At 35.8% G+C, this 72,089-nt stretch overlaps 1 pseudogene; it reads right to left on the reverse strand.

Moving 5' to 3' along the window:
* Positions 1-10,223: 10,223 nt before the first annotated feature.
* On the reverse strand, positions 10,224-14,112 carry LOC141665783 (zinc protease PQQL-like; annotated as a pseudogene).
* Positions 14,113-72,089: the final 57,977 nt, after the last annotated feature.

Raw genomic sequence — 72,089 nt, forward strand, 5'->3', positions numbered from 1 at the left:
AAAGATCATATTGTGCCAGAAAAAGTTATGAATGAAGGCAGAGAGCCAACAATTAGATAAAAGATTAATATCGAGAAAGATGATAAGGGAATAATGAGGTATTCCTATAGAATTTGGGTTCCGAAAGTTCAAGAGCTTAAGGATGAGAACTTAGATGAGAGCCATAGTTTGAGGAATAGGATTTAGGGCAAACCCAGAGTGTGATAGTCAGGGAGGTTGCCATCAAGAAAGAAAGAACCTATAACATAATAGAGTGGAAAACAAGATTTTTAATGTATAAGATAACCCCGATTATGGGAGAAGGTTGAAACATTTCATACTAAGGAAACAGAAAGTCGAGTAAGGAAAGGAGACCCGAGACGGTACTCCTATATGGCAATTTATGGACCTGTCTAGACAGAACTTAGACTATTATCCCCAACCACCACCCTGAGGGGACAATGCGGCAGGAAATTCTTTCATGACCTTTAAATCATTAAGCTCTCAGAGTTCCAAGGAACAGGTTGACCTAGTCGAGGCAAGAGCCCTGGCTAAAGGAAATATAGGAATCATTTGAGATTCTAAATGATTGACGAATCACAAAAGACTGTTTTTATCACTCACCCTCCTAAGAGAGAGACCACTTGCTGGTGAAAGGCCAAGGAAGGCACGGAGCAAGAGATTATAATAAACTGATTTAAGTCCAGTCAATTGTTTTCGGGAAAGTAATTCCCAAAGATAAGGAGATAGTGTAAAAGCTTTAGAGTCAGAACAAAGGCAGACGAGTATGATAAATTATGAATCTAAGTTGTAAAAGTTGTCAAGATTCATTCTGAGGACACGAATCCAGAATGACGGGATGTTTGAAATCAATGCTTATGTTGTGTTAGTTCATGAAATAATGATAAGGAAGTTGGGTATGAGGAAACCCTAAAGACTCGTAGTAATAGAAATAGAAAAGTAAGTAATCGTCAGGATGAGGGTGATTCACCATGAGTTAAAATTGATGGTTGAGGGCATAAGAGATACATATATATTATCCCCTGTAAGTTGGGAGGATTCGAAGAAACCTTGAGATAGTTCGAAGGATAAATAATGAGACGCGGATAGACTGAGGAGACAAGAAAGTAAGAAATTAAGAAAATTGGATGAAGGAAGTGACCTTCAAGAATGTGAAGTGTAAGACCGGTGGCTTGATACCCAGGAAGGGAGACGCCAGGTATGAAAGATATCCCAACATTGAGATGACTGTTGAGATAAATAACAAAAGTAAATAAGGATTTATTAAGAAGAAGTTCACGTTGAACACGACCAATATCTTCCAGATCATCCATGTGATCATTACCAAATCAGGAAAGAAAAGCGGATAACCATTTTTATCTTTTGGAGGCCATGTGGATTGACCTTAACTTGAATAAGGATGCTATTGTGAAATTCGGTATAGACTATCGAGGTGGAAATGATTGAATAAGATACCCTTATCAGGGATATATGACTTTATTTATCCATGGAAGGATGCTTGTACCTTTTTAAAGGTGGAATTAAGGATAGAACATCGGTAACTTAAAATGAATCCTAGGGGAATGCATAAAGGTTGGCATTTCACCCTTAATAGGGATAGTATGAGTTTTGACAGTATGAATTGGAAAGGATTAAGGTAATAATAACCTTTAAGGATCAGTGGAGAAATTTTTCAGAAGTATATAGACAATGGTTCTAGTATCAGTAAATGGTATTTTGATATGCCCTGTATATAGGGAATACAGGAGGAACGATTGAAGGATAACCTTAGAGGTTTTACAAGGAGAAAGGAAATATTCGAAATTCTCAAGAATAAAAATATTGATAAAGGAAATATGACATAATTATAATGATGCCAAGTGGGGCACGTGTTAAACCACGAGAAAGTATGGATCGAACCAGTAAAGGTTGAAATTATTCAGGGCAATTAAGACTTAAGATAAAAGATGTTCTAAGTATGATTGAGAGTCAGTCGTGACAGTGATTAACCTCTAAAGACTGAGGCAATAACTTATGGAAAAATGGTGATATTTTTTTTTTACTCATCAGATTTTAAGGAATACATCTTCACAAAAGCAATGATTGAAATAAGGTAGAAAATTTATTTGGAGGTGGTTAAAATGACATTGACTATAAGGAAATTTTAATATCAGGAAAGGCCAAAGAGGTGGCCGACACTTTAAAGGTAAGAGGATAATTATAGGCGCTTGTGCCAGAGGAATACAGTGATGATGGTTAAAACTGTCAAGGTTGTATTATGGTTTGGAAGATTGACATTCCTTCTGATGACTGTGCAATACCCAACTGTAATAGTAGTTGGTAAAAGTTTAATTCGTGTAATCGCCATGAACGGGCTATCTATCTTAGGAGGTCCTATCTTGGGATAAGCCAGGACCATGTTTCCAAAAGGACTAGACGAACCTTTGAGTTAAGTCTTCTATTTAAGGCATATGATTAAGAATGGTATTAACCTGCTATCGTTGCTTTGATTGAAACTCTTCTGCAATTTTATCTGCTTCACGTCATGAATGTACGTCAGGATCAGGAGTGTTCTTCATGAATCAAGAACGGTGATCATGTTACCTCCTTAGAAGAATTCGATATGATATGAATGGACTCCGTATGGTTAGCTATTAAAACTTCATGGAAAACGAATGACTACAGTAGGTCAACGGTGGGCCATAGTAATGTAGGAATGATTCTGAGAGTAATGAGCTGATTACTTACAACCGTGAGAGTTGTATTGGAATGGATGTTGAGAGTAAGTACCACTAATCGGGTCGTGGTGGTGTATAAGTTATCATTGATAGACTAATTAAGTCAATTATCTACTTATGATATATTTATTCCTTCTTATCGATAAAGAGTAGTATTACCCATACGAAGAAGGTTGCGGTATAGAAATGGATTCTAGTAACGATGAGGTCTAGAATGAGATCCCAGATTCGATTTTCGATATCGAGGGAGTTTCAAAGGTGATTGTGTATAAGCTCGAGGAAGAGCATGGGTCCATAGAATGATGGACGGAATAGAAATATTTAGGCATGGGAAATACGAGGCTATAATGCTTAATGTTGATTTATATACGTATATGATTTGTTCTCCTATGACAAACCTCTATAGTTCAGAGGTAGGTTCCAAGCCAGATATTTTGTGGCAGTATATTTTTTTTTTCTTTCATATATACAATTCTCTTCAATTCGTTCTTTTCTCTTCTTTTCATTTCATGTAAGCTGAGAAGAACAACCCTTCCAGAAAGGGGAGGTATTGCCGAATGACTATCTATCTGTGTGATAGAAGCCTAGTAGGATACCAGCTATTGTTTAATTGCTTGTCAAGTACTAAAGGCTGGCCACCTTCTGTACTAACTATGCAATATAACAAGTGTTCATGATCATAGTGATCTCTCAACAAATTCCTTTACTTCTATTTGATTGATCAAATTTTGGAAAATAGAAACAACTGAAAAAGGAGTAATAAAGTGGTGGTAGTATGCGGAATGGGAACACATTCGTGATACTAAGGTTGACGTGGTTATTAAAAGGTTATAGAACGCTAACGAGCAAAAGTATAACCAGTATAATATTAGGAACGGAAGGTAGTAGCGATTACGAACTGGAAAAGGATGGGTATTGAGAAGCAAAAGCTCTAATGCTAAAAGCTATAATGAGAGTCTGTGCAATAGACTTGAAAGAAATTGGAATGATCACTTAACACGGATTGAGTTTTCTTACGACAATAGATCATATGTCAGTATTGAGATATCGCCTTATGAGATCCTTGAGGGAAGACAATGTCGATCTCCCTTATGTTAGGATGAAGTTGTAGAGCGCAAGATGCTCGGACCAGCAGTGGTCCAAAGGACCAAGGATATGATAGATCTAATCAGAGGACGGCTGGTAGTAGCCCAAGATGGACATGATAAGTATGTTGATTTGACACGAAAGGACAAAGAGTATGAAATAGGGGACCTAGTAATGTTATAGGTATTCCTTGGAAAGGATTGATGAGGTTCGGAAAGAAAGGAAAGCTAAGTCTACAATTTGTTGGACCCTTGGATATATTAAGACGTTTGGGAAGTTAGCATATGAGCTAGCCCTACCCCCCGAACAGGTAGCAAGTCATAACGTGTTTCACGTATCAGTGTTAAGGAAGTATAATCAGATGCCAGATAAATAGGGGCATATGAGCGCATAGATATGCAACCCGACGTAACCTATATGGAGCAACCAGGAAGGGTTGTAGAGTGAATAGGGAACAAGTGCTTAGGAGAAGGGTTATCAAACTATTCAGAGTTTGATGGAAGAACCACAATGTGGGAAAATTTATTTGAGAGTTAGAAAGTGTAATGCTAAGAAAGTATCCCAATTCATTTTCTATCTGATTCCGGGACGGAATCCTTTTAAGGAGGGGAGACTGTAATAACCCCAATTTTTGGGAAATTTTGAAACCCTTATGAATAGTGTTTTTGCTGAATGAGAAAACTTTTCATGCCACACTATATAGGGGTTCTGATATGGATATTCTGAGATTTTATTAGTACTTTATATGGGATATAAGTGTATGTAAAGATCGTCAGAATCCAAATCCGAACACTTTGATTTTTCCCGGAAATCCAATAGATACGGAGAGAATTGAGTATAAGGTAACAGGATAAAAAGGATTTAAATTAAAGGATTATAATAGAGGATCATAAAAAGGAATATAATGTATTGAGAAAGGTTAAGGGAACCTAAGTAATAAGATCCCGGGTATGATCCTTCAAACGATAAACGAGAACGAAAGTTAAGCGAACCGTATAACAGATCAGCGGTCATTAGGCAAACGATTAGGAAGTTAATCAAGGGGATTAGTGGGGATGATGTCATCCAACCAATAGAAAGAGGACAAGGAGGGGAGGATGACATCATGAGGATGACACAAGCATGACATGGGAAGGAAGGAGATGTGGTGGCTTTTTAACCACACAAAATCAAGGGCAACTAGGTAATTTACTAAAACAAACACAAAAATCAAACCAACCAAGCCAAGCAAATCATTTTTCATCAAAATCAAAAAGAAACCAAGGCATTGTTCTTCATGCTCTCGGCCAAAACAGAACCAGAACACTAAAACTGCTGTATCTCCTTCATTTATCACTCAAATATTGTGTTCTATAGCTCATTGGAAAGGTATTGAGATGGACTAAAACTCTTGTTCACAAGTCTCGTCCAAATAATCATGGTAAGACCCTCATTTTTACAGTTCTTTAAATCGGACTTTTAGAAACTTCAAAGCCTAACTTTGTGTTCTTGATTTCTTTGGAAAGATCAAGCTTGTAGGAGGCTCCCTAAGGCTTCCTAGCAACTTAACACCTCCCAAGGAAGGTATAAACTTCAAACCCTAGCCTTTACTTTATTTGTTAGTAAGTTTAATGGTTGGTATTGTGAAATGAGAAGCATGGATTGTGATTATTAGTAGTTTGGTTTGATTTGGAAGTGTTTTGGTAATTGAAGCTTGATTATAGTTCATAGGTCTTGATTGTGGTTGTTTGAGTTGAAAACCGTGGAGATTATGGACTGATGTGGTATGGTTTAGGTGAAGCTTTGTTGTATTGATGGTTATGAGTTGGTTGGTGGTTAATTGGAGTAGTTTAAACATTGGTAATCGCGTAAACATAGCCGTCGTAACGTCCGATTTTCTTTAGACTGTTTTTGTGCATAACATTAGGACCCGAGAACCCCCTGCTAGATTATGACCACTGCCATGTTTAGATAGCTCATGTTACGAGCTTCGTTTTGATATGTAGTTCGTTCGATTCCGATGCGCGGTTTAGGAGAAACGACCGTTTCAAGTAACGGCGTTTCGCGAACGAAACTTTTCCCCTCGCCTTACTTTGAAACATAGGTTAAAGACCAAAAAGGGTTAATTAATGTATGAAATTTATGGTAAGTGTGTTAGGCAGTTGGTAAGACACTCGCGAAGGAATCGCTTTAAAACTCGTAAAGGTTAAATTATTAAAAATGGTGGAGCCGAGGGTACCCGAGTGACTTAAGCGAATCAGTGAGCGCAAAACAAGCGTTAGAGTCTAAGTTAGTTAAAGTATAGATTTACAAGTAATTTTGGTTTAATTCCAACTTACTTGTTGTTTATAGGTTACCAGACTCGTCCCGAGCCTTTTATCACCCCAAGTCGCTCAGGCAAGTATTCTATCTGTTATACTGTTGTTGTGATGTATACATTTGTATATGCATGATCTTGCGATAAATGCATATTGGTTATTTAGCAAATTCTTGCGATATATTGTAGCATGTGATATGGTATATATGCATGCCTGTTTCATATTCTTGAAATATATATCTGTTGGTTCAGTTGATAATACCTATGCTAGAGAATAGCGGTAACTTGCATATACCCTTAGTATAGGGACCCAAAGGTGAAAATATTTTCTAAAACCGGGAGTCGAGGATCCCGAGTAGATTTTGTATATATGGATATGGTTATATATATATATATATTTATATAGATATATATGGTTATAGTTTTCCAAACTATTAATCGAATAAGGTTTATTCGATAACTTTAACTTTATTTTATTATTTAATATTATTTCGAATATTATTCGAAGGCGTATGACTCCTTTTATTTATTTATTTGAATATTATTTGAATATTCATTCGAGGACTTATGACTCCTTTTATTTTATTAATGAATATTATTTTGAATATTCATTCGGGGACTTATGACTCCTTTTATTTATTTATCTGAATATTATTTGAATATTCATTCGAGGGCTTATGACCCTTTTATTTATTTATCTGAATATTATTTGAATATTCATTCGAGGGCTTATGACTCTTTTATATTATTTATTGAATATTATTTGAATATTCATTCGAAGGCTTATGACTCAGTTTATATTATTTAATGAATATTATTTGAATATTCATTTGAGGATCTATGACTCCGATTATTTGCTGAGGTATATTCCTTATTTTATTAAAGAATAAGGTGTCAATAATCAAACTTATTTTCGATTATTCAAATAAAGATAATACTTTCATATAAGTATATCTTTGGTTATTTAATACTCGTTTCAAGTATAAGTTTTAATACTTCTACTTCAATTATTTTTATAAAGATTATTCTTTATGGGAATATTATTTAAATAATAATATTCAGTCATTTTCTAAATATTCTGGGGACTGATTTACTTCATTAAATCAGCTTTACTCCAAACACTCTATAAAGTGTTTTCGAGTCTTCAAAATGATTTTTAAAGTCAGAGCGGATCCCAAAACTCACTTTTATATTTAAGATCTTCCTTTTTAAGGGGATTTAAATACTCGCTCAAAACCTGGGGAATCCGGCTCTGTGGTGTATTTTATATTCGCAACGAGGTTGCAGTTTTGGTAAATGAATTGATTACTTGCCCAATGTTCGGGAAGTAAGCCCATCTAATTAAGTCGGCATAAGCGACAGGCCGGGGTACGGTCTATGAAAGTGTAAGTGGCTGGGTGGCAGTCCATCAACGCGTAAGAGGCCGGGTGGCGGTCCAGCACAAGGTCCTTATGTGGCCAGGGTGATGACCGGTGGGGGATTCATCCATCTACTAGTAGAAAAGGTTACTTATTGGTATCTTTGCCTGATCAGCAAGATATCTGGTTTATGCCAAAATTCTTTTCCTTTCCAAAATTCATTGGATGTTTCAAACTCTGTTCATACTTTACATAACAGAGGTTCCAGGAAATGTTTAAGAGATATATATGTGGATATATATATATCGGGACTAAATAAAGTATCTCGTAACTTTATTTCATTCAATAATATTTCAAAGATTGAATCTATTCAAGTCTTAACTTGTGGTCTCATCTATGGGATGTTTGTTTTTTTAAAAGCTTATAATACTTTGAACGGTGGTAGTTCAAGTAGCTTTATAAATGATATAACTGTAGTGAAGTATTGGTAACTTCATTCCTTGTTTTTACTTATATCTAGTAAGTAATTATCTTACGCATGATAAAGATTCTAGTAAGTATCCATTTAGATACTTATATTATTGTTATCACTATGTATTATCTTGCGAGCTGTAAGGCTCACTCTTGCTTTATTTCTTCATCACACAACAACAGTTAGGAAAGATGGCCAGACTCCAGCAGACCCAGCGCAAGCGCATGGGAAGCGTCCAGCGTCTTCCCGTTGATGTTGTAGCTGCTATAGCTGCAGAGGTAGATCTATTATAGATCGGACCATCTACTTTTGAGAATCAATTATGTATAATTATAACTTGTGGCAGATAATGGCAATTAACTGTAAATTTATCAAGTAATCATTTTGGGTTGTAATAACTTTTAAATTGTGGATTCAAAGACTTGTACTTATTTAAATTTCATCTCTGAGACTATAACGGGTTGTGGTGTGTGTTAGTGTGGGATCACAGCATAAGGTTATTTATTATTAATTAAGTGAAGTGATATTGTGGAAAGAAAGACCGTGATGACCCGGATCCCCGACCCCGGATCTGGGGGTGTTACAATCTCGCACTTCTCTCCATACAAGTAGTGCCTCCAATCTTTAGGGCAAAACTATTGCCACGAGCCCAAGCTCATGGGTGGGGATATCGAATTTTATATTCCCTTAGATGTCTTGACGCGTACGCGATTACCTTGTTGTGCTGTATAAGAAGCACCCTAATTCCTTATGCGAAGCGTCACTACAAATCACAAAATCTCCTTTTCTATCCGGCAACGCCCACATAGGAGCCGTCACCAACCTTTGCTTCAGTTCTTGAAAGTTGTTCTCGCATTTCTCTGTCCATTCAACCTTCTCAGTCTTACGAGTAAGCCGCGTTAAAGGGGCTATTATCTTTACAAACTTGAACGAACCTCCGGTAGTGACCGGCCAATCCTACCTCTGGTAGTCGCCCTAACTATGGTTATCAATTCCTCAGTGGTCCTTTATTCATTCTTTTCAGGATCCCCAACGGGATCCTCCTCAGCAATAATCCCTTCTAGGACAACATCCTCAACCGCTACATCCTCAATATGAACATCATTCGGTCCTGCGTTAGGACGCTCTATCGGATCCACAATCTGATCTCCAATAAGTAATAAAACATCATCGCGTTGTTGCTCCTCAACCTCAGGGTTCGTTATCCCGCTACCATATACGATAACGAATTACGCTTCTATCACGATATTTATAAGGGTTCCCATAAGGGTTTTAACTGTCAGTACTACGTTAGGAAGTCTGACTATGAACTTGGCAAGAGTTCTTATTATCTTAGTGAAGTTATTATTTTAACGTCACATCATCTCTAAGGTTTATAACGCTTAGCTTTGATACCATTTCTGTAACACCCCCAAATTCAGGGTCGGGGATCCGGGTTGTCACGAGTTCCATTTCCCTTAATAACACCCAATCTTAATAAAAAATCAACTACTCCGTACTGTGACCCCACAATAAACACACACACCACAAGTTATAGTCTTAGAGATGAATATCCAAAAATAACACGAGTCATTTTATTCCACAATTATATGCCATTACACCTTAAAAGGGTTTTTGAATAAATTTACATTTCTTTGCCATTATTACAATTCATAAAGATACAATACAAGAAAAAAGTCCATAGACATCGATTTTTGGCCGATGTCTATGTTGTTTGGCAACCGATGTTGATGTCGGTGATGTCTATTCTAGACATCGGCCATAACCCGATGTCTTTACTTACTTAGACATCATTTCTGGCAAAAAAAATGATGTCTATGCACTGTTTTTTTACAAAAAATGTTAGAAATAAATAATTTAATAAATAAATTACACCTATTACAACAGATTAAACATATTACGAGCTATGTTTTTTTCCACATAGACATCGAGTATTTTCATTTAGGTGATGTAAAATCAGATATTAAACATCGATTTCTTCAGTGAAAGGTGATGTCTATATCGACACATAGACATCAGTTTTATCCCAAACAAAGTGTTATCTATGTTTAATTTAGACTTTAACATGTCAGTCTTTGACATCAATTATTCATCTTAAAGCGATGTACATTAACTTTTTTGACATCAGTTTTTCTTCTTTAAAAGTGATGTATATATTGTCACATAAACATCAGTTTTATCAAAAACAAAGTGATGCCTATTTTCAATTTACACTTGAACATGGCAGTCTTTGACATCAGTATTTTTATCTAAAAGCATGTACATTAATTTTTTTTGACATCAGTTTTTGTTCTTTAAAAGTGATGTACAATTGCTTTTGTAACTAAGATATATCAAATATACGGAACTTGCACTCAAGTAAACTAAAGAAATAATAGATTTGAATACATGCTTAAATACATAGTCTGGTCCTTTATCATCATCAAAATAAACTGCATCTTACATTGAAAAGATACTAGTTTGTTTTCTGCTATGCCCATCAATTCATCATCTATATATTTTGGTGAAGCATCTACATTCTCACGAAGACTGGATCCAAGTTCCCGCTGTGTTTTAGAGTTTTGTCCACCAGTTGACTTCTGCAACACGTCTAAATAGATGCATGTTCCAGCTAATTATTGGCAAAAAAGATTTAAAGGTGGCCTGTAAAATAGTGAAGTACGATGCTCAAGGTTTTTATGGAGTATACCCAAAGTCAAAGCAGGGACAGAGAAAATATATATCAGTGTGCAGAAGTTCTTTATAGTTTATACCTCTCAGCAGAAATGTGGTGCATTCGCGATCTGAGATTAGTATATGAATTATAAGATGCATCAAACTCTAAGATAGAGAACAATATATCCATGACGCTGATCTTTTGTGCGGTCTTTAGTGGCCCAGTATTTCTTCTGCAAATTTAAGAGCTGATTTAAAAAACTGTACTCTCAGTTTTTCTTTCAATGCTATACTTTCCCCAAGATGAAACTATTAAAACTAGTGCTCTCTCATTGTTCTAGCTTAATAGAGTATAAATATGTAGATAAGAGTAAGTACCTGTAGTTACAGACTCTTCATTTTGTATATTGACCTCCATGGAATCCACAACATCAGAGAGCTAAGAAATAAGATGGTATTAGAAAGTACACAAGAAGCTTTGATGCAGGACAAAAAACAAAGGCAATAAAATAAGAAGGATAGCTAGTAAAACTGTTGTGCAACTAATTCTAGAAATATTGTTTGGGTGAATTCATATCAGAGAAAGTTTAGACCATACCACCTATTACTCAGCTACAATGAAAAGAACATATATGATGCGACCAAACACAATAAAAATCAAAGTTAAGAATTTACCTTTCTCACAGAGAGAAGCAACTATTAAGCACTGCATATTTATTGAACTCCGCTCATTTACGTCCCGTCCATTTTTTATAATTTGGAGAGGGTAGATATATGACATCAAATTATAGGAAATAATTGTGGATATATAGAAGAAAACACTAAACATCAATATGTACTCACGGGGAATATAGTTTTGTGCAACTGCGCTTCATACTCGACAACAATGACAGGTTCATCATGAAGAAAATGCTGGAAATGAAAAGGTTGAGTAGGAAGGTCAAACTTGACAACAACAAAGAAAACATTAGACAAAGGCAGAGAAGTAATATACTTCCAAATACTCATCTCGCAAGCTGGTTGACTGCATCTGATCCCGCTCCAAATAGGCAGATTCGATTTCTGACAATAAGAACGGCCGAGCAATAGCTATTTCACGCTCAGAAAACCATGTAGCCGAACCCTTGCAACCTAAAATGTAAGAAATCAGTAGAAGAAATATAAGAAAGACTTAACAATTTTATAAAAATGCACACCTCAGTAAGCATTGATTCCAAGGCCTCTATAGTTCCTTTCTCTTTGCAAGACGAAGTCATTATATAGGCCTTACTTGGTCGAACAAGGACATCAGCGGAAGCCGAGCATGAAAAATATGGTAGATCCTTCTTGCGAGATATCTTAAAGAATCTTTGGTTCAAAGCATGAAAGAACATGCACTCTACAAGTAATTCCCTGTAATCCCTTACAGTCCCCAGCTCTACCACAGACATCTTACAGCTTACCATCACTGCAGACTATTCAAGGCCAATTAAAGATAGGAACTGTCTGACTTATTGCATGGAAATGATCATCCAACATGAAAATACATGGTTAAAAAGAAGTGTAGTTAAAAAAGATGCACAACAAACTAACCCCGACAGCTTCAGATTCTAACAAACATAAATATCATGGCTCTTCGTGTGATGGAACCAGAAAGTGTGGTATAGGAGGAGGATCAGATGCTGAAATTTTATTCCCAAAATACATCTTTATAAGCTCAACAACAATCTGTTATATCGATTATGATGAGCGAGGGAAGAGAGAATTAGATAATTAAAAAATAAAACTCAGCATTATTAGTCGCCGTATTTCAAAGCAATATACTGTATTATTAAGCTAGCTGACATGATTGGATTTGACACAATTCATTCCAAATACACACACAGATTCTTTCCAGGTTTAATTTGACCAACTGGAGATTTTTTTCACTCTGGTGAGAACATATATATTAAATACACGTCTGTTATGAAATATCAAAGTATGCGATAAATAGCCATATTTGAAATCTAGACCTGTGTATCAGCGAAATCTCCAATTGCTACAACAACCATATTTTTCAGATGATACCATTTCCTGTAGAACTGTTTCACAGTCCCAGGAGACACAGTTCGGATCACCTTTTCCAGTCCAATGGGTAAACGCTTGGCATACTGCAACCATTGATGAGCATATATGATGTATTCGTATAGATATAGATGTATTGTTCTGAAAATCATGCTCACAATAAATTACAACTGTACCCTAATTCAAACAGGAAACACCAAACTCATATTAAAAGTATTACGATAAAAAGAATTGATCACCTTACTTTCAATTCTTAGGCTAATAGTGAGCATGCCAATGCAAAAGCACAGATAAGGTTCGTTCACAAATAAAAAGGAGCATAGAACGAACTTGTACAATACAATGAGGATTACATACATATAAGCTAAAACCGACATACTAAAAAATCAGGATTACTGAGCATGTCGATCAGGATCTGTTTTCTAATTAAGCTAAGAGAATGTTCGACAAGTGCTAGATAATAGCTAAAAATATTTGGAATTATAAGTGCCAACAACTAGACCTTTGAACCTTCCATCATGAGCGCCCAATATGCCTCCTGCATCCTTCCATTAGCATTTCTAGTACCTCTATACTCTTCCAGAACTGCTCCTCTTTCTTTCTCCAAATCATCTGATGATATCCAAATCTGTACTAGCCATAAGGTTGAACCTATAAAGATATATGATAAAATCTCAAATTATATAAAAAACCAAAACGTCACTATTACCTCTGAACTGAATTCAGCCAGTATAGATATAGTCTGAGGTAAAACTTCAGGCTTGTCAACCGGAACAAACAGTTCATAAACAGTTTCATCAGAAGATGTCGCTGCATTTTGACAAGCCCCAAATTCTGCATCATAACTTTCAAGAAACTTTATAATATCATGATTCGTGTACTTGTTAGTCGCACTGAAAGCAAGATGCTCGACAATGTGCGCAACTCCGCGCTCTTCCTCCTCTTCCAACACTGAGCTGCCATATAAACTTGTCCAATTATAAAAACAACCCAAATAAACTGTGTATGCAGGAACTATAACAAACAAGTAAACACTTTTCACTGCAACTCCCTTGATTATACCCAAGATTTCATCTACAATCAAAGCACCTTAAATATAAACCAAAGATTACCTTAAATAATAGTTGTATCATATAGAAAAACAAAATTAAAAAAATTAATAAATGAAAGATAAATCCAAGTAAACGAAAATAACATGCTAATTATTACCCAAACCATATTCCTTATAACCAACAAAGAGTATTAAAATTAAAAACCCCAATTTAAAAAATTAGGGTTTCGATTTTAAAAATCCCCAATTTAAGAAATTAGGGTTTTGATTTTAAAAAACTTAACTATTAAAGCAGAGAAGACCATAATAGTATTAATGTAAAGGAGACACCAAGAGATTGTTAGCAGACCGGTGAAGGTGATTGTGATGGTGAACCCATCGGACCTGGTGGAGATGGTGGTTACTAAAACAGCAGAGCTGGTGGTGGTGGCCATTAGAGTAGCGAAGGTTGTAGTGGTGAGAGACGAGTGAGAAAGAGAGAGAGAGAGAGAGAGAGAGAGAGAGAGAGAGAGATTCAGTGGGGGTTGAGAGACGAGAGAGAGATTTGTGAGAGATTTACTTTTTTTTTTGTTTTTAGTTTCTCTGGACAGGGGGAATAATTGGCAATCAAATGAGGGAAAGTTTTGTAAAATTTCACTAAGGGGGGAAACAAATTGAAGTGGCCCGCGCTGATTTATTTTAGAGAACTTTAGACATCGGTTGTTAAATAATCGATGTCTTCAAATAACAAAGACATCAGAAAAACACGGGGTGATGTTATTACCTCTTTTAACATCAGTGGCATCCGCAACCGATGTCTAATGTGTGATGTCTATTCAACTTTTTCTTGTAGTGATACATAAGTCTGGTATATCAAAAGTTGAAAGCCTAGCCTATTGGTAGTTCCTACCTCAACTACTGCGACATCAACGCCTATGGGAAACTTCGGAACGTTTCCTATTCACTTGCGAATTGGGAGCTTGGTCCTGTTCATCTTGTCTATCTGATGTTGTGTGATGAAAGAAGAAAGCAAGGGTGAGCAACAAGCCCACCGAAATAATATGTATAATAATTAACAATATATGAGCATCCTCATAGTACTCATGAAAGTCTTGGACAAGAAAAAATGAACCAAGTTTGATCTCTTAATGCGACCAAGTCGAAAAATATTTAGTATGTATATATACTTTTCAGAATTTTTAAATCCTCTTCCATGTATAATATACACAGAGTTTAAGTTTATAACTGTATAAAAATATCATTGCAAGGTGATCTCATATATCTAACCTTGTCTCAACGTTTTTGTGCAAATCTTTGTCATGCATAAGATAATCATTATCCAGGTATAAGTTGAAAAGATGAAGTTACAAGATACTCCAATATACTTATATCTTTTCCGAATACTACTTGAACTACCACCATTCAAGTTATAATTAGTTCATCCTATAGATGAAGCTACACGACAAAACTTGTATAGAATTAAACTTTGAAATATTATTAGAAAGAAATGAAGTTACGAGATACTTCGTTTGATGAAAACATCATTTTGAAAACTCGACCCTGCCAACACTTAACAATCGCCCAACCGTAGCCTTTCTATCAAAGTGCTCTGGGTAGTGTTGCAGAAATATCCAATTGGATGATGAACTCATTACGGGAGTTTTCCGCGCCAGGAAGACCACTCACGATGATCAGTCGCAGTAGTGAAACCCCACCATTTTCTACATGTAGAGGAGAACCTGTCGGATTTACTTGTCAACCGAACACTGGACTCTTAAGGAATGGACCGTCTTAGCGGAACTTCCAGGCCATTTAGGCCAATATAATAAGGCTGGGCCGACGCCACTCGACCACTTACGCCACTCCTAGTTCAGATGAAATCCATGACTCTGAAACGTAAAGCTTGTCCCCCCTTTCCCCAAGTAGAAACTTGTTGATACGGCTCCACCAAGAAGTCGTATCTAGTTGGAAAGGAAAACTCACCGATTTTTCCCAGGCAGTGCCTGTTAATGGATTAACTTGTTCTAAGAATTTTACTTCCCGAGTGTTGGGTAAGTAATCAAAAACTCTTTTATCAAAACAGCAGCCTTGTTGTGAATATAAAACACACCACAGAGCCGGATCCCTCAGGTTTTGAGCGAGTTTTTAAATCCCCTTCGAAAGGAGGATCTTAAATATAAAAATGAGTTTTGGGATCCGCCCTAACTTTTAAAATCATTTTGAAGACTCGAAAACATTTTTAAGAATGTTTGGAGTAATGCTGATTTAATAAAATAAATCAGTCCCAATATATTAGAAAATGTAATAACCCCCAAAATTTTGAACTTTTTGTAACCTTTATGAATCGTGTTTTAGCTGAATGAGAAAACTTTTCATGCCACACTACGTAGGGGTTCTGTTATGGATATTCTGAGATTTTATTAGTACTCTATATGGTATATAAGTGTATGTAAAGATCGTCAGAATCCAATTCCGAACACTTTGAATTTTCCCGGAAATCCATTAGATACGGAAAGAATTGAGTATAAGGTAACAGGATAAAAAGGATTTAAATTAAAAGATTATAAGAAAGGATCATAAAAGGATTATAATGTATTGAGAAAGGTTAAGGAAACCCAAGTAATAAGATCCTGGGTATGATCCCTCAAACGAGAAATGAGAACGAAAGTTAAGCGAACCGTATAACAGATCAGCGGTCATTAGGCAAACAATTAGAAGCTAATCAAAGAGATTAGAGGGGATGATGTCATCCAACCAATGAGAAGAGAGCAAGAAAGGGATGATGACATAGCAATGTGATGTAAGCATGACATAGGAGGGAAGGACGTGTGGTTGAATGATAACCACACAAAGTCAAGGTTAATTAGGTAATTAACCTAAAACAAATCAAAATTTAACCAACCAAGCAAAACATTTCATTTTTCATCAAACAAAACACAAAACCCTCCATTTCTTCATGAAGCTCTCGGCTTCTTTCTTAGCAAAATGAAGATCCAAGCTCCACCACTTACTATTTAGAAAGGTATTTATCTAAACTTCCCCATGGATAGTTACATACTTCCTATAAGTTTAAGTTTCTAATTCCAAGCCAATTTTTTTTATAAATCAAGGAAGCTTCTAATTCCAAGCCAATTTTTTTTATAAATCAAGGAAGAAGATGGTGAATAGTAACCTTCAAGAAATAACTTTGGTTTTCTTGATTTTTTTATGAAAGTTCAAGGTAGCTTAAGCATAGATCAAGGCTTCCATGGGCATTCCAAGGATCTTTCATTGATTAAGAAGCTTCAAGGAAGGTATAACATCTCCAAACCCTAGCTTTACTTTGTATATTAGAATGATTTTGGTTGATATGGTATTAGAGTAGCTTAGTGATTGTGGTTTAGAGTTGGGTTGGAATGGTGGTGATTGGATTGTTGAAATCTTATGATTTGGTTAAAGAATGTAGTATAGTTTAAATTCAAGTTTTAAGATTTAGTAAATTGATTATAATGAGTTGATTTGGGGCTGTTGTAATGTAGTTTGGATGGAGTTTTGATTGGGTTGTGAATTGGGGTTGAATTGTGGTGGATTTGGAATGGTTTAAATTTGGGAAATCGCGTAAACATAGCCGTCGTAATGTCCGATTTACTTTAGACGCTTTTGTTCATAACATTAGGACCCGAGAACTCCCTGCTAGATTTTGACCATTGCCATGTTTAGATATTTCATGTTACGAGCTTCGTTTTGATATGTAGTTCGTTTGATTCCGATGTACGGTTTAGGAGAAACGACCGTTTTAAGTAACGGCGTTTCGCGAACGAAACTTTTCCCCTCGCCTTACTTTGAAACATAGGTTAAAGACCAAAAAAGGGTTAATTAGTGTATGAAACAATTATGGTAAGAGTGTTAGGCAGTTGGTAAGACTTTCACGAAGGAATCTCCTTAAAACTCGTAATGGTTAAATTATTAAAAATGGTGGAGCCGAGGGTACTCGAGTGACTTAAGAGAATCAGTAAGCGCAAAGCGAGCGTTAAAGTCTAAGTTGGTTAATGTATAGATTTACAAGTGATTTTGGCTTAATTCTAACTTACTTGTTGTTTATAGGTTACCAGACTCGTCCCGAGCCATTCGTAACCCCCAGTCGCTCAGGCTCTACCCGTTATAACTGTTGTTGTGATGTATATGTGTATATGCATGATCTTGCGATAAATGCATATTTGTTATTAGCAAATTCTTGCGATATATTGTAGCATGTGATATGGTCCATATGCATGCCTGTTTCGTATTCTTGCCATATACATCTGTTGGTTCAGTTGATAATACCTATGCTAGAGAATAGCGGTAATTTGCATATACCCTTAGTATAGGGACCCAAAGGTGAAAGCATTTTCTAAAACCGGGAGTCGAGGATCCCGAGTAGATTTTATATATATATATATTTTTTATATATATATGGTAATAGTTTTTAAAACTATTAATCGAATAGGGTTTATTCGATAACTTTATTTTATTAATGATTATTATCTTGAATATTCATTCGAGGACTTATGACTCCTTTATATTATTTATTGAATATTATCTTGAATATTCATTCAAGGACTTATGACTCCTTTATATTATTTATTGAATATTACTTGGATATTCATTTGAGGATGTATGACTCCTTTATTTTATTTAATGAATATTTTTTATAATATTCATTCGAGGTATTATGACTCCGCTTATTATTTATTAATATTCTTTATTTATTAAAGAATAATGTTCGATAATCAAACTTACTTTTGATATTCAAATAAAGATATTACTTTCGTATAAGTATATCTTTGATTATTTACTATTCATTTCAAGTATAAGTTTTCCAACTTCTACCTCAATTACTCTTTATGGGAATATTATTTAAATAATAATATTCAGATATTTCTTTATATTGAGACTGATTTACTTTATTAAATCAGCATTATTCCAAACACTCTTAAAGTGTTTTCAAGTCTTTAAAATGATTTTCAAAAGTTAGAGCGGATCCCAAAACTCATTTTTATATTTAAGATCTTCCTTTTAAAAAGGGGATTTAAATACTCGCTCAAAACCGGAGGGATCCGGCTCTGTGGTGTATTTTATATTCACAACAAGGTTGTTGTCTTGATAAAAGAGTTTTTGATTACTTACCCAACACTCGGGAAGTAAAATTCTTGGAACAAGTTAATCCATTAACAGGCATCGCCTGGGAAATATCGGTGAGTTTTCCTTTCCAACTAGATACGACTTCTTGGTGGAGCCGTATCAACAAGTTTCTACTTGGGGAAAGTGGGGACGTGCTTTACGTTTCAGAGTCATGGATTTCATCTGAACTAGGAGTGGCGTAAGTGGTCGAGTAGCGCCGGCCCAACCTTATTATATTGGCCCAAATGGCCTGGAAGTTCCGCTAAGTCGGTCCATTATTTAGGAGTTCAGTGTTCGGTTGACAAGTAAATCCAACAGGTTTTTTTCTACATGTAGAAAATGGTGGGGTTGTACTACTACGACTGATCATCGTAAGTGGTCTTCCTGGCGTGGCAAACTCCCGTAATGAGTTCATCATCCATTTGGATAATTCTGCAACACTACCAGTAGCATTTCGATCGAACGACTACTAATGGGTGGTTGCCGAAGTATTGACAGGGTCAAACAGTTTTATTGGTGTATCCATTGAATGAAGTATCTCGTAACTTCATTTCTTTTCAAAATATTTCAAAGATCAAATATTTTCAAGTTTTATTTGTGGTCTCATCTATGGGATGACCTCTTGAATATTATTATACTTGGAACAATAGTAGTTCTAGTAGATTCTAAAATGGTATAAGTGTAGCGAAGTAATTGGTAACTTCATCTTCTTTTAAAACTTATACCCAGTAAGTAATTACCTTACACATGATAAAAGATTCTAATAAGTATCCATTTAGATACTTGTATTATTTTTATCACTATATATTATCTTGCGAGCTGTAAGGCTCACTCTTGCTTTATTTCTTCATCACACAACAACAGTTAGGAAAGATGGCCAGACTCCAGCAGACCCAGCGCAAGCGCGTGGGAAGCGTCCCGCGTCGCTTCCCGCGTCTTCCCGTTGATGTTGTAGCTGCTATAGCTGCAGAGGTAGATCTATTGATAGATCAGGCATTCTACTTTTGAGAATCAATTATGTATAATTATAACTTGTGGCAGATAATGGCAATTAACTGTAAATTTATCAAGTAATCATTTTGGGTTGTAATAACTTTTAATTGTGGATTCAAGGACTTGTACTTATTTCAATTTCATCTTTGAGACTATAACGGGTTGTGGTGTGTGTTAGTGTGGGGTCACAGCATAAGGTTATTTATTATTAATTATGTGAAGTGATATTGTGGAAAGAAAGACCGTGACGACCCGGATCCCTGACCCCGGATCTGGGGGTGTTACAGAAAATATCTGAATATTATTATTTAAATAATATTCCCATAAAGAATAATCTTTATAAAAATAATTGAAGTAGAAGTTTTAAAACTCATACTTGAAATGAATAATAAATAACCAAAGATATACTTATACGAAAGTACGATCTTTATTTGAATAATGGAAAATAAGTTTGATTATCGAAACATTATTCTTTAATAAAATAAAGAATACTATTTAATAAAATAATCGGAGTCATAAGTCCTCGAATGAATATTCAAAATAATATTCATTAAATAAAATAAGCGGAGTCATAAGTCCTCGAATGAATATTCAAAATAATATTCATTATGTGAAATAAAGTTATCGAATAAACCTTATTCGAATAATAGTTTTGAAAACTATTTATATATATATAAATATATATATATATATATATATATATATAATATACTCGGGAACATCGTCTCCCGGTTTAGAAAATATGTTCACCTTTGGGTCCCCTATACTATGGGTATACGTAACTACTGCTTATCTCTAGCATAGGTATTATGCAACTTATAAGCAATTGAATCAACAATTAGATATCAAGATTACGAAACAGACATGCATATATATCATATCAGCATGCTCCAATATATCGCAAAATTTGCTAATAACAATCATGCACTTATCACAAGATAATGCATATACATATATTTACATCACAACAACAGTATAACGGGTAGAAAACTTGCCTGAGCGACTGGGGGTGATAAAAGGCTTGGGACGAGTCTGGTAACCTATAAACAATATATAAGTTGGAATTAAACCAAAGTCGCTTATGAAACTATACTTTAACCAATTAGACCCTAACGTTCGCTATTGCGCTTAACGATTCACTTAAGTCGCTCGAGGAGCCTCAGCTCCACCATTTTTAATAAATTAACCATTAAGGGTTTTAAGGCGATTCTTTCGCGAGTCCTCTACCAACTGCCTAAACCACTTTAAATAATTGTTTCATACTCCAATTAGTCATTTAAGGGCCTTAACCAACGTTTTAAAGTAAGGCGAGGGGTAATGGTTCGTTCGCGAAATGCCGTTACTTAAAATTGTCATTTCTCCTAAATCGAACATCGGATTCAAGCGAACCACATATCAAAACGAAGCTCGTAACATGAACTATCTAAAAATGGCAAATGTTAGAATCTTTCAGTGAGTTAACGGGTCCTAAAGTTAAGAACAGGACAGTTAAGGAAAATCGGGCATTATGACGTTTATGTTTACGCGATTTCCAATTTAATTAACACTCTAAATTATCATCAATTCACTCACAACCACCAATACAACAATATTCAACCATCATACTACAAACTCAGTCCCCAACTACAAGTTTTACCAATTTATCCAACCAATCAAAGACCCAATATTCAAAACCAATACAAATCCACCAAAACTACTTATAATCAAAGATCAAGCCTTAATACTAACAATGCTTCAATAAAACTTAATGGAATCATAAAATCAAAGCTAGGGTTTGAAGTTGATACCTTCCTTGGTAGGTGTTAAGTTGCTAGGAAGCCTTAGGGAGCCTTAATCTAACCTCCTACAAGCTTGATCTTTCCAAAGAAATCAAGAACATAAAGTTAGGTTTTGAAGTTTCTAAAAGTCAGATTGAAATAACTGTCAAAACTAGGGTCTTACCATGCTTATTTGGATGAGACTTGTGAACCAGAGTTGTAGGCCATCTCAATACCTTTCCAAAGAGCTATAGAACATACTATTTGAGTGAGTATTGAAGGAGATATGGTAGTTTGAAGTTGCTGGTCTGGTTTTGCCCGAGAGCTTGCTTCTTTAAAATGAAAAGTCAAGTTTGTGTTATGATTTTTTTGTTTTGTTTCTTTGTTTATGGCTTGGCTAATTTTGAGGATTTACCATGGTAAAAAATGAATGACTCACAATCAACCAACAACACACTTCTTTTTGTCATGCTTAGGTCATCATTCTTATGTCATTCAATTGCCACATGTCTCTTCCTTGTGGTTTGATGATGTCACAATCCTTGGTTTCTTGTACAAGCTTGTCTCTTGGTCGCTTATTTGTTTTACGGTTCGCTTAACTTTCGTTCTCGTTCGTCATTTGAGGGATCATATCCGGGATCTTATTACTTGGGTTCCCCTAAACCTTTCTCAATATATTATATTCCTTTTTATGATCCCCTCTTAAAATTCTTGAATTTAAATCTTTTTTATCCTGTCACCTTATACTCAATTCTTTCGGTATCTGGTGGATTTTCGGGAAAAAATCAAAGTGTTCGGATTTGGATTCTGACGATCTTTACATACACTTATTTAATTTATGGAGTACTAATACGATCTTAGAATTTCCATAATAGTACTCCTATATAGTGTGGTCTGATAATTTTTCTTAATCAGCATCATCAGCAAAAGTTACTATTCATCAGGGTTTCAAAAATTCCAAAAATTGGGGTTATTACAAAGGATAATCTCTATAAAAATAATTGAAGTAGAAGTTTTAAAACTCATACTTGAAATGAATAATAAATAACCAAAGATATACTTATACGAAAGTACGATCTTTATTTGAATAATCGAAAATAAGTTTGATTATCGAAACATTATTCTTTAATAAAATAAAGAATATTATTTAATAAAATAATCGAAGTCATAAGTACTCGAATGAATATTCAAAATAATATTCATTAAATAAAGTAAGCGGAGTCATAAGTCCTCGAATGAATATTCAAAATAATATTCATTAAATAAAATAAAGTTATCGAATAAACCTTATTCGATTAACAGTTTTGAAAACTATATCAATATATATATATATATATAAATATATATACATATATATATATTATACTCGGGAACATCGACTCCCGATTTAGAAAATGTTCACCTTTGGGTCCCCCTATACTAAGGGTATACGCAACTACTGCTTATCTCTAGCATAGGTATTATGCAACTTATAAGCATTTGAATTAACAATTAGATATCAAGATTACGAAACATACATGCATATATACCATATTAGCATGCTCCAATATATCGCAAAATTTGCTAATAACAATCATGCACGTATCACAAGATAATGCATATACATATATTTACATCACAACAACAGTATAACGGGTAAAAAAACTTGCCTGAGCGACTGGGGGTGGTAAAAGGCCTGGGGCGAGTCTGGTAACCTATAAACAGCATATAAGTTGGAATTAAACCAAAGTCGCTTAAGAAACTAGACTTTAACTAATTAGACTCTAACGTTCGCTTACGGTCGCTTAACGATTCACATAAGTCGCTCGAGTACCCTCGGCTCCACCATTTTTAATAAATTAACCATTACGAATTTTAAGGAGACGCTTTCGCGAATACCCTACCAACTGACCCTTTAACCTTACATAATTATTACATGCTCCAAATAGTCATTTAAGGACCTTAACCAAGGTTTCAAAGTAAGGCGAGGGGAAATGGTTTGTCCGCGAAACACCGTTACTTAAAACGGTCGTTTCTCCTAAACCGTACATCGGATTCAAGCGAACAACATATCAAAATGAAGCTCGTAACATGAAATATCTAAACATGGCAATGGTCAGAATCTTACAGTGAGTTCACGGGTCCTGAAGTTAAGAACAAAAACAGTCTAAGGTAAATCGGGCATTATGACGGCTATGTTTAAGTGATTACCAAAGTTTAAACTACTCCAATCAATTCACAAATCAACCCACAACCAACCATACAACCAAACTTCATCCAAGTCCTACTAAAGCAGTCCATAACCTCATATTTTATCCAACTTATTCAACCACAAACATGAACTACTAACTATACTTAAGTTTCATTAACTATAAACAAGATTCAATCATCCAAATCACTACAAACCCAACCAAAATTTAAACACACAAGCATCATGATTCTAATGAACTATATTAATCAAAACCACTCCTAAATATTCAAATTAAAACTAGGGTTTGAAGTTTTATACCTTGAAGCTTTTAATCCATGAAAGATCCTTGGAATGCCCATGTAAGCCTTTATCTATGCTTAAGCTACCTTGACCTTACAAATAAAATCAAGAATCAAAAATTTGTTCTTGAAAGTTACTATTCACCCTAAACTAAAATGATTTGTTTGAGATAGATACCTTTGATTCAAGCACTCAAACTATTTGCTCTTCTTAGTTATGAAATATAGGATACAAAGAAACAAACCTCTTGAATTATGATTGAGTGGAGCTTAGGTTTGGAAATTTTTCTTCTTGTTTTTCTTCAAAAAACCGTGAGCAAGGAGATGGGGGGAAGAGAAATGAATGTGTTTGCTTGGTTGCTTCCTTTTTGTTTGTTAATTAACCTTTTTCCATGGTAAAAATTATGTGGCTCAAAATCAACCAACGAACCCTTCCCATTTGGTCATGCTTATATCATCTACTTATGCCATCTTGTTACACTTATCCTCCTCTTGTTGGTGTGATGACATCATCCTCCACTAACCCCTTTGATTAACTCCTAATTACTTGGTTAATGATCGCTGATCTGTTATACGGTTCGCTTAACTTTCGTTCTCGTTTATCGTTTGAGGGATCATACCCGGGATCTTATTACTTGGGTTCCCCTAAACCATTCTCAATATTTTATATTCCTTTTTATGATCCTCTTTTATAATCCTTGAATTTAAATCCATTTAATCATGTTACCTTATAATCAATTCTTTCGGTATCTAGTGGATTTTCGGGAAAAATCAAAGTGTTCGAATTTGGATTCTGACGATCTTTACATACACTTATATACCATATAGAGTACTAAAAAGATCTCAGAATAACAATAAAAGAACCTCTACAAAGTGTGGCATGAAAAGTTTTCTTATTCAGCATAATCAACAAAATCACTATTCATAAGGGTTACAAAAAGTTCAAAATTTTTGGGGTTATTAGATTAACAAAACACTTTGGTAGATTTTACTTAGTGAAAAATGTAGCACTCGATGATTTATTATCCATCGAGTGAGTAACTTATGTAACAATAAGTCTGTAGCACATTTCTGCATATAAATTGTTTAGATTCTGTAATTAGTACTCAAGTCATGTTCAGTTTATCTAGATATGCAGAATAGGTTGATTAATTGTACATAGATGATGTCTTGTAATCCTGCATAAATGAAATGAAGTCAAGTGCCAGATTGCTACCCGACGGATAAACAACAGTGCCATTCAACGGATGATCAACTAGGCAACCCGACGGATGATCATGAACTCGATGGAAGATAATGAACCCGATGGATAAAGAATTCAAACATCTGTTGACAGTGACAACACAGTCACCTGCGTCGAGTGTATGCAAATGGAATGTGGAAGCCTATTCAACTGGGTTTTCGAGAACAACGAAGCATTGCCATTTCCATGCTATTATGAAGATATTCAAAGATGCTGGAATAGAGTAATGAAGTAACATAGTATTACACTTGATAGTTTTTGTTTTATTATCTTGTATTATTACTTTGTAATCTTGGTGATATATAAACCAAGAAGCAGCAAATAAAATAACTAACTAAGCAACCAAGAGAGAAACATTTGTAAGTTGTATTCTTAGCATTTCTCTGCATTCTTAGTTGTTCAACATTTGTAAGCAGCTGTGAGCTTTATGCTACACAGAGTTCTCTCGATATATATTATATATCTCTGGTGGATACATTCAAATCCACCAGAAAGTTTTTAAAGACTTGTGTTTTTAATTACTTGTATTTTGATTCATTTGAAGTTATTATTCCGCACTCGGAAAATCAATTCACACTGATATATATATATATATATATATATATTTAAGTTAGAACAATTTTATTTAAGAAAAAGTTTCAAGAATTCCTTTCAACCCTCCTTCTGTAATTCTTGTTAAATTGTTAAGGGACTAACAATTGGTATCAGAGCAAGCTCTTGAAGAATAAAGAGTTTAAAGATCACAACAACACAGCAAGATGAACAAGAAGGATGCTGGAGTCAAGATTCCTTTTCTGGATAAAGATAATTACCATCATTGGAAGGTAAAGATGCATCTTCATTTACTTTCTCAAGATGAGGCCTATGTAGATTGCATAGAAAGAGGGCCTCATGTACCAATGAGAGCTACAACTGGAAATGAGCCATCTGTCCCCAAGCCAAGGCATGAATGGTCTGATCCTGATATTAAACAAGTCAGGAAGGAGAAAGAGGCCATGAATATCCTGTTCAATGGAGTTGATGGTGATATGTTTGACAACATCATCAATTGCAAAACTGCCAAGGATGTTTAGCACACTATACAGATCATCTGTGATGGCACTGAGCAAGTTAGAGAAAATAAGATGCAGCTACTGATTCAGCAATATGAGCATTTTCATAGTGAATAAAGTGAGTCTCTCACTGACATCTTTAGTAGGTTTCAAAAACTACTAAATGCTCTGAAGCTGCATGGAAGGGTCTATCAGAAAAAAGACTCCAATATGAAATTCCTTAGATCTCTTCCAAAGGAATGGAAACCAATGACAGTCTCATTAAGAAACTCTCAAGATTATAAGGAGTTTACTTTGGAGAGACTGTATGGCATCCTGAAGACTTATGAGCTTGAGATAGAGCAAAATGAGAGGATGGAGAGAGGAAAGAAGAAAGGAGGATCCATTGCACTAGTTGTTGAGTTAGAAAAAGAGAAGGAGATGAAGATGGAAGCTGTTGAATCAACTTCAAGGGTCTGTGAAAACAAGGGCAAGGGGCTGGTAGCTGAAAATGAAGATTCTTTTAGCCAAGATGGCATGGAGGATATTGATGAACATCTAGCATTTCTTTCCAGAAGATTTGCCAAGCTCAAGTTCAAGAAGAACTTTGGAGCAGCCAAGTCAAATAGAAACATGGTGGATAAATCAAAATTCAAATGTTTCAAATGTGGCTTAGCAGGGCACTTTGCCAGTGAGTGTAGAAAGTCAGATTCCAACAAAAAGAAGTTTGAGCCTGTGGATTATAAACAGAAATACTTTGAGTTTCCCAAACAAAAGGAAAGGGCTTTCATTACACAGGAAAATGAATGGGCAGCAGATGTTTTGGATGAAGATGAAGATGTCAGCTATATCAATCTAGCCCTAATGGCCAAGTCTGATGAAACAGAGACAAGTTCTTCAAGTAATCAGGTAATTACTACAAACCTTGCACATTTATCTAAAGCTGATTGTAATGATGCTATAAATGACATGTCTACAGAGTTATATCATTTGCGTATTACACTTAAGTCTCTTACTAAAGAAAATGCTAAAATCAAAGAAAATAATTTGTTTTTAAGTGAGAGGAATAATGTACTAGAGTCTCAGTTCATTGATTTTGAAAAATTAAGAATTGAGTGTAAGATTGCCAAGGAGGAATTAACTGAGTCCTTGAAGAAAGAAGAAATTTTGAAGAAGCAACTTGATCGTGAACATGAGGTGATTAAGGCATGAAAAACATCTAGAGATGTTCATGCTCAAATCACCAAAGTTCAAGGGATCGAGTCCTTTTGTGATGCAGCTTGGAAGAAGAACTAGGAGAAGCTAGATCCAAATTTCGTGCAAGGAGTGCTAACAGATGTAGACTCGACGGATGATAAGGGTCATCCGTCGGATAACAAAAAGGGTTATCCGTCGAGTGATGTAAGTCCTCATCCGTCCACTGTGAGCAAGCCTATCAGTAAAGCCAAACTCGTTAAGTTAAATGAAAAGTATGGATCAGTTTCCAAGAATTTTGTTACAAGAGAATCGTGTCAAGTTAAGAAAAGGAAGGAGGCTAATGTTGGCCATATGACTATCAAACAATTGAGTGACAGACTTGAAAGGATTGAGGTTAAAACAGAGACTAAAAAGAAAAATAATAGAAATGGTAAAGTGGGGATTAACAAACACAATAACTACACACCTGATAAATATGCTCCAAGAAAAATCTATGTCAAGTGTGGTAGTGTAAATCATTTATCTGTTAATAGCAAATCTGCCATGCCTACTTCCATATCTGTGCCACCTCACTTTCCTAACATGAATGCCATGCCTCCTATGCCTATGAATGCTATGTCTACACAGAATATGAATGCACAGTTTGCTAATATGCCATTTGCACCTAATCCCTATTATGCTGCATTTAGTATGCCACAAATGCCATTTAGCATGCCTTAGTGGAATAACATGTTCACTAATAGCATGCCATTCCCTGTTAATCAAAGTATGCATGATAATCCTGTTATGATGAATGGTTTCAAAGGCCCAACTCAAATGACTAAGGAAGAATCTGATATCCCCAAGTCAAATGAGATAAAGCCTAAGAAACAGAAAAAGAAAGCTAACAAGGCAGGACCCAAGAAAACTTGGGTACCAAAATCAACTTGATTTGATTTTGATGTGTGTAGAGAAACGGAAAGAATCTATGGTACTTGGATAGTGGTTGTTCAAGACACATGACTGGTGATTCTACCCTGCTCACAGAGTTCAAGGAGAGAGCTGGCCCTAGTATTACTTTTGGAGATGACAACAAGGGTTATACTGTGGGATATGGCTTGATTTCAAAAGAAAATGTCATCATTGAGGAAGTTGCCTTGGTGGATGGTCTCAAGCACAATTTGTTGAGTATCAGCTAGCTTTGTGATAAAGGTAATTCAGTAACCTTCAACTCAGAAGCCTGTGTTGTGACTAACAAGAGGAGCAACAAAGTGGTTCTCACTGGTGTGAGAAAAGGAAATGTGTACCTAGCTGACTTCAACTCATCTAATGCAGAATCTATTACTTGTCTTCTCAGCAAAGCAAGTCAGGATGAAAGTTGGTTATGGCACAAGAAACTATCCCATCTAAACTTCAAGACCTTGAATGAGCTAGTAAAGAAAGAATTGGTTAGAGGCATTCCTCTAGTGGATTTTTCTAAGGATGGATTGTGTGATGCCTTCCAAAAGGGAAAGCAGATTAAAGCATCATTCAAAAAGAAACTTGATTCAACAATTGAAGAACCTTTGCAACTGCTACACATGGATCTGTTTGGACCAGTCAATGTGTTGTGTATTTCAAGGAAAAGATTTTGCCTAGTAATTGTAGATGATTTCTCAAAGTTCTCTTGGACATATTTCTTAAAGTATAAAGATGAGGCTAGTGAAATCATAATCAATCACATAAGGCAAGTCAATAATCATCCTGATTTCAAAGTTAGAAGAATCAGGAGTGGTAATGGAACTGAGTTCAAGAATTCTGTCATGAGAGCATTTTGTGAAGAAAATGGAATTTTGCATGAGTTTTCAGCAGCAAGAACCCCACAACAGAATGGAGTAGTGGAAAGGAAGAACAGATCACTTATTAAAGCTGCCAGGACAATGCTTGAAGAATCTAAATTGCCAACATATTTTTGGTCTGAAGCTGTAAATACTGCATGCTACACTCAGAATATTTCTCTTATCAATCAAGAAAAATACATGACTCCTTATCAATTGATCAAAAACAAGAAACCAACTCTAAATTTCCTTCATGTCTTTGGCTGCAAATGCTATATTCTGAGAAATCAAACTGATCAAAATGGGAAGTTTGATGCTAAAGCAGATGAAGGAATTTTTGTTGGATATGCTGTTGGTAAAGCATTTAGAGTCTACAATCTAAGAACCAACATTGTTGTGGAATCAATACATGTTGTGTTTGATGATAAAAAGATTGAAGGACTGCAAGATGGAGATTACCATTAGAGCCTCAAATTTGATAATGTGGAGACGGTTAGTGATGACAGTGATGATGTAAGTGATCAAGAAATCGTATCAAAAGATAATGCAGAAAAATTCACTACAAATGAAGCACAAAATTCAACATCTGTCGAGTTGCATAATGCTTCATCCGTCGGGAGGCAATCTGAATTATCCGTCGGTAGACAACCAGCTTCATCCATCAGAACTCAAAATTCACCATCCGTCGGGTTATCAAAAGAAGCTGGAAATCAGAATAGATCACCTATAGAAAGTTCCCCTTTTTCAAATCAGAGATCCAGAAACTCAGGGGGAGTTTCTAATAATCAAAACTCAATCACACATCAAGACATCAATGAGGCCTCTTCATCTAGAGCTAATCTACCTCAACAAAGGAAATGGACAAATGATCATCCCTTTGAGCTCATCATTGGTGATGTTTCTTCTAGAGTTCAAACCAGGAGAGCAACTCAAGAAGAATGTCTATACAACAGCTTCCTTTCCAAGGAAGAACCAAAGAAGGTGGAGGAAGCTTTGTTGGATCCTGATTGGATTTTAGCTATGCGGGAGGAGCTAAACCAATTCGAGAGGAATAATGTATGGAAGCTGGTGCCCAAGCCTAAAGGAAAGAATCCAATAGACACCAAATGGGTATTCAGAAATAAGATGGATGAAAATGGCATAGTAGTCAGGAACAAAGCTAGATTGGTTGCTAAGGGTTATTGTCAACAAGAAGGAATAGATTTTGATGAAACATTTTCTCCTGTTGCAAGACTTGAAGCCATCAGAATCTTCTTAGCCTATGCAGCCCATGCAAATTTCAAGGTTTATCAAATGGATATCAAAAGTGCCATTCTGAATGGAGATTTGGAGGAGGAAGTATATGTCAGTCAACCTCCTAGTTTTGAAGATCCAAATTTTGCAGAACATGTCTATTATCTTTTGAAAGCACTTTATGGACTAAAGCAAGCACCTAGAGCCTGGTATGACACTTTATCAAAGTTCCTTTTGGAAAGTCACTTCACAAGAGGTACTCTAGATAAAACTTTATTCTTTAGAAATGTTAATGGCTCTAGCATACTTGTTTAAATTTATGTAGATGATATTAGTTTTGGCTCTACAGATGAGAAACTTTGCAAAAAGTTTTCCAAATTGATGCAAAGTAAGTATGAAATGAGTATGATGCGAGAACTAACTTACTTTCTTGGCTTGCAAGTGAAGCAAGTTAGTGATGGAATATTCATTAGTCAAACTAAATACATTTTTGATCTTTTAAAGAAGTTTGATCTAATGGATTACACATCTGCAAAAACTCCCATGGCTACTACAACTAAGCTTGAATTAAACACTACTGAAAAGTCTGTGGATATTTCAAGTTATAGGGGCATGGTTGGCTCACTTCTGTACTTAACAGCTAGTAGGCCAGATATAATATTTGCTACTTGTTTATGTGCTAGATTTCAGGCTGATCCTAGAGAATCTCACTTAGTAGCTATTAAGAGAATTTTCAGATATCTCAAGGGAACACCAAAACTTGGCATTTGGTACCCTAGAGATTCTGGTTTTGATCTAACTGGTTATTCAGATGCAGATTATGCAGGTTGTAGAATTGATAGGAAAAGTACAACAGGAACCTGTCAATTTCTAGGAAACAAGTTTGTGTCCTGGTTCAGTAAAAAGAAAAATTCAGTTTCTACTTCAACAGCTGAAGCTGAATATATTGCTGCTGGCAGTTGTTGTGCACATATTTTGTGGAGGAAAAAGCAACTGCTAGACTATGGTTTGCAAGTTGAAAGGATTTCTATTTTTTGTGATAACATAAGTGCAATTGCCATCACTGAAAATCCAATACAACATTCAAGGACAAAGAACATAGACATCAAGTACCACTTCATAAGAGAACATGTAATGAATGGTATTGTGGAACTACATTTTGTTCCAAGTGAGAAGCAGCTTGCAGATATTTTTACCAAGCCACTGGATGAATCCACCTTCTCAAGGTTGGTAAGTGAGTTAGGTATGCTCAATTATTCTTAAATCTTTATGAGATAATTTGCAAGTTATAATGCAACCAGAAATTTAATTAATTTTTCAGTCTTGGATGAAATTTTGGCTAATTCAAAATTTACATCTCGATGGATGATCGTTATCCATCGGGTTTGATCATCTGCCGGAATACAATTTGCTAATAAAAATCAATTATTTTTCTGGAATATTTTATGACTCGACGGATAACAGTTTATCCTCATACGTCGAATTATCTTAATCTTAGCCGTTGATTTTCGAACATTATCCATCGAGTATACTTACAGTTTGTAAGCATAACACGACGGATAATGGGTGGAATTTTTACAATTTATTTTTGAACGGCTATTTTAGGCAATTTTAATTGGCTACTTTATTTTACTTTATTATTTTTGGCAGTTATTTTTGAGATAGTATAAAAGCTTATTTCATTTCCATTGCTTTTCTTTTATCATTCTCAAATTATCTGCTCCAATTTCTTTCTCTTTCAAAGCACTTACTCTCTCTCTACAAGCTCTTAGTCTCTAACAATGGCGCCTGTTGTCAAGATTATGTATCAAACTGGGTTCATTTATGAGAAGAATAACTTCACGACCTTAGTAAACAAAGGGATTCAACAATCTGGTGACTATCACAAAATGATGGATTTTGTGAAGAACTGCAAGCTTAGCTATGCCATGCTGGAATCACCTACCATCTTTTGTGAAGTTGTTGAAGAAATGTGGACCACGGCTACATACAACTCAACAGATAAGACCATCACACTCACCATTAAAGGTAAGGAATTCTGTATTAATAGTGATGTTATCAAAGCATGTTTCAAAATTCCTGACAATAATGTGACCTCACCACACACAGACACTGATATAGTTAATATGCTTAATTTCATGAACTATGCCCTTTCTACTTCTAAGTTGAGTGACATTAGGAGATTGGGTCTTAGGAAGGAATGGAGTTTCTTGTGTGATATAGTGACCAAGGTCTTTTATAGGAAAATCAGTAATTTTGATTCAGTTAATATTTCAATGCTTAACATGCTCTACATGCTAGTTACAGATAAGTACTTTAATTTTAGTGACCTTATTTTGTTTGAGTTGGGATTTAAATTAGGAGAGCTAAATAAGAGAGGCAAAAATGTTTATTATGCTAGATTTTTCATGATGTTAGCTAACCACCTCTCTGAGGAAATTATGCTTGAGAACCCAAACAACAAATTAGATTGTTGGGTTCAAGAGAGAAGAATCATTGCAGATTTGAACAGGGAAAATCATCACAGAGAAGTACCACTTTTCTATTTCCCTGTAATGCATGCACCTCAGTTAAGTGAGGTAAGTTCATCTATCCCTACTACTATCTCAACCTCACTAGTTTCTTTGAGTTCTAGTGTAGCTATGGTAACTGTGTCAATGACCCAACAGTTGCCTACCCAAGCTACCAAACCAACAAAAATTTCAAAATCCAAATCAAAGAAAGCCCCCTCTGGTATCTCTCAAAAGCTGCCAGTTGCAAAATCCACCAAAACCAAAGATGGGAGTTTGAAGGTGGGAAAGGTAGGTGAGGGAAAGGGTGAACATAAAAGAAACCCTAAGGATAAGGATGGAGAGTTGAGTGGTTCCCAGCCTAGCCACACTGTAGTTTCCCAACAAACTATAGTGCTTAAAAAGGATAAAAGCTCATTTCTAGTTGCATCCTCCCAAAAGGATGTAACTATTGAACAAAGCTCTCAACCAAGAGCACAAGCCAAGAGGGTAAGGGACACAAGCTCACCCCAAACTTATGCCAGATTGAAGAAATCCAAAACCCTTGGGGATGCACAGGGTACACACACTGTGCAAACTGGTGCCAAAGACACAGACACTGCACCTTCTCAAATTCAGCTTGATGTGGCTCCAATAAATGTGGAGTCACAGCCAAAATCTCTAGTAATAGAAGCACCTCACACACCAAATTCTCCCATAAATTCTATGGATGTGGGTATGATCAACACATCAATTCATGATTCCCCTTCTTTAACTTTATTGGGGAAGCCAAAATCTAGTGCAAGTGAGCATCATCTTTTAGATGATTTGTTGGGTCACTTGCCAATTCTTTCAGGAACTGTTAAATCATCTGTGCCCAAAATATCATCAATCAGCACATAGTCCACAATAGTTTCTATTCCAAGTTCATTCATTTCTAATCTCTAGATGGATATTGCTCATCCGTCGAGTAGTGACTGTATCCCGACAGATAAGCTTAACAGCAGTTATCCGTCGGTTAGCAAAATCACTAACCCGATGGATATTACTCATCCGTCAAGTGTCTCTGCACAACTTCAAACTTCATTTATTTCAAGTGCAGAAGACTTAGTGGTTGTCCAATCACTCTTAGGATTGAGGGAAGAGAGTGTTATGAGTGAGAGTCTGGGTTACTTCCAGGAAAAAGGAGAGGAAAAGAGTGAAACTATGCAATCCATTTCTTCATGATTGGCAAAAGAGAGTGAGAGGAGTCCCACCTTAGATGGTGAAGGTGAGGGTGTGAGGGTGGGGAGCCAGGGTGAGACTCTGATACAACAAAAGAGAGAACACGAGAGAAATGCAGGTACATGATCTATAAGGATGGATGTCATTGCTAGTGAGTCAATGAATGTCCAGGATGCAGACAGGGAGGGACTATCTCAGCAACCTCGAGCTGTTATAGATTCCACCTCCCTTGATGCTGAGGCATTTACTCATCCTGTTCCATCTTATCAACTTCTAGCTGAACAGGGCAATGATAATGCAGAAAGGATGCTCAATTTGGTGCATACCACTCAGTAAATGCTAAGAGCTAAGGATGACATCACAGTTTTTCCTTCTACCAATGGTGATGTGGATTATAAGACTGGTGGTTCAGCAGATTTCTTTGGTTATAAAGGTGGAGATAGTGAAGAAGAGGCATTGGACATAAGGGGAGAAGTAGGTTCAAGTTCAAGATCAGGAATGCCATCATGGGCATTTTCAAAGCACTGTGATGAGTATTACTTCAAGACAACCCTAATCCAACTAATCAATCAGACAAATTCTGCCCTTCAAACCACTACAAATGCCAACACCAAGAAGCTCCTTCAAGCACATTTTGCTTCTCTGCAACTTCAACAGATTCAAGGCTTCCAACATGCTAGAGATGTTAGCACCATCAAGGGTGATATTGATGAGATGAAGAAGGCCATTTCAGACAAAATGGATTCTAAGCTTCCAGAAGCTACAATGCTTGACATCAAGAGGCAACTAAGGAAAAATTCTGATCTTGCAACAAAGATAGATTCTTTGGATACAAGAATGTCAGCTATGGAAACATCTCTAACATCCATTCATCTTCATCAAGCCTAACAGACAGATTTACTTCAGAAATTGGTGGCTGCTCAAACCTCCTCCTCTACTCAACTTGATGATAACAAAAAAGGGGAGAAAGGACCAATTGAGGGGGAGAAGCTTTAAATCAAATTAGTAAAGTAATTGTGCCCATAATTACTTTCACCAAGCCACCAGTAACAGATAGTATAGATCTAATCAATGCAGCAGCAGCCAACATAAGAGCAGCTGAAAAGGAGCAGTTGAAGCCAATCAACTAGGAGAAAATTGATGAGGACATACAAAGGAAGTTTGGGCTAGTAAAGGAGCCAGTAAAGTCAGCCATTCATCACTTTGAAGTCAAACAGATCTCTGTGAATGAAATGAGCATGAACTATTTGGAAAGAGGACAACCATCCTACATCAAATCTCCAAAAGCTGAAATTATTCTGAAGCCAAGGGTGAACTATCCAAGATCATCATTAAAGAACCCTTTGGATACAATTTATGAGACACCTAAACCTGATGAGAAGAAGCTTCTGTCAAGGTCAATTACATTCTACAAGGATCCAGCTGATTCAGCTTTAAAGAGAAGAATTGCTAAAGTTTTCAAGAATGGGAAATAAATTTGTGTGTTGGCTGGACATCCTCAATTTGCTCAAGCAAAGAGAGAAGAAAAGGCAAGATTGAAGCAGGAAAAGAAGCAAGCTATTCTAGATGTCAAAAAGGATAAGCAAAAGAAAGAGCAAGCTGCTATCTTGGCCAAGCTACAAGCTGTGAAACCAACACAACAGATTCCTTCTCAGCCATCTGAAATCACTGAATCTCAAGATCCAAAGAAGCAGGTTGAATCATAACAGAAGAAATCTCAGAGACACAAGGAATTGGACAAAAGAACCAAAAGGAAATTGAACTTTGTTGGTAAGGAATTGGAGGATCAGTTTCCCAAGGAATCCACTCCAACTACAACTCAGGCATCAAAACCCTCTGTGGTATTTGAAGATATCCAGGTGGTGGATCCTTACAGGAACATTCATGGTGAACCTATTATGCCTAAGGATGAACCAATAGATTGGGAGAGCCTACTAATTCCTGACTTCCATTTGCCAATCCTTAGAAAGCCAAAGAGAACAAAGTCAAGGGCAGTCAAGAAAGTGAAGTTGTCTCCTCTCAAATCTAAATCTCTAGTCCAAGTACAATCTAAAGTCAACAAGGGAGATTACATGTACTTGTGTGATATCAAGGAATTCTATGATCTAAATCTCTATCTAGATGAACTAGAAGAAGTGAGAGGAATTGATGCATACTGAAATCTACCTGAAAGGTTAGTTTTCAAGTACAAGGGAGGAAAGGAGATTCAATGGCCACTTCACAGGATTCTTCAAGAAAGCCAAGCTGTACTGATTAAGGTTTATTCATCTTTCAAGAAGAACTTTGGGTTCAATATAACTGCAAGTAGATTGGTTCTAAAGAAGATTGAAGAACTGAAGAGTTTTAGAGCTAAAGATGCACTCCCAAAGACTCTAATTATTCCTTACATAGGGAAAAGAGTGCATCTAAGGCCCTACTGGCTGATGGAGTTCATGGATGACAAAGGGGTTAGAAGATTTTTCAGATTAGAAGACCAATTGAGCATCTCTAGCAATGAGACTCTCTTGGAGATGCAAGAAAAGCTAAATCTCTCAGAATCTGATGAACTGGAATTCCACAGACAGCTCCAAAATCAGATAGATGAAAACAACAAAAAGCTTGGAAAGAGATCCAAACCTTCAAGGAACTAGATAAATCTGCTCAGGCTAGAGGAGCACCTTGAAAATGATTGTGCGCTAAACTTTGTACATTTTGTTAATTGAAGCACTTTTCAGTATTATCTACTTTCTTTTAAAGTTGTATTTTTAGGGTGTTTTGTTATCATCAAGTTTCTCTTAATTTATGGCTACAATTCCAGTAGACATAAATTGGGGGAGATTGTTGTGTATATGTTGTGTACTTGATGATTACATTAACAAAACACCTTGGTAGATTTTACTTAGTGAAAAATGTAGCACTCGACGGATAAGGATTATAGTCCCGACGGATGACTCAATATAGTCCCGACGGACGATGATTTATTATCCATCGAGTGAGTAGCTTATGTAACAATAAGTCTGTAGCACATTTTTGCATACACATTGTTTAGATTATGTAAGTAGTACTCAAGTCATGTTGACTTTATCTAGATATGTAGAATAGGTTGATTAATTGTACATAGATGATGTCTTATAATCCTGCATAAATGAAATGAAGTCAAGTGCCAGATTGCTACCCGACGGATAAACAACAATGCCATTTGACGGATGATCAACTAGACAACCCGACGGATGTTCATGAACTCGACGGATGATCATGAACCTGACGGATAAAGAATTCAAACATATGTTGACAGTGACAACACAGTCACCTGCGTCGACTGTATGCAAATGGAATGTGGAAGCCTATTCAACTGGGTTTTCGAGAACAAAGAAGCATTTCCATTTCCATGCTATTATGAAGATATTCAAAGATACTGGAATAGAGTAATGAAGTAGCATAATATTAGACTTAATAGTTTTTGTTTTATTATCTTGTCTTATTACTTTGTAATCTTGGTGATATATAAACCAAGAAGTAGCAAATAGAATAACTAACTAAGTAACCAAGAGAGAAACATTTGTAAGCTGTATTCTTAACATTTCTTTGCATTCTTAGTTGTTCAACATTTGTAAGCAGCTGTGAGCTTTCTGCTACATAGAGTTCTCTCGATATATATTATATATCTCTAGTGGATACATTCAAATCCACCAGAAAGTTTTTAAAGACTTGTGTTTTTAATTACTTGTGTTTTGATTCATTTGAAGTTATTATTCCACACTCGACAAATCAATTCACACTGATATATATATATATATATGTTTAAGTTAGAACAATTTTATTTAAGAAAAAAGTTTCAAGAATTCCATTCAACCCCCTTATGTAATTCTTGTTGAATTGTTAAGGGACTAACAGATGTATATGATGTTAACATGTTAATTGTACAAATATATGTTGGCAAGTGACTTATAGGGTGCCAGATCACTGTAATATGTTGTAAAGTGACTTAAAAGCTTGATTAGAGCCAAAATGTGGCCCAAAATTGACTCGTATAAAAGTGGTATGAAGAAGTGGTTAAAGGAGGTCAAATTGCATGTATACGATGTTCACATATTAATTGTACAATTTAATGGTGTCAAGTGAATCTTATATGGTGCAAAATCACTCTAATATGGTGTAAAGTGACTTACATGGTTGATTTGAGCCAAAATGTGGCCCAAAATTAACGCGTATAAAAGTGGTACCAAGAGGCGGTAAAAAGATGTCTAATTGGATATGTCAATTGTACCAATCTATGGTGGAAAGTGACTCTTAAAGAGTGAAATGTGACTCTAATATGGTGAAAAGGAACCTGCATGCTTAATTAGAGCCAAAATGTGGCCCAAAATTGACTCGTATAAAAGTGGTACCAAGAGGCGGTAAAAGGATGTCAAATCGGATGTATATGATGTTATCATGTTAATTGTACCAATATATGGTGGAAAATGACTCTTATAGGGTGCAAAATTACTCTAATATGGTGTAAAGTGACTTACAAGATTAATTAACGCCAAAATGTAGCCCAAAATTAACTCGCATAAAAGTGGTACCAAGAGGTGGTTAAAAGATGTCAAATTGAATGTATATGATGTTAACATGTCAATTATACCAATAAATGGTTGAAGGTGACTCTTATAGGGTGCAAAATCACTCTAATATGGTGTAAAGTGACTTACAAGGTTGATTAGAGCAAAAATGTGGCCTAAAATTGACTCGTATAAAAGTTGTACCAAGAGATGGTAAAACGATGTCAAATTGGATACATATTATGTTATCGTGTTAATTATACCATTATATAGTGCAATTGAATCTTATAGATTGAAAATTTATTCTTATATGGCTGGAAGTCACTTATATGGTTGATTAGAGCCAAAATGTGGCCCAAAATTGACTTTTATAAAAGTGGTACCAAGAGGTGGTTATAAGATGTCAAGTTGAATGTATATGATGTTAACATGTTAATTGTACCAATATATGGAAAGTAAATCTTATAGGGTGCAAAATCACTCTAATATGTTGTAAAGTGACTTAAAAGCTTGATTAGAGCCTAAATGTGGCCCAAAATTGACTCGAATAAAAGTGGTACCAAGAGGTGGTTAAAGGATGTCAAATTGCATCTATATGATGTTAACATGTTAGTTGTATAATTTAATGGTGGCAAGTGACTATTATATGGTGCAAACTCACTATAGTATGGTGTAAAGTGACTTACAAGGTTGATTTGAGCCAAAATTTGGCCCAAAACTGACTCGTATAAAAGTGGTACCAAGAGACGGTAAAAAGAATCTCTAATTGGATGTATATGATGTTAGATTGTCAATTGTACCAATATATGATGGAAAGTGACTCCTAAAGGGTGCAAAGTGACTCTAATATGGTGAAAAATGACCTACATAGTTGATTAGAGCCAAAATGTTGGACAAAATAGACTCGTATGAAAGTGGTACAAAGAGGTGGTAAAAGGATGTCAAATTGGATGTATATAATGTTAACATATTAAATGTACCAATATATGGTGGCAATTGACTCTTGTAGGGTGCAAAATAACTCTAATATGTTGTAAAGTGACTTAAAAGCTTGATTAGAGCCAAAATGTGGCCCAAAATTAACTCGTATAAAAGTGGTACCAAGAGGCGGTAAAAGGATGTCAAATTGGATGTATATGATGTCATCATTTTATTGTACCAATATATGATTCAAAATGACTCTTATAGGGTGCAAAATTACTCTAATATGGTGTAAAGTGACATACAAGATTAATTAAAGCCAAAATGTGGCCCATAATTAACTCGTATAAAAGTGGTACCAAGAGGTGGGTAAAAGATGTCAAATTAAATGTATATGATGTTAACATCTCAATTGTACCAATAAATGGTTGAAGGTGACTCTTATAGGGTGCAAAATCACTCTAATATGGTGTAAAGTGACTTACAAGGTTGATTAGAGCCAAAATGTGGCCTAAAATTGACTCGTATAAAAGTGGTACCAAGAGGTGGTCAAATGATGTCAAATTGGATGTATATTATGTTATCATGTTAATTGTACGATTATATAGTGCAAGTGACTCTTATAGATAGAAAATTTATTCTTATGTGGCTGAAAGTCACTTACATGGTTGATTAGAGCCAAAATGTGACCCCAAATTGACTTTTATAAAAGGGATACCAAGAGGTAGTTATGAGATGTCAAGTTGAATGTATATAATGTCAACATGTTGATTGTACCAATATATGGTGGCAAGTTACTCTTATAGGGTGCAAAATCACTTTAATATATTGTAAAGTGACTTAAAAGCTTGATTAGAGCCAAAATGTGGCCCAAAATTGATTCGAATAAAATGGTACCAAGAGGTGGTTAAAGGATGTCAAATTGCATGTATATGATCTTAACATGTTATTTGTACAATTTAATGGTGGCAAGTGACTCTTATATGGTGCAAAATCACTCTAGTATGGTGTAAAGTGACTTACAAGGTTGATTTGAGCCAAAATGTGGCACAAAACTGACTCGTATAAAAGGGGTACCAAGAGACGGTAAAATGATGTCTAATTGGATGTATATGATGTTAGTATGTTTGTTGTACCAATATATGGTGGAAATCTACTTTTAAAGGGTGCAATGTGACTCTAATATAGTGAAAAGTGACCTACATGATCGATTAGAGCCAAAATCTGGGACAAAATAGACTCATATGAAAGTGGTACAAAGAGGTGGTAAAAGGATGTTAAATTGGATGTATATGTTGTTAACATATTAATTGTACCAATATATGGTGGAAATTGACTCTTATAGGGTGCAAAATCACTCTATTATGTTGTAGAGTGACTTAAAAGCTTGATTAGGGCCAAAATGTGGCCCATAATTGACTCGTATAAAGTGGTACCAAGAGGCAGTAAAAGGATGTCAAATTGGATGTGTATGATGTCATCATGCTGATTATACCAATATATGATGGCAAATGACACTTATAGGGCGCTAAATTACTCTAATATGGTGTAAAGTGACTTACAAGATTAATTAAATCCCAAATATGGCCCATAATTAACTCGTATAAAAGTGGTACCAAGAGGTGGTTAAAAGATGTCAAATTGAATGTATATGATGTTAACATCTCAATTATACCAGTAAATGGTTGAAGGTGACTCTTATAGGGTGCAAAATCACTCTAATATGGTGTAAAGTGACTTACAAGGTTGATTAGAGCCAAAATGTGGCCTAAAATTGACTCGTATAAAAGTGGTACCAAGAGGTGGTCAAAGGATGTCAAATTGGATGTATATTATGTTATCATGTTAATTGTACGATTATATAGTGCAAGTGACTCTTATAGATTGAAAATTTATTCTTATGTGGCTGGAAGTCACTTACATGGTTGATTAGAGCCAAAATGTGGCCCAAAATTGACTTTTATAAAAGGGGTACCAAGAGGTGGTTATGAGATGTCAAGTTGAATGTATATGATGTCAACATGTTGATTGTACCAATATATGGTGGCAAGTTACTCTTATAGGGTGCAAAATCACTTTAATATGTTGTAAAGTGACTTAAAAGCTTGATTAGTGCCAAAATGTGGCCCAAAACTGACTCGAATAGAAGTGGTACCAAGAGGTGGTAAAAGGATGTCAAATTGGATGTATATTATGTTATCATGTTAACTGTACCATTATATAGTGCAAGTGACTCTTATAGATTGAAAATTTATTCTTATATGGCTGGAAGTCACTTACATGGTTGATTAGAGCCAAAATGTGGGACAAAATAGACTCGTATGAAAGTGGTACAAAGAGGTGGTAAAAGGATGTCAAATTGGATGTATATGATGTTAACATGTTAATTGTACAAAAATATGGTGGCAAGTGACATATAGGGTGCCAAATCACTGTAATATGTTGTAAAGTGACTTAAAAGCATGATTAAAGCCAGAATGTGGCCCAAAATTTACTCGTATAAAAGTGGTACCAAGAAGTTGTTAAAGGATGTCAAATTGCATGTATATGATGTTCACATGTTAATTGTACAATTTAATGGTGTCAAATGACTCTTATATGATGCAAAATCACTCTAATATGGTGTAAAGTGACTTACAAGGTTGATTTGAGCCAAAATGTCGCCCAAAATTGACTCATATAAAAGTGGTACCAAGAGGCGGTAAAAAGATGTCTAATTGGATGTATATGACGTTAATATGTCAATTGTACCAATATATGGTGGAAAGCGACTCTTAAAAGGTAAAAATTGACTATAATATTGTGAAAAGTGACATGCTTGGTTGATTAGAGCCAAAATGTGGGACAAAATAGACTCGTATGAAAGTGGTACAAAGAGGTGGTAAAAGGATGTCAAATTGGATGTATATGATGTTAACATGTTAATTGTACCAATATATGGTGGCAAGTGACTTATAGGGTGCCAAATCACTGTAATATGTTGTAAAGTGACTTAAAAGCATGATTAGAGCCAGAATATGGCCCAAAATTTACTCGTATAAAAGTGGTACCAAGAAGTTGTTAAAGGATGTCAAATTGCATGTAAATGATGTTCACATGTTAATTGTACAATTTAATGGTGTCAAGTGACTCTTATATGGTGCAAAATCACTCTAATATGGTGTAAAGTGACTTACAAGGTTGATTCGAGCCAAAATGTGGCCCAAAATTGACTCATATAAAAGTGGTACCAAGAGGCGGTAAAAAGATGTCTAATTGGATGTATATGACGTTAATATGTCAATTGTACCAATATATGGTGGAAAGTGACTCTTAAAAGGTAAAAATTGACTCTAATATGGTGAAAAGTGACCTGCATGGTTGATTAGAGCCAAAATGTGGGACAAAATTGACTCGTATGAAAGTGGTACAAAGAGGTGGTAAAAAGATGTATAATTGGATGTATAAGATGTTAATATATTAATTGTACCAATATATGGTGGAAATTAACTCTGATAGGGTGCAAAATCACCATAATATATTGAAAAGTGACTTAAAAGCTTGATTAGAGCCAAAATATGGCCAAAAATTGACTCGTATAAAAGTGGTACCAAGAGGCGGTAAAACGATGTCAAATTGGATGTATATGATGTCATCATGTTAATTGTACCAATATATGGTGGCAAATGACTCTTACAAGGTGCAAAATTACTCTAATATGGTGTAAAGTGACTTACCAGATTAATTAACGACAAAATATGGCCCAAAATTAACTCGTACGAAAGTGGTACCAACACGTGGTTAAAAGATGTCAAATTGAATGTATATGATTTTAACATGTCAATTGTACAAATAAATGGTTGAAGGTGACACTTATAGGGTGCAAAATCACTCTAATATGTTGTGAAGTGACTTAAAAGCTTGATTAGAGCCAAAATATGGCCCAAAATTGACTCGTATAAAAGTGGTACCAAGCGGCGGTAAAAGGATGTCAAATTGGATGTATATGATGTCATCATGTTAATTGTACCAATATATGGTGGGAAATGACTCTTATAGGGTGCAAAATTACTCTAATATGGTGTAAAGTGACTTAAAAGATTAATTAACGACAAAATGTGGCCCAAAATTAACTCGTATAAAAGTGGTACAAAGACGTGGTTAATGGATGTCAAATTGAATGTATATGATGTTAACATGGTAATTGTACAAATAAATGGTTGAAGGTGACTCTTATAGGGTGCAAAATCACTCTAATATGGTGTAAAGTGACTTACAAGGTTGATTAGAGCCAAAATGTGGCCTAAAATTGACTCGTATAAAAGTGGTACCAAGAGGTGGTCAAAGGATGTCAAATTGGATGTATATAATGTTATCATGTTAATTGTACGATTATATAGTGCAAGTGACTCTTATAGATTGAAAATTTATTCTTATGTGGCTGGAAGTCACTTACATGGTTGATGAAAGCCAAAATGTGGTCCAAAATTGACTTTTATAAAAGGGGTACCAAGAGGTGGTTATGAGATGTCAAGTTGAATGTATATGATGTCAACATGTTGATTGTACCAATATATAGTGGCAAGTTACTCTTATAGGATGCAAAATCACTTTAATATGTTGTAAAGTGACTTAAAAGCTTGATTAGAGCCAAAATGTGGCCCAAAATTGACTCGAATAAAAGTGGTACCAAGAGGTGGTTAAAGGATGTCAAATTGCATGTATATGATCTTAACATGTTAGTTGTACAATTTAATGGTGGCAAGTGACTCTTATATGGTGCAAAATCACTCTAGTATGGTGTAAAGTGACTTACAAGGTTGATTTGAGCCAAAATGTGGCACAAAACTGACTCGTATAAAAGTGGTACCAAGAGATGGTAAAATGATGTTTAATTGGATGTATATGATGTTAGTATGTCAGTTGTACCAATATATGGTGGAAATCTACTTTTAAAGGGTGCAAAGTGACTCTAATACAGTGAAATGTGACCTACATGGTCGATTAGAGCCAAAATCTGGGACAAAATAGACTCGTATGAAAGTGGTACAAAGAGGTGGTAAAAGGACGTCAAATTGGATGTATATGATGTTAACATATTAATTGTACCAATATATGGTGGAAATTGACTCTTATAGGGTGAAAAATCACTCTATTATGTTGTAAAGTGACTTAAAAGCTTGATTAGGGCCAAAATGTGGCCCAAAATTGACTCGTATAAAAGTGGTACCAAGAAGCGGTAAAAGGATGTCAAATTGGATGTGTATGATGTCATCAGGCTGATTATACCAATATATGATGGCAAATGACTCTTATAGGGCGCTAAATTACTCTAATATGGTGTAAAGTGACTTACAAGATTAATTAAATCTAAAATATGGCCCATAATTAACTCGTATAAAAGTGGTACCAAGAGGTGGTTAAAAGATGTCAAATTGAATGTATATGATGTTAACATCTCAATTATACCAATAAATGGTTGAAGGTGACTCTTATAGGGTGCAAAATCACTCTAATATGGTGTAAAGTGACTTACAAGGTTGATTAGAGCCAAAATGTGGCCTAAAATTGACTCATATAAAAGTGGTACCAAGAGGTGGTCAAAGGATGTCAAATTGGATGTATATTATGTTATCATGTTAATTGTACGATTATATAGTGCAAGTGACTCTTATAGACTGAAAATTTATTCTTATGTGGCTGGAAGTCACTTACATGGTTGATTAGAGCCAAAATGTGGCCCAAAATTGACTTTTATAAAAGGGGTACCAAGAAGTGGTTATGAGATATCAAGTTGAATGTATATTATGTCAACATATTGATTGCACCAATATATTGTGGCAAGTTACTCTTATAGGGTGCAAAATCACTTTAATATGTTGTAAAGTGACTTAAAAGCTTGATTAGAGCCAAAATGTGGCCCAAAATTGACTCGAATAAAAGTTGTACCAAGAGGTGGTAAAAGGATGTCAAATTGGATGTATATTATGTTATCATGTTAATTGTACCATTATATAGTGCAAGTGACTCTTATAGATTGAAAATTTGTTCTTATATGGCTGGAAGTCACTTACATGGTTGATTAGAGCCAAAATGTGGGACAAAATAGACTCGTATGAAAGTGGTACAAAGAGGTGGTAAAAGGATGTCAAATTGGATGTATATGATGATTAACATGTTAATTGTACCAATATATGGCGGAAAGTGACTTATAGGGTGCTAAATCACTGTAATATATGGTAAAGTGACTTAAAAGCATGATTAGAGCCAGAATGTGGCCCAAAATTTACTCGTATAAAAGTGGTACCAAGAAGTTGTTAAAGGATGTCAAATTGCATGTATATGATGTTCACATGTTAATTGTACAATTTAATGGTTTCAAGTGACTCTTATATGGTGCAAAATCACTCTAATATTGTGTAAAGTGACTTACAAGGTAGATTTGAGCCAAAATGTGGCCCAAAATTGACTCATATAAAAGTGGTACCAAGAGGCGGTAAAAAGATGTCTAATTCGATGTATATGACGTTAATATGTCAATTGTACCAATATATGGTGGAAAGTGACTCTTAAAAGGTAAAAATTGACTCTAATATTGTGAAAAGTGACATGCATGGTTGATTAGAGCCAAAATGTGGGACAAAATAGACTCGTATGAAAGTGGTACAAAGAGGTGGTAAAAGAATGTCAAATTGGATGTATATGATGTTAACATGTTAATTGTACCAATATATGGTGGCAAGTGACTTGTAGGGTGCCAAATCACTGTAATATGTTGTAAAGTGACTTAAAAGCATGATTAGAGCCAGAATGTGGCCCAAAATTTACTCGTATAAAAGTGGTACCAAGAAGTTGTTAAAGGATGTCAAATTGCATGTATTTGATGTTCACATGTTAATTGTACAATTTAATGGTGTCAAGTGACTCTTATATGGTGCAAAATCACTCTAATATGGTGTAAAGTGACTTACAAGGTTGATTCGAGCCAAAATGTGGCCCAAAATTGACTCATATAAAAGTGGTACCAAGAGGCGGTAAAAAGATGTCTAATTGGATGTATATGACGTTAATATGTCAATTGTACCAATATATGGTGGAAAGTGACTCTTAAAAGGTAAAAATTGACTCTAATATGGTGAAAAGTGACCTGCATGGTTGATTAGAGCCAAAATGTGGGACAAAATTGACTCGTATGAAAGTGGTACAAAGAGGTGGTAAAAAGATGTCTAATTGGATGTATAAGATGTAAATATATTAATTGTACCTGTAATAACCCCCAAAATTTTGAACTTTTTGTAACCCTTGTGAATAGTGTTTTAGCTGAATGAGGAAAGTTTTCATGCCACACTATGTAGGGGTTCTGTTATGGATATTCTGAGATTTTATCAGTACTCTATATGATATATGAGTGTATGTAAAGGTCGTCAGAATCCAATTCCGAACACTTTGATTTTTCCCGGAAATACACTAGATACGGAGAGAATTGAGTATAAGGTAACAGGATACGAAGGATTTAAATTAAAGGATTATAAGAGAGGATCATAAAAAGGAAAATAATGTATTGAGAAAGGTTAAGGGAACCTAAGTAATAAGATCCCGGGTATGATCCTTCAAACGATAAATGAAAACGAAAGTTAAGCGAACCGTATAACAGATCAGCGGTCATTAGGCAAACAATTAGGAAGTTAATCAAAGGGATTAGAGAGGATGATGTCACCCAACCAATGAGAAGAGGACAAGGAGGGGAGGATGACATCATGAGGATGACACAAGCATGACATGGGAAGGAAGGAGATGTGGTGGCTTTTTAACCACACAAAATCAAGGGAAACTAGGTAATTTACTAAAACAAACACAAAAATCAAACCAACCAAGCCAAGAAAATCATTTTTCATCAAAATCAAAAAGAAACCAAGGCATTGTTCTTCATGCTCTCGGCTTTTACTATTGCAAAAGGGCAAGAAATTCAAAACTCAAGATCCAAGCCTCCTAAATTGGTGAGTTAATTCCCTAATCATCTTTATGCTTAGTTAGGGCTATATCATGAGTTTAAGCCATCAATTCCTTCTCAATCTTCTTCATTTAATCAAAGAAGAAGACAATGAATAGTGTTTTCAAGTTTTTAACTTGAAATTTTTCTTGTTTTCCTTAAAGATCCAAGCATTCCTAAGACTTCTCAAAGCTTCTTAAGGCTTCCTAGCTCCTCCCACCACTTCAAGGAAGGTATATCATCTCCAAACCCTAGATTCCTATGTATTATAAGATGATTTTGATTAGTAGGGTGATATTGTAGCTTAATGTTTGTGATTTAGAGTTTGGGATTGAAATGGTATTGAAATGGAATGGTAAATCTTGTTATTTTGGTTAAAAGAATGTTGTATAGTTAAATTCAAGCTTAGGCATAAGTATGAATGTTAAAATTGAATTGGTTGGGGTTGTTATGATGTGATAAGGATGGATGTTGGTTGTATGTTGGATTTGAGGTTGAATTGGGTTGGTTTTGAATGGTTTTAAATTGGGAAATCGCGTAAACATAACCGTCGTAACGTCCGATTTTCTTTAGACTGTTTTTGTGCATAACATTAGGACCCGAGAACCCCCTGCTAGATTATGACCATTACCATGTCTAGATAGCTCGTGTTACGAGCTTCGTTTTGATATGTAGTTCGTTCGATTCCGATGCACGGTTTAGGAGAAACGACCGTTTCAGGTAACGGCATTTCGCGAACGAAACTTTTCCCCTCGCCTTACTTTGAAACATAGGTTAAAGACCAAAAAGGGTTAATTAATGTATGAAACATTTATGGTAAGTGTGTTCGGCAGTTGGTAAGACCCTCGCGAAGGAATCGCCTTAAAACTCGTAAAGGTTAAATTATTAAAAATGGTGGAGCCGAGGGTACTCGAGTGACTTAAGAGAATCAGTAAGCGCAAAACGAGCGTTAGAGTCTGAGTTGGCTAGAGTATAGATTTACAAGGGACTTTGGTTTAATTCCAACTTACTTGTTGCTTATAGGTTACCAGACTCGTCCCGAGCCATTCGTAACCCCCAGTCGCTCAGGCAAGTTTTCTACCCGTTATAACTGTTGCTGTGATGTATATATGTATATGCATTATCTTGCGATAGATGCATGTTGGTTAATTAGCAAATGTTGCAATATATTGAAGCATGCTGCTATGGTATATATATGCATGCCTGTTTCGTATTCTTTCCATATATATCTGTTGATTCAGTTGATAATACCTATGCTAGAGGATAGCGGTAATTTGCATATACCCTTAGTATAGGGACCCAAAGGTGAAAAAATATTTCTAAACCGGGAGTCGATGTTCCCGAGGATAATATATATATTTTTATATATATATGGTTATATATTAATCGAATAAGGTTTATTCGATAACTTTAACTTTATTTTATTATTGAATATTATTTGAATATTCATTCGAGGGCTTATGACTCAGTTTATATTATTAATGATTATTAATTGGATATTCATTTGAGGATGTATGACTCCTTTATTTCATAAATATCAATTATAGTATTCATTCGAGGACTTATGACTCTGTTAATTCTATTTAATGAATATTACTTTGAATATTCATTCGAGGACTTATGACTCTGTTTATTCTATTTAATGAATATTATTTTGAATATTCATTCGAGGACTTATGACTCCGATTATTTACTAAATAATATTCTTTATTTTATTAAAGAATAATTTTTCGATAATCAAACTTATTTTCGATTATTCAAATAAAGATAGTACTTTCGTATAAGTATATCTTTGGTTATTTGCTATTCATTCAAGTATAAGTTTTCCAACTTCTACCTCAATTATTCTTATGGGAATATTATTTAAATTATAATATTCAGATATTCCTTTCATATCGGGACTGATTTATTTTAATAAATCAGTATTACTCCAAACACTCTTTAAAGTGTTTTCGAGTCTTCAAAATGATTTTTAAAAGTTAGAGCGGATCCCAAAACTCATTTTTATATTTAAGATCTTCCTTTTTAAGGGGATTTAAATACTCGCTCAAAACCTGAGGGATCCGGCTCTGTGGTGTATTTTATATTCGCAACAAGGTTGCAGTTTTGGTAAATGAATTGATTACTTACCCAACGTTCGGGAAGTAAGTCCATCTATTGAGTCGGCATAAGCAACATGGGCTCAGTGGGCGTCCATGATAGTGTAAGTGGCTCAGTGGGAGTCCATCAAATGCATAAGTGGCTGAGTGGCAGTCCAGCATAAGGTCCTATTACGACCAGGGTGATGACCAGTGGGGAATTCGTCCATCTACTAGTAGAAAAGGTTACTTATGGGTATCTTTGCCTGATCAGCAAGATATCTGGTTTATGCCAAAATTCTTTTCCTTTCCAAATTTATTGGATATTGCAATTCTGTTCATACTTTACATGGCAGAGGGTTTCAGGAAATGTATAAAGGAAGATGTATATGTGGATATATATATATATATATCAGAACTTAATGAAGTATGTCATAACTTCATTTCCTTTAATAATATTTTAAAAATTTAATCTATTCAAATCTTGTCTTGTAGTCTCATCTATGTGATGAACTGTTGAAAGCTCATTATACTTTGAACAATGGTAGTTCAAGTAGCTTTATAAATGATATAAGTGTAGTGAAGTATTGGGTAACTTCCTCTTTTAAACTTATATCTAGTTAATAATTGTCTTATGAATGACAAAGATTTTCAGAAAAATGTTGAGACAAGGTTAGATATATGAGATCACCTTGCAACGATATTTTTTATATAGTTATACACTGGAACTCTGTGTGTATTATGCATGGAAGAGGACTTCCAATATTTTGAAAAGTATATATGTATATATACTAAATATTTTGCGACTTCATCGCATTAAGATATCAAACTTGGTTCATTTCTTTTGACCAAGACTTTCATGAGTACTATGAGAAGGCTCATATACTATTAATCATTATACATATTATTTTGGTGGGCTTGCTGCTCACCCTTGCTTTCTTCTTTCATCACACAACAACAGATAGAAAAGATGAACAGGACCAAGCTCCCGATTCGCAAGCGATTGGGAGACGTTCCGCAGTTTACTAGAAGCATTGATGCCGCCGTAGCTGAGGTAGGAACTACCAATAGGCTAGGCTTTCAACTTCTGATGTACCAGATTTATGTATATTTATGAATTGTAATAATGGCAAAGAAATGTAAATTTATTCAGAAAACCTTTTAAGGTGTATTGGCAGATAATTTTGGAATAAAATGATTTGTGGTTATTTTTGGATGTTCATCTCTGAGACTATAATGTGTGGTGTGTGTGTTTATTGTGGGGTCACAGTACAGAGTAGTTGAGTAATTATTAAGATTGGGTGTTATTAAGGGAAATGGAACTCGTGACAACCCGGATCCCCGACCCCGGATTTGGGGGTGTTACAGAAATGGTATTAGAGCCAAGCGTTATAAACCTCAGAGATGATGTGACGTTAAGATAATAAGTTCACTAAGATAATAAGAACTCTTGCCAAGTTCATAGTCGGGCTACCTAACGTAGCACTGACAGTTAAAACCCTTACAGGAACCCTTATAAGTATCGTGATAGTAACATAGTTCGTTCTCGTATAGGGCAGCGGGGCACCGAACCTTGAGGTTCAGGAGCATCAGCATGAGGATGTTTTATTACAAGTTGGAGATTAAATTGTGAATCCGATGGAGTACCCTAATGAGGGACCGGATGAGGTTCAGATAGAGAATGTTGCGGTTGAGGATGTTATTCCGGAAAGGATTGTGGCTGAGGAGGATCTCATGGAGGATCCTGATGAGAATGAAGAGAGGAACGCTGAGGAACAGATGACCGTAGTCAGGGCGACTACCAGAGCAAGAATGGCCGCGAGGGTGGCACTAGAGGATGAAGAGTTACCAAGGGCACAAAGGTTAATGAGGGCAGAAGGAGTGGGGCCTTCCACGACCCCAATTATACGAGTATCAGACCCTCTTCCAGAGGCTCCTGTAGACATCCATGAGGTTCCACCAATTCCTGTTCCCTCCCCTGTACAGAGCCCAGCACATACTGAGGAAATGCCACCTTTATCCCCAGCACCATTGTCACCTGATACCGTGCTTGGTTATCCATTTGGATCTCCTGGGCCTGCACCACCTGCACCCCATGGACTGCTAGATGCTACCACTCAGGCTTCTCTTATCGCTGATTATCATATGACTTTGGGTGGCCTGTCAGAGGCCCGGAATGTTAGGAGTGATCTGTTGGATCGACTTACTGCACCAAGGATTGAGGGTGGGATACTTCCGGCAGGATTAGCGTATAGCATGGAAAGGATTGAGGCTACCACCCGTGTTACAGCTAGAGGCCATCTTGAGGGTCAGGTTGATCCAGCTCTACTTGCGACTATCTTAGACCTCATCACCTCTGTGATGGAGCAGGTTAGGGATGTCGTGCGTGCTCGCATCTCTTAATCCATGGTAGTGTGCAGAGCCAGAGCAATCAAACAAGGGTTTCATGTAGCACCGCTTTTGGAGGATTAGCCTAAGTTATGAATGATTAGTTTTAATTACGAGATGACTATCTATGGTAGTACTTTTGGGATAGGAGCGATAAGTTCATATGATGTAATCCTCTTTAATATGTTCAGTTGTTGTACCCTCGAACAAATGGTCATGTATATATTCGTTAATTTCAGTTCAGATCAGTTTGTTTGTGATAAAATCACATTGTTAATTGCTCTATTAACACTTAAGAGAGTGTCATGAAGTTTATCGAACTTGAGAATTCATAATTTGCAATCGTGCAAGGACTAAACGAGGGGAAGACTTAAGCAAAGTAAGTAAGACAAATATCCGGAGATTCTCAAAATTTTTCAAGTAATATGCCCCCACAAGGAATAAGATTTGGGGCAAACCTTGAATGTGATAATCAGGGAGGTCGCAATTAAGATATAAAGAACCCGGAATATAATAAAGTGGAAAATGAAGATTTTAAATTAAAAGATGACCCCAATTATGGGGAGTAGGAAGAAATATTTAGACTAAATCAGCAGAAGTCGAGCGAGATAAGGAGACCCGAGACGGTACTCCTATACGAAAATTCATGAACCTGTCTAAACAGAACTTATATTTTATTCCCAACCACCACCTTGAGGAAACAATGTGGTGTGAAATTCTTTCAGGACCTCTAAGTCGCTAAGCTCTCAGAGTTCCAAGGAACAAGCTGACCCAGTCGAGGCAAGAGCCTGGCTAAAGGAAATATAGGAATCATTTGAGATTCTAAATGATTGACGAATCACAAAAGACTGTTTTTATCACTTACCCTCCTAAGAGAGAGACCACCCACTGGTGAAAGACCAAGGAAGGCACGGAGCAAGAGATTATAATAAACTGATTTAAGTTCAGTCAATTGTTTTCAGGAAAGTACTTCCCAAGGTTATAGAGATAGAGTAAAAGCTTTAGAGCCAGAACAAAGGCAGACGAGTATGATGAATTATAAATCTAAGTTGTAAAAGTTGTCAAGATTCGTTCTAAGGACACGAATCCAGAATGACGGGATGTTTGAAATCAATGCTTATGTTGTGTTGGTTCATGAAATAATGATAAGAGAAAGGGAAATAAAAAGGAACTGAAGTGGAAAGGGATATAAAGGCAATAGAGTTTGAGGTATGATAAGGGAGTCGGGTATGAGGAAACCCTAAAGACTCGTAGCAATAGAAATAGGAAAGTATGTAATCATTGGTATGAGGGTGATTCACCATGAGTTAAAGTTGATGGTTGAAGGCATACGAGTTATGTACATTTTATCGCCTTTAAGTTGGGAGGATTCAAGGAAACCTTTAGATAGTTCGAAGGATAAATAATAAGACGCGGATAGACTAAGGAGACAAGAAAGTAAGAAATTAGGAAAATTGGATGAAGGAAGTGACCTTCAATAATGTGAAATGTAAGACCGGTGGCTCGATACTCAAAAAGGGAGACGCCAGGTATGAGAGGTATCCCAACATTGAGATGACTGTTGAGATAAACAACAAAAGTAAATAAGGAATTATTAAGAAGAAGTTCACGTTGAACATGACCAATATCTTCCAGAACATCCATGTTATCATTACCAAATCAGGAAAGAAAAGCGGATGACCATTGTTATCTTTTGGAGGCCATATGGATTGACCTCAATTTGAATAAGGATGCTATTATGAAGTTAGGTATAGACTATCGAGGTGGGAATGATGAATAAGATAATCTATCAAGGATATATGACTTGATTTATCCATGGAAGGATGCAGGTACCTTTTAAAGGTGGAATTAAGGACAGAACATTGGTAACTTAAAATGAATCCTAGGGGACTGCATAAAGGTTGGCATGTCACCCTTAATAGGGACAATATGAGTTTTGACAGTATGATTGGGAAAGGGTTAAGGTAACAACAACCTTTAAGAATCAGTGGAGAAATTTTTCAGAAGAATATAGACAATGGTTCTAGTATTAGTAAATGGTATTGTGATATGCCCTGTATCTAGGAAATACAGGAGGAACGATTGAAGGATAACCTTAGAGGTTTTACAAGGAGAAAGGTAATATTCAAAATTCTCAAGAATAGAAATGTTGATAAAAGAAATATGATGTAATTATAATGTTGCCAAGTGAGGCACGTGTCAAACCACGAGAAAGTATGAATCGAACCAATAAAGGTCGAAATTGTTCAGGGCAATTAGGACCTAAGATAAAAGATGTTCTAAGTATGATTGAGAGTCAGTCGTGACAGTGATTAACCTCTAAAGATTGAGGCAATAACTTATGGAAAAATGGTGATATTTTTTTTATTTACTCATCAGATATTAAAGAAAAGCATTTTCACATAAGCTGTGATTGAAATAAGGTAGAAAATTTATTTGGAGGTGGTTAAAATGACATTGACTGTAAGGAAATTTTACTATCAGGAAAGGCCAAAGAGGTGGCCGACACTTTAAAGGTAAGAGGATAATTATAGGCGCGTGTGCCAAAGGAATACAGTGATGATAGTTGAAGCCGGGAAGGTTGTATTACGGTTCGGAAGATTGACATTCCTTCTGATGACTGTGCAATACTCAACCGTAATAGTAGTTGGGTAAAGGTTTAATTCGTGTAATCGCCATTAGTGGGCTATCTATCTTAGAAGGTACTATCTTGAGAATGAGCCTGGACCATGTTTCAAAAGGACTAAACGAACCTTTGAGTTAAGTCTTCTATCGAAGGCATATGATTAAGAATGGTATTAACCTGCTATCGTTACTTTGATTGAAACTCTTCTGCAATTTTATCTACTTCATGTCATGAAAGTACGTCAGAGTTTGGAGTGTTCTTCATGAATTGTGATTGGTGGTTATGTTAACTCCTTAGGAGAATTAGATACGAGATGTATGGACTCCGTATGGTTAGCTATTAAGACTTCATGGAAAATGAATGACTACAGTAGGTCAGTGGTGGACCATAGTAAGGCAGCAATGATTCTGTGAGTAATGAGCTGATTACAACCGTGAGAGTTGTATTGGAATGGGTGTTGTAATTGAGTACCACTAATCGGGTCGTGGTAGTGTATAAGTTATCATTGATAGACTAATTAAGTAGAGTATCTACCTATTGAATATTATTCTTTCTTATCAATAGAGAGTCGTATTACTATACGAGGAAAGTTGCGGTGCAAGCATAAAATTCTATTAACGATGATGTATAAAATGAGATTCCAGATTCGATTTTCGATGTCGAGGGAGTTTCATAGGTGATTGAGTATAAGCTCGAGGAAGAGCATGGGTCCATAGAATGATGGACGGAATAACAAAAATATTTAAGCATGTGAAATGCGATGCGATAATACTTGATGTTGATATATATACATATATGTTTTGTTCTCCTATGACAAACCTCTATAATTCAGAGGTAGGTTCCAAGCCAGATATTTTATGGCAATATTTTTTTCATATATACAATTCTCTTCCGTTTGTTCTTTTCTCTTCTTTTCATTTCATGTAAACTGAGAAGAACAACCCTTCCAGAAGGGGAGGTATTGCCGAATGACTATCTATCTGTGTGATAGAAGCCGAGTAGGATACCAGCTATTGTTTAATTGCTTGTCAAGTACTAAAGGCTGGCCACCTTCTGTACTAACTATGCGATATAACAAGTGTTCATGATCATAGTGATCTCTCAACAAATTCCTTTACTTCTATTTGATTGATCAAATTTTGGAAAATAGAAACAACTGAAAAAGGAGTAATAAAGTGGTGGTAGTATGCGGAATGGAAACACATTCGTGATACTAAGGTTGACGTGGTTATTAAAAGGTTATAGAACGCTAGCGAGCAAAAGTATAACCCGTATAATATTAGGAACGGAAGGTAGTAGCGATTACGAACTGGAAAAGAATGGGTATTGAGAAGCAAAAGTTCTAATGCTAAAAGCTATAATGAGAGTCTGTGCAATAGACTTGAAAGAATTTGGAATGATCACCTAACACAGATTGAGTTTTCTTACGACAATAGATCATATGTCAGTATTGAGATATCGCCTTATGAGATCCTTGAGGGAAGACAATGTCGATTTCCCTTATGTTAGGATGAAGTTATAGAGCACAAGATGCTCGGACCCGCAGTAGTCCAAAGGGCCAGGGATATAATAGATCTAATCAGAGGACGGCTGGTAGTAACCCAAGATGGACATAAGAAGTATGTTGATTTGACACGAAAGGACAAAGAATAGGAAGTAGGGGACCTAGTGTTGTTAAAGGTATCCCCTTGGAAACCTTTGGAAAGGATTGATGAGATTCGGAAAGAAAGGAAAGCTAAGTCCACAATTTGTCGGACCCTTGGATATATTAAGAAGTATTGGGAAGTTAGTGTATGAGCTAGCCTTACCCCAGAACATGTAGCAAGTCATAACATGTTTCACGTATCAATGTTAAGGAAGTGTAATTCGGATGCCAGATAAATAGGGGCAAATGAGCGCATAGACATGCAACCAGACGTAACCTATATGGAGCAACCAGGAAGGGTTATAGAGTGAAAAGGAACAAGTACTTAGGAGAAGGGTTATCAAACTAGGCGGAGTTTGGTGGTAGGACCACAATGTGGGAAAATTTACTCGAGAGTTAGAAAATGCAATGCTAAGAGAGTATCCCTATTTATTTTCAATTTGATTCCGGGACGGAATCCTTTTAAGGAGGGGATAGTGTAATAACCCCCAAAATTTTGAACTTTTTGTAACCCTTGTGAATAGTGTTTTAGCTGAATGAGGAAACTTTTCATGCCACACTATGTAGGGGTTCTGTTATGGATATTCTGAGATTTTATCAGTACTCTATATGATATATGAGTGTATGTAAAGGTCGTCAGAATCCAATTCCGAACACTTTGATTTTTCCCGGAAATACACTAGATACGGAGAGAATTGAGTATAAGGTAACAGGATACGAAGGATTTAAATTAAAGGATTATAAGAGAGGATCATAAAAAGGAAAATAATGTATTGAGAAAGGTTAAGGGAACCTAAGTAATAAGATCCCGGGTATGATCCTTCAAACGATAAACGAAAACGAAAGTTAAGCGAACCGTATAACAGATCAGCGGTCATTAGGCAAACAATTAGGAAGTTAATCAAAGGGATTAGAGAGGATGATGTCACCCAACCAATGAGAAGAGGACAAGGAGGGGAGGATGACATCATGAGGATGACACAAGCATGACATGGGAAGGAAGGAGATTGTAACACCCCCAAATCCGGGGTCGGGGATCCGGGTTGTCACGAGTTCCATTTCCTTTAATAACACCCAATCTTAATAATTACTCAACTACTCTGTACTGTGACCCCACAATAAACACACACACCACACGTTATAGTCTCAGAGATAAACATCCAAAAATAACCACAAGTCATTTTATTCCACAATTATCTGCTAATACACCTTAAAAGGGTTCTGAATAAATTTACATTTCATTGCCATTATTACAATTCATAAATATACATAAATCTGGTACATTAGAAGTTGAAAGCCTAGCCTATTGGTAGTTCCTACCTCAGCTACGACGGCATCAATGCTTCTAGAAAACTGCGGAACGTCTCCTAATCGCTTGCGAATCGGGAGCTTGGTCCTGTTCATCCTTTCTATCTGTTGTTGTGTGATGAAAGAAGAAAGCAAGGGTGAGCAGCAAGCCCACCAAAATAATATGTATAATGATTAATAGTATATGAGCCTTCTCTTAGTACTCATGAAAGTCTTGGTCAAAAGAAATGAACCAAGTTGATATCTTAATGCGATGAAGTCGCAAAATATTCAGTATATATATATATACTTTTCAAAATCTTGGAAGTCCTCTTCCATGCATAATATACACAGAGTTCCAGTTTATAACTGTATAAAAATATCGTTGCAAGGTGATCTCATATATCTAACCTTGTCTCAACGTTTTTCTGAAAATCTTTGTCATGCATAAGATAATCATATACTAGATATAAGTTTAAAAGATGAAGTTACAAGATACCCCAATATACTTATATCTTTTCCAAATATTACTTGAACTACCACCGTTCAAGTTATAATTAGTTCAAAAGTTCATCACATAGATGAGACTACAAGACAAGATTTGAATAGATTCAATCTTTGAATATCATTATAAATAATGAAGTTACGAGATACTTCATTAAATCCCGATATATATATATATATACACCTATATATATACATTTCATACACTCCTTGAAAACCTCTGTTATGAAAATTATAAACAGAGTTGCAATATCCAATGAATTTGGAAAGGAGAAAACCTTGGCATAAACCTGATATCTTGCTGATCAGGCAAAGATACCAATAAGTAACCTTTTCTACTAGTAGATGGACGAATTCCCCACTGGTCATCACCCTGGTCGCATTAGGACCTTATGCTGGACTGCCACTCAGCCACTTATGCAATTGATGGACTCCCACTGAGCCACTTACACTATCATGGACGCCCACTGAGCCCATGTTGCTTATGCCGACTCAATAGATGGACTTACTTCCCGAACGTTGGGTAAGTAATCAATTCATTTACCAAAACTGCAACCTTGTTGCGAATATAAAATACACCATAGAGCCGGATCCCTTAGATTTTTGAGCGAGTATTCAAGTCCCCTTAAAATGGAAGATCTTGAATTTGAAAACAAGTTTTGGGATCCGCTCTACCCTTTTTAAATTCATTTTGAAGACTCGAAAACATTTTTAAGAATGTTTGGAGTAATGCTGATTTATAAAATAAATCAGTCCCAATATGAAAGGAATATCTGAATATTATTATTTAAATAATATTCCCATAAAGAATAATCTTTATAAAAATAATTGAAGTAGAAGTATTAAAACTTATACTTGAAACGAGTATTAAATAACCAAAGATATACTTATATGAAAGTACTATCTTTATTTGAATAATCGAAAATAAGTTTGATTATTGACACCTTATTCTTTAATAAAATAAAGAATATACCTCAGCAAATAATCGGAGTCATAGATCCTCAAATAAATATTCAATAATATTCATTAAATAATATAAAAGAGTCATAAGCCCTCGAATGAATATTCAAATAATATTCAGATAAATAAATAAAAGGAGTCATAAGTCCTCGAATGAATATTTAAAATAATATTCATTAATAAAATAAAAGGAGTCATAAGTCCTCGAATGAATATTCAAAATAATATTCATTTAATATAAAGGAGTCATACGCCTTCGAATAATATTCGAAATAATATTCAATAATAAAATAAAGTTAAAGTAATCGAATAAACCTTATTCGATTAATAGTTTTGAAAACTATGACCATATATATATATATATAAGTATATATATATATATATCCATATATACAAAATCTACTCGGGATCCTCGACTCCTGGTTTTAGAAAATATTTCCACCTTTGGGTCCCTATACTAAGGGTATACGCAAATACCGCTTATCTCTAGCGTAGGTATTATGCAACGAATAAGCATTTGAACCAACAGATATATAAATCAAGAATACGAAACAGGCATGCATATATATACCATATCAGCATGCTTCAATATATCGCAACATTTGCTAATAACAATCATGCACTATCACAAGATAATGCATATACATATATTTACATCACAACAACAGTATATCGGGTAGAAAACTTGCCTGAGCGACTGGGGGGTTACGAATGGCTCGGGACGAGTCTGGTAACCTATAAACAACAAGTAAGTTGGAATTAAACCAAAGTCACTTGTAAATCTATACTTTAACTAACTTAGACTCTAACGCTTGTTTTGCGCTTACTGATTCTCTTAAGTCACTCGAGTACCCTCGGCTCCACCATTTTTAATAATTTAACCTTTACGAGTTTTAATGCGATTCCTTCGCGAGTGTCTTACCAACTGCCTAACACACTTACCATAAATGTTTCATACATTAATTAACCCTTTTTGGTCTTTAACCTATGTTTCAAAGTAAGGCGAGGGGAAAAGTTTCGTTCGCAAAACGCCGTTACTTAAAACGGTCGTTTCTCCTAAACCGTGCATCGGAATCGAACGAACTACATATCAAAACGAAGCTCGTAACATGAGCTATCTAAACATGGCAGTGGTCATAATCTAGCAGGGGGTCCTCGGGTCCTAATGTTATGCACAAAACAGTCTAAAGAAAATCGAACGTTACGACGGCTATGTTTACGCGATTACCAATATTTATACCACTCCAATTCTTTACCAATTCACTACAAACCACCCAACCATCATCAATACATCAAACACAACTTATATCAAGGCAAAGTCAGTCCATAATCTCAAGGTTTTCCAACTTATTCAACCGCAAACATGATCTACTAACCATAACTTAAGATTCATTAACCATTAACCAAGATTCATATCCAAAATCACCACAAATCCAACCAAACTATCTAACATACATGGATCTTGCTATACATACATGGATATTTCTATATATACATTAATCCATCCATAAACTCATCAAAACTCAAAGTTCAAACTATAAGTTAAAGGTGAAAGTTGTTTATACCTCCTTGAAGCTTCCTAACACAACCCAAGAGCTTTGAATGCCTAAAAGAACCTTGATCCTTGCTTGTATAACCTTAATCTTTCATAAAAATTCAAGAAAACTAAAGTTATTTCTTGAAGGTTACTATTCACCATCTTCTTCCTTGATTTATTGGAAGAGATTGTGAAGGAATTAGGAGCTTAAACTTATAGCATATCCATATCTATGTACAAGGAAGCTTAGATAATTACCTTGTGATTTAACAATGCTTGGAACTTGATTTTTGAAATTCTTGCCCTTGAAAAAGATGAAAAGCCGAGAGCAAGATGATGAGAATGAAATGATTTTGTGTTTTTTGATTTGTTTGGCTTAGCTTGGTTGTTTTTTTGTTTTGTTTTTGGTTAATTACCTTAATAACCTTATATTTGTGTGGTTATAAACCAACCACACCTCCTCCTTCCCTATGTCATGCTTACATCACATTGCTATGTCATCATCCCTTCCTTGCCTCTTCTCATTGGTTGGGTGACATCACTTCCTCTAATCCCTTTGCTTAACTTCCTAATTGTTTGCCTAATGACCGCTGATCTGTTATACGGTTCGCTTAACTTTCGTTTTCGTTTATCGTTTGAGGGATCATACCCGGGATCTTATTACTTAGGTTCCCTTAACCTTTCTCAATATATTATATTCCTTTTATGATCCTCTCCTATAATCCTTTAATTTAAATCCTTTTTATCCTGTTACCTTATACTCAATTCTCTCCGTATCTAGTGGATTTCCGGGAAAAATCAAAGTGTTCGGATTTGGATTCTGACGATCTTTACATACACTTATATCCCATATAAAGTACTAATAAAATCTCAGAATATCCATATCAGAACCCCTACATAGTGTGGCATGAAAAGTTTTCTCATTCAGCAAAAACACTATTCATAAGGGTTTCAAAAATTTCCGAAAAATTGGGGTTATTACAGTCTCCCCTCCTTAAAAGGATTCCGTCCCGGAATCAGATAGAAAACAAATGGGGATACTTTCTTAGCATTACACTTTCTAACTCTCGAGTCAATTTTCCACATTGTGGTTCTACCACCAAACTCTGCCTAGTTTGATAATCCTTCTCCTAAGCACTTGTTCCTTTTCACTCTATAACCCTTCCTGGTTGCCCCATATAGGTTACGTCGGGTTGCATATCTATGCGCTCATATGCCCCTATTTGACTGGCATCCGAATTACACTTCCTTAACATTGATACGTGGAACACGTTATGAACTTGCTACATGTTCGGGGTTAGGGCTAGCTCATATGCTAACTTCCCAAACGTCTTAATATATCCAAGGGTCCAACAAATTGTAGACTTAGCTTTCCTTTCTTTCCGAACCTCATCAATCCTTTCCAAGGGATACCTATAACATTACTAGGTCCCCTATTTCATACTCTTTATCCTTTCGTGTCAAATCAACATACTTATCATGTCCATCTTGGGCTACTACCAGCCGTCCTCTGATTAGATTTATCATATCCTTGGTCCTTTGGACTACTGCGGGTCCGAACATCTTACGCTCTACAACTTCATCCTAACGTAAGGGAGATCGACATTGTGTTCCCTCAAGGATCTCATAAGGCGACATCTCGATAATGACATATGATCTATTGTCGTAAGATAACTCAATCCGAATTAAGTGATCATTCCAAATTCTTTCAAGTCTATTGCCCAGACTCTCATTATAGCTTTTATCATTAGAACTTTTGCTTCTCAATACCCATTCTTTTCCAGTTCGTAATCGCTACTACCTTCCGTTCCTAATATTATACTGGTTATACTTTTGCCCGTTAGCGTTCTATAACCTTTTAATAACCACGTCAACCTTAGTATCACGAATGTGTTCCCATTCTGCATACTACCACCACTTTATTACTCCTTTTTCAGTTGTTTCTATTTTCCAAAATTTGATCAATCAAATAGAAGTAAAGGAATTTGTTGAGAGATCACTATGATCATGAACACTTGTTATATCGCTTAGTTAGTACAAAAGGTGGCCAACCTTTAGTACTTGACAAGTGATTAAACAATAGCTGGTATCCTACTAGGCTTCTATCACACAGATAGATAGTCATTCGGCAATACCTCCCCTTTCTGGAAGGGTTGTTCTTCTCAGCTTACATGAAATGAAAAGAAGAGAAAAGAACGAATTGAAGAGAACTGTATATGTGAAAAAATATATATATTGCCACAAAATATCTGGCTTGGAACCTACCTTTGAACTATAGAGGTTTGTCATAGGAGAACAATTCATATACGTATATAAATCAACATTAAGCATTGTAGCCTCGTATTTCCCATGCCTAAATATTTTTGCTATCCCGTCCATCATTCTATGGACCCACACTCTTCCTCGAGCTTATACACAATTACCTTTAAAACTCCCTCGACATCGAAAATCGAATCTGGGATCTCATTCTAGACATCATCGTTACTTGAATTCTATGCTTGCACCGCAACCTTCCTCGTATAATAATACGACTCTCTATTGATAAGAAAGAATAATAATTCACTAGGTAGATACTCTACGTAATTAGTCTATCAATGATAACTTATACACTACCACGACCCGATTAGTGGTACTCAATCTCAACACCCATTCCAATACAACTCTCACGGTTGTAATCAGCTCACTACTCGCAGAATAATTGCTGCCTTACTATGGTCCACCACTGACCTACTGTCGTTATTCACTTTTCCATAAAATCTTAATATCTAACCATACGGAGTCCATACATGTCGTATCAAATCATTCTAAGGAGGTAACATAATCACCATTCCTGATTCATGAAGAACACTCCTGATCCTGACATACATACATGACATGAAGCAGATAAAATTGCAAAAGAGTTTCGCTCAAAGCAACGATAGCAGGTTAATACCATTCTTAATCATATGCCTTCAATTGAAGACTTAACTCAAAGGTTCGTTTAGTCCTTTTGAAACATGGTCCAGGCTCATTCTCAAGATAGTACCTTCTAAGATAGATAGCCCGCTCATGGCGATTACACGAATTAAACCTTTACCAACTACTATTATGGCTGGGTATTGCACAGTCATCAGAAGGAATGTCAATCATCCAAACCATAATACAACCTTCAGCTTTTAACCATCATCACTGTATCCTTTGGCACAAGCGCCTACAATTATCCTTTTACTGTTAAAGTGTCGGCCACCTCTTTGGCCTTTCCTGATAGTAATAGTTCCTTATAATCAATGTCTTTTAACCACCTTCAACTAAATTTTCTACCTCATTTCAATCACAGCTTATGTGAAGATGTTTTCCTTAAAATCTGATAAGTAAAAAAAAAATATCACCATTTTTCCATAGGTTATTGCCTCAGTCTTTAGAGGTTAATCACTGTCATGACTGACTCCCAATCATAATTAGAACATCTTTTATCTTAAGTCCTAATTGCCCTGAACAATTTCGACCATACTGGTTCGATCCATACTTTCTCGTGGTTTAACACGTGCCCCACTTGGCAACATTATAATTACGTCATATTTCCTTTATCAACATTTCTATTCTTGAGAATTTCAAATATTACCTTTCTCCTTATAAAACCTCTAAGGTTATCCTTCAATCGTTCCTCCTGTATTCCCTAGATACGGGGCATATCACCATACCATTTACTAATACTAGAACCATTGTCTATATACTTCTGAAAAATTTCTCCACTGATCCTTAAAGGTTATTATTACCTTAATCCTTTCCAATTCATACTGTCAAAACTCATACTATCCCTATTAAGGGTGAAATGCCAACCTTTATGCATTCCCCTAGGATTCGTTTTAAGTTACCGATGTTCTATCCTTAATTCCACCTTAAAAAGGTACCTACATCCTTCCATGGATAAATCAAGTCATATATCCCTGATAAGGGTGTCTTATTCAATCATTCCCACCTCGATAGTATATGCCTAATTTCACAATAACATCTGTATACAAAATGAGGTCAATCAATATGGCCTCCACAAGATAACAACGGTTATCCGCTTTTCTTTCCTGATTTGGTAATGATCACATGGATCTGGAAGATATTGGTCGTGTTCAACGTGAACTTCTTCTTAATAAATCCTTATTTACTTTTGTTGTTTATCTCAACAGTCATCTCAATGTTGGGATATCTCTCATACCTGGCGTCTCCCTTTCTGAGTATCGAGCCACCGGTCTTACATTTCACATTATTGGAGGTCACTTCCTTCATCCAATTTTCCTACTTTCTTACTTTCTGGTCTCCTTAGTCTATCCGCGTCTTATTATTTATCCTTCGAACTATCTAAAGGTTTCCTTGAATCCTCCCAACTTAAAGGGGGTACAATATATGTATCTCTTATGCCTTCAACCATCAATTTTAACTCATGGTGGATCATCATCATCCTGACGATTACATACTTTTCTATTTCTATTGCTATGAGTCTTTAGGGTTTCCTCATACCCAACTCCCTTATCATTCCTCAAACTCTATTGCCTTTATTTTCCTTTCCACTTCAGTTTTTTTTTTTCCTTTCTCTTATCATTATTTCACAAACCAATCACAATATAAGCATTGATTTCAAACATCCCGTCATTCTGGATTCGTGTCCTCAGAACGAATCTTGACCACTTTTACAACTTAGATTCATAATTTATCATACTCGTCTGCCTTTGTTCTGACTCTAAAGCTTTTACACTATCTCCATAACCTTGGGAATTACTTTCCCGAAAACAATTGACTGAACTTAAATCAGTTTATTCTAACCTCTGGCTCCGTGCCTTTCTTGGTCTTTCACCAGCAGGTGGCCTCTCTTTTAGGAGGGTAAGTGATAAAAACAGTCTTTTGTGATTCGTCAATCATTTAGAATCTCCAATGATTCCTATATTTCCTTTAGCCAGGCTCTTTCCTCGACTGGGTCAGCTTGTTCCTTGGAACTCTGAGAGCTTAGCGACTTAGAGGTCCTGAAAGAATTTCACACCACATTGTTTCCTCAAGGTGGTGGTTGGGAATAAAATATAAGTTCTGTTTAGACAGGTTCATGAATTTCCGTATAGGAGTACCGTCTCGGGTCTCCTTATCTCGCTCGACTTTTACTTTCTTAGTCTAAATATTTCTTCCTACTCCCCATAATTGGAGTCATCTTTTAATTTAAAATCTTCATTTTCCACTTTATTATATTCCGGGTTCTTTATATCTTAATTGCAACCTCCCTGATTATCACGTTCCAGGTTTGCCCTTAATCTTATTCCTTGTGGGGGCATATTACTTGGAAAATTTTGAGAATCTCCGGATAGTTTTCTTACTTACTTTGCTTAAGTCTTTCCCTCGTTTAGTCCTTGCACGATTGCAAATTATGAATTCTTAAGTTCGATAAACTTCATGACACTCTCTTAAGTGTTAATAGAGCAATTAACAATATGATTTATCACAAACAAACTGACCTGAACTGAAATTAACGAATATATACATAACCATTTGTTCGAGGGTACAACAACTGAACATATTAAAGAGGATTACATCATTTGAACTTATCGCTCCTATCCCAAAAGTACTACCATAGATAGTCATCTCGTCATTAAAACTAATCATCTGTAACTTAGGCTAATCCTCCAAAAGTGGTGCTGCATGAAATTCTTGTCTGATAGCTCTGACTCTGCACACTACCATGGATCAAGAAATGCGAGCACGCACGACATCCCTAACCTGCTCCATCACAGAGGTGATGAGGTCTAAGATAGTCGCAAGTAGAGCTGGATCAACCTGACCCTCAAGATGGCCTCTAGCTGTAACACGGGTGGTAGCCTCAATCCTTTCCATGCTATACGCTAATCCTGTCGGAAGTATCCCACCCTCAATCCTTGGTGCAGTAAGTCGATCCAACAGATCACTCCTAACATTTCGGGCCTCTGACAGGCCACCCAAAGTCATATGATAATCAGCGATAAGAGAAGCCTGAGTGGTAGCATCTAGCAGTCCATGGGGTGCAGGTGGCGTAGACCCAGGAGATCCAAACGGATAACCAAGCACGGTATCAGGTGACAATGGTGCAGGGGATAAAGGTGGCATTTCCTCAGTATGTGCTGGGCTCTGTACAGGGGAGGGAACAGGAATTGGTGGAACCTCATGGATGTCTACAGGAGCCTCTAGAAGAGGGTCTGATACTGGTATAATTGGGGTCGTGGAATGCCCCACTCCTTCTGCCCTCATTAACCTTTGTACCCTTGGTAACTCTTCATCCTCTAGTGCCACCCTCGCGGCCATTCTTGCTCTGGTAGTCGCCCTGACTACTGTCATCTGTTCCTCAGCGGTCCTCTCTTCATTCTCATCAGGATCCTCCATGAGATCCTCCTCAGCCACAATCCTTTCCGGAATAACATCCTCAACCGCAACATTCTCTATCTGAACCTCATCCGGTCCCTCATTAGGGTACTCCATCGGATTCACAATTTGATCTCCAACTTGTAATAAAACATCCTCATGCTGATGCTCCTGAACCTCAAGGTTCGGTGCCCCGCTGCCCTATACGAGAATGAACTATGTTATTATCACGATACTTATAAGGGTTCCCGTAAGGGTTTTAACTGTCAGTGCTACGTTAGGTAGCCCGACTATGAACTTGGCAAGAGTTCTTATTATCTTAGTGAACTTATTATCTTAACGTCACATCATCTCTGAGGTTTATAACGCTTGGCTCTGATACCACTTCTGTAACACCCCCAAATCCGGGGTCGGGGATCCGGGTTGTCACGAGTTCCATTTCCTTTAATAACACCCAATCTTAATAATTACTCAACTACTCTGTACTGTGACCCCACAATAAACACACACACCACACGTTATAGTCTCAGAGATGAACATCCAAAAATAACCACAAGTCATTTTATTCCACAATTATCTGCTAATACACCTTAAAAGGGTTCTGAATAAATTTACATTTCATTGCCATTATTACAATTCATAAATATACATAAATCTGGTACATTAGAAGTTGAAAGCCTAGCCTATTGGTTGTTCCTACCTCAGCTACGACGGCATCAATGCTTCTAGAAAACTGCGGAACGTCTCCTAATCGCTTGCGAATCGGGAGCTTGGTCCTGTTCATCCTTTCTATCTGTTGTTGTGTGATGAAAGAAGAAAGTAAGGGTGAGCAGCAAGCCCACCAAAATAATATGTATAATGATTAATAGTATATGAGCCTTCTCTTAGTACTCATGAAAGTCTTGGTCAAAAGAAATGAACCAAGTTGATATCTTAATGCGATGAAGTCGCAAAATATTCAGTATATATATATATATACTTTTCAAAATCTTGGAAGTCCTCTTCCATGCATAATATACACAGAGTTCCAGTTTATAACTGTATAAAAATATCATTGCAAGGTGATCTCATATATCTAACCTTGTCTCAACGTTTTTCTGAAAATCTTTGTCATGCATAAGATAATCATATACTAGATATAAGTTTAAAAGATGAAGTTACAAGATACCCCAATATACTTATATCTTTTCCAAATATTACTTGAACTACCACCGTTCAAGTTATAATCAGTTCAAAAGTTCATCACATAGATGAGACTACAAGACAAGATTTGAATAGATTCAATCTTTGAATATCATTATAAATAATGAAGTTACGAGATACTTCATTAAATCCCGATATATATATACACCTATATATATACATTTCATACACTCCTTGAAAACCTCTGTTATGAAAATTATAAACAGAGTTGCAATATCCAATGAATTTGGAAAGGAGAAAACCTTGGCATAAACCTGATATCTTGCTGATCAGGCAAAGATACCAATAAGTAACCTTTTCTACTAGTAGATGGACGAATTCCCCACTGGTCATCACCCTGGTCGCATTAGGACCTTATGCTGGACTGCCACTCAGCCACTTATGCATTTGATGGACTCCCACTGAGCCACTTACACTATCATGGACGCCCACTGAGCCCATGTTGCTTATGCCGACTCAATAGATGGACTTACTTCCCGAACGTTGGGTAAGTAATCAATTCATTTACCAAAACTGCAACCTTGTTGCGAATATAAAATACACCATAGAGCCGGATCCCTTAGATTTTTGAGCGAGTATTCAAGTCCCCTTAAAATGGAAGATCTTGAATTTGAAAACAAGTTTTGGGATCCGCTCTACCCTTTTTAAATTCATTTTCAAGACTCGAAAATATTTTTAAGAATGTTTGGAGTAATGCTGATTTATAAAATAAATCAGTCCCAATATGAAAGGAATATCTGAATATTATTATTTAAATAATATTCCCATAAAGAATAATCTTTATAAAAATAATTGAAGTAGAAGTATTAAAACTTATACTTGAAACGAGTATTAAATAACCAAAGATATACTTATATGAAAGTACTATCTTTATTTGAATAATCGAAAATAAGTTTGATTATTGACACCTTATTCTTTAATAAAATAAAGAATATACCTCAGCAAATAATCGGAGTCATAGATCCTCAAATAAATATTCAATAATATTCATTAAATAATATAAAAGAGTCATAAGCCCTCGAATGAATATTCAAATAATATTCAGATAAATAAATAAAAGGAGTCATAAGTCCTCGAATGAATATTTAAAATAATATTCATTAATAAAATAAAAGGAGTCATAAGTCCTCAAATGAATATTCAAAATAATATTCATTTAATATAAAGGAGTCATACGCCTTCGAATAATATTCGAAATAATATTCAATAATAAAATAAAGTTAAAGTAATCGAATAAACCTTATTCGATTAATAGTTTTGAAAACTATGACCATATATATATATATATAAGTATATATATATATATCCATATATACAAAATCTACTCGGGATCCTCGACTCCCGGTTTTAGAAAATATTTCCACCTTTGGGTCCCTATACTAAGGGTATACGCAAATACCGCTTATCTCTAGCATAGGTATTATGCAACGAATAAGCATTTGAACCAACAGATATATAAATCAAGAATACGAAACAGGCATGCATATATATACCATATCAGCATGCTTCAATATATCGCAACATTTGCTAATAACAATCATGCACTATCACAAGATAATGCATATACATATATTTACATCACAACAACAGTATATCGGGTAGAAAACTTGCCTGAGCGACTGGGGGGTTACGAATGGCTCGGGACGAGTCTGGTAACCTATAAACAACAAGTAAGTTGGAATTAAACCAAAGTCACTTGTAAATCTATACTTTAACTAACTTAGACTCTAACGCTTGTTTTGCGCTTACTGATTCTCTTAAGTCACTCGAGTACCCTCGGCTCCACCATTTTTAATAATTTAACCTTTACGAGTTTTAATGCGATTCCTTCGCGAGTGTCTTACCAACTGCCTAACACACTTACCATAAATGTTTCATACATTAATTAACCCTTTTTGGTCTTTAACCTATGTTTCAAAGTAAGGCGAGGGGAAAAGTTTCGTTCGCAAAACGCCGTTACTTAAAACGGTCGTTTCTCCTAAACCGTGCATCGGAATCGAACGAACTACATATCAAAACGAAGCTCGTAACATGAGCTATCTAAACATGGCAGTGGTCATAATCTAGCAGGGGGTCCTCGGGTCTTAATGTTATGCACAAAACAGTCTAAAGAAAATCGGACGTTACGACGGCTATGTTTACGCGATTACCAATATTTATACCACTCCAATTCTTTACCAATTCACTACAAACCACCCAACCATCATCAATACATCAAACACAACTTATATCAAGGCAAAGTCAGTCCATAATCTCAAGGTTTTCCAACTTATTCAACCGCAAACATGATCTACTAACCATAACTTAAGATTCATTAACCATTAACCAAGATTCATATCCAAAATCACCACAAATCCAACCAAACTATCTAACATACATGGATCTTGCTATACATACATGGATATTTCTATATATACATTAATCCATCCATAAACTCATCAAAACTCAAAGTTCAAACTATAAGTTAAAGGTGAAAGTTGTTTATACCTCCTTGAAGCTTCCTAACACAACCCAAGAGCTTTGAATGCCTAAAAGAACCTTGATCCTTGCTTGTATAACCTTAATCTTTCATAAAAATTCAAGAAAACTAAAGTTATTTCTTGAAGGTTACTATTCACCATCTTCTTCCTTGATTTATTGGAAGAGATTGTGAAGGAATTAGGAGCTTAAACTTATAGCATATCCATATCTATGTACAAGGAAGCTTAGATAATTACCTTGTGATTTAACAATGCTTGGAACTTGATTTTTGAAATTCTTGCCCTTGAAAAAGATGAAAAGCCGAGAGCAAGATGATGAGAATGAAATGATTTTGTGTTTTTTGATTTGTTTGGCTTAGCTTGGTTGTTTTTTTGTTTTGTTTTTGGTTAATTACCTTAATAACCTTATATTTGTGTGGTTATAAACCAACCACACCTCCTCCTTCCCTATGTCATGCTTACATCACATTGCTATGTCATCCTCCCTTCCTTGCCTCTTCTCATTGGTTGGGTGACATCACTTCCTCTAATCCCTTTGCTTAACTTCCTAATTGTTTGCCTAATGACCGCTGATCTGTTATACGGTTCGCTTAACTTTCGTTTTCGTTTATCGTTTGAGGGATCATACCCGGGATCTTATTACTTAGGTTCCCTTAACCTTTCTCAATATATTATATTCCTTTTATGATCCTCTCCTATAATCCTTTAATTTAAATCCTTTTTATCCTGTTACCTTATACTCAATTCTCTCCGTATCTAGTGGATTTCCGGGAAAAATCAAAGTGTTCGGATTTGGATTCTGACGATCTTTACATACACTTATATCCCATATAAAGTACTAATAAAATCTCAGAATATCCATATCAGAACCCCTACATAGTGTGGAATGAAAAGTTTTCTCATTCAGCAAAAACACTATTCATAAGGGTTTCAAAAATTTCCCAAAAATTGGGGTTATTACAGAGATGTGGTGGCTTTTTAACCACACAAAATCAAGGGCAACTAGGTAATTTACTAAAACAAACACAAAAATCAAACCAACCAAGCCAAGCAGATCATTTTTCATCAAAATCAAAAAGAAACCAAGGCATTGTTCTTCATGCTCTCGGCTTTTACTATTACAAAAGGGCAAGAAATTCAAAACTCAAGATCCAAGCCTCCTAAATTGGTGAGTTAATTCCCTAATCATCTTTATGCTTAGTTAGGGCTATATCATGAGTTTAAGCCATCAATTCCTTCTCAATCTTCTTCATTTAATCAAAGAAGAAGACAATGAATAGTGTTTTCAAGTTTTTAACGTGAAATTTTTCTTGTTTTCCTTGAAGATCCAAGCATTCCTAAGACTTCTCAAAGCTTCTTAAGGCTTCCTAGCTCCTCCCACCACTTCAAGGA

The sequence above is a fragment of the Apium graveolens genome, chromosome 6, assembly GCF_009905375.1.
Source record: "Apium graveolens cultivar Ventura chromosome 6, ASM990537v1, whole genome shotgun sequence".
Taxonomy (NCBI): Eukaryota; Viridiplantae; Streptophyta; class Magnoliopsida; order Apiales; family Apiaceae; genus Apium; species Apium graveolens.